Below are 72,089 nucleotides of genomic sequence, written 5' to 3'. Positions count from 1 at the left end.
CCATCCTTCTAGTGTCCCAGACTACACTACAGTAGAGGGGGGGAGGGGGTCCATCCTTCTAGTGTCCCAGACTACACTACAGTAGAGGGGGGGGGGGGGGGGGGTCCATCCTTCTAGTGTCCCAGACTACACTACAGTAGAGGGGGGGGGTCCATCCTTCTAGTGTCCCAGACTACACTACAGTAGAGGGGGGGGGTCCATCCTTCTAGTGTCCCAGACTACACTACAGTAGAGGGGGGGGGGGTCCATCCTTCTAGTGTCCCAGACTACACTACAGTAGAGGGGGGGGGGGGGGTCCATCCTTCTAGTGTCCCAGACTACACTACAGTAGGGGGGGGGGGGGTCCATCCTTCTAGTGTCCCAGACTACACTACAGTAGAGGGGGGGGGGGGTCCATCCTTCTAGTGTCCCAGACTACACTACAGTAGAGGGGGGGGGGGGGGGGGGTCCATCCTTCTAGTGTCCCAGACTACACTACAGTAGAGGGGGGGGGGGGGGGTCCATCCTTCTAGTGTCCCAGACTACACTACAGTAGAGGGGGGGTCCATCCTTCTAGTGTCCCAGACTACACTACAGTAGAGGGGGGGGGGGGGGGTCCATCCTTCTAGTGTCCCAGACTACACTACAGTAGAGGGGGGGGGGGGTCCATCCTTCTAGTGTCCCAGACTACACTACAGTAGAGGGGGGGGGGGGGGGTCCATCCTTCTAGTGTCCCAGACTACACTACAGTAGAGGGGGGGGGTCCATCCTTCTAGTGTCCCAGACTACACTACAGTAGAGGGGGGGTCCATTTTTCTAGTGTCCCAGACTACACTACAGTAGAGGGGGGGGGGGGGTCCATCCTTCTAGTGTCCCAGACTACACTACAGTAGAGGGGGGGGGGGGGGTCCATCCTTCTAGTGTCCCAGACTACACTACAGTAGAGGGGGGGGGGGGTCCATCCTTCTAGTGTCCCAGACTACACTACAGTAGAGGGGGGGGGGTCCATCCTTCTAGTGTCCCAGACTACACTACAGTAGAGGGGGGGGGTCCATCCTTCTAGTGTCCCAGACTACACTACAGTAGAGGGGGGGTCCATCCTTCTAGTGTCCCAGACTACACTACAGTAGAGGGGGGGGGGGGGGGGGGTCCATCCTTCTAGTGTCCCAGACTACACTACAGTAGAGGGGGGGGGGGGGTCCATCCTTCTAGTGTCCCAGACTACACTACAGTAGAGTGGGGGGGGGGGGGGGTCCATCCTTCTAGTGTCCCAGACTACACTACAGTAGAGGGGGGGGGGGGTCCATCCTTCTAGTGTCCCAGACTACACTACAGTAGGGGGGGGGGGGGGGTCCATCCTTCTAGTGTCCCAGACTACACTACAGTAGAGGGGGGGGGGGGTCCATCCTTCTAGTGTCCCAGACTACACTACAGTAGAGGGGGGGGGGGGGGGGCCCTCCTTCTTGTGTCCCCGACTACACTACAGTAGGGGGGGGGGGGGGGGTCCATCCTTCTAGTGTCCCAGACTACACTACAGTAGAGGGGGGGGGGGGGGGGGGTCCATCCTTCTAGTGTCCCAGACTACACTACAGTAGAGGGGGGGGTCCATCCTTCTAGTGTCCCAGACTACACTACAGTAGAGGGGGGGGGGGGTCCATCCTTCTAGTGTCCCAGACTACACTACAGTAGAGGGGGGGGGGGGGTCCATCCTTCTAGTGTCCCAGACTACACTACAGTAGAGGGGGGGGGGTCCATCCTTCTAGTGTCCCAGACTACACTACAGTAGAGGGGGGGGGTCCATCCTTCTAGTGTCCCAGACTACACTACAGTAGAGGGGGGGTCCATCCTTCTAGTGTCCCAGACTACACTACAGTAGAGGGGGGGGGGGGGGGGGGTCCATCCTTCTAGTGTCCCAGACTACACTACAGTAGAGGGGGGGGGGGGTCCATCCTTCTAGTGTCCCAGACTACACTACAGTAGAGTGGGGGGGGGGGGGTCCATCCTTCTAGTGTCCCAGACTACACTACAGTAGAGGGGGGGGGGGGGTCCATCCTTTTAGGGTCCCAGACTACACTACAGTAGGGGGGGGGGGGGGGTGTCCATCCTTCTAGTGTCCCAGACTACACTACAGTAGAGGGGGGGGGGGGGTCCATCCTTCTAGTGTCCCAGACTACACTACAGTAGAGGGGGGGGGGGGGGGGGGTCCATCCTTCTATTGTCCCAGACTACACTACAGTAGGGGGGGGGGGGGGGGGGGTCCATCCTTCTAGTGTCCCAGACTACACTACAGTAGAGGGGGGGGGGGGGGGGGTCCATCCTTCTAGTGTCCCAGACTACACTACAGTAGAGGGGGGGGTCCATCCTTCTAGTGTCCCAGACTACACTACAGTAGAGGGGGGGGGGGGGGTCCATCCTTCTAGTGTCCCAGACTACACTACAGTAGAGGGGGGGGGGGGGGGCCATCCTTCTAGTGTCCCAGACTACACTACAGTAGAGGGGGGGGGGGGGGGTCCATCCTTCTAGTGTCCCAGACTACACTACAGTAGAGGGGGGGGGGGGTCCATCCTTCTAGTGTCCCAGACTACACTACAGTAGAGGGGGGGGGGGGTCCATCCTTCTAGTGTCCCAGACTACACTACAGTAGAGGGGGGGGGGTCCATCCTTCTAGTGTCCCAGACTACACTACAGTAGAGGGGGGGGTCCATCCTTCTAGTGTCCCAGACTACACTACAGTAGAGGGGGGGGGGGTCCATCCTTCTAGTGTCCCAGACTACACTACAGTAGAGGGGGGGGGGGGGTCCATCCTTCTAGTGTCCCAGACTACACTACAGTAGAGGGGGGGTCCATCCTTCTAGTGTCCCAGACTACACTACAGTAGAGGGGGGGGGGGGGTCCATCCTTCTAGTGTCCCAGACTACACTACAGTAGAGGGGGGGGGGGGGTCCATCCTTCTAGTGTCCCAGACTACACTACAGTAGAGGGGGGGGGGTCCATCCTTCTAGTGTCCCAGACTACACTACAGTAGAGGGGGGGGGGGGGCCCATCCTTCTAGTGTCCCAGACTACACTACAGGAGGGGGGGGGGGGGGGGGGTGTCCATCCTTCTAGTGTCCCAGACTACACTACAGTAGAGGGGGGGGGGGGTCCTTCCTTCTAGTGTCCCAGACTACACTACAGTAGAGGGGGGGGGGGGGGGGTCCATCCTTCTAGTGTCCCAGACTACACTACAGTAGGGGGGGGGGGGGGGGTCCATCCTTCTAGTGTCCCAGACTACACTACAGTAGAGGGGGGGGGGGGGGGTCCATCCTTCTAGTGTCCCAGACTACACTACAGTAGAGGGGGGGGTCCATCCTTCTAGTGTCCCAGACTACACTACAGTAGAGGGGGGGGGGGGGGTCCATCCTTCTAGTGTCCCAGACTACACTACAGTAGAGGGGGGGGGGGGGGGGTCCATCCTTCTAGTGTCCCAGACTACACTACAGTAGAGGGGGGGGGGGGGGGTCCATCCTTCTAGTGTCCCAGACTACACTACAGTAGAGGGGGGGGGGGGGTCCATCCTTCTAGTGTCCCAGACTACACTACAGTAGAGGGGGGGGGGTCCATCCTTCTAGTGTCCCAGACTACACTACAGTAGAGGGGGGGGTCCATCCTTCTAGTGTCCCAGACTACACTACAGTAGAGGGGGGGGGGGCCATCCTTCTAGTGTCCCAGACTACACTACAGTAGAGGGGGGGGGGGGTCCATCCTTCTAGTGTCCCAGACTACACTACAGTAGAGGGGGGGGGGGGTCCATCCTTCTAGTGTCCCAGACTACACTACCTGTCCCAGACCTGCTGTTTTCAACTCTCTAGAAATAGCAGGAGCGGTAGAGATACTCTCAAAGATCGGCTTTGAAAAGCCAACTGACATTTACTCCTGAGGTGCTGACTTGTTGCACCCTCGACAACTACTGTGATTATTATTATTTGACCATGCTGGTCATTTATGAACATTTGAACATCTTGGCCGTGTTCTGTTATAATATCCACACGGCACAGCCAGAAGAGGACTGGCCACCCCTCATAGCCTGGTTCCTCTCTAGGTTTCTTCCTAGGTTCTGGCCTTTCTAGAGAGTTTTTCATAGCCTCCGTGCTTCTACACCTGCATTGCTTGCTGTTTGGGGTTTTAGGCTGGGTTTCTGTACAGCACTTTGATATATCAGCTGATGTAAGAAGGGCTTTATAAATACATTTGATTTGAATTTACAGTAGGGGGGGGTCCATCCTTCTAGTGTCCCAGACTACACTACAGTGACTACACTACAGTAAACATACGGCCTGCAGGCCAGAACCAACCAGTAGAGGTGCGCGGATAAAATCACCGCGGAAGTCAAGCCTTGCCACCGTGATATAAATGCCTAAAGGCCGAGACAATAAGAAGACACAGTGGCAGAATAAATTCAACCACACCTTTGTTTCATCACAAAACCGGATAGAAACCTCCGTCCAGTGAAGTCCACAAAGCATATTGCCTGTACAGTAACAGACAGTTACATGACCAACAGCATGGTCAAGCAAGTTAATATTTCCGATATTTTAGGACGGCTAAACAACTATTGATTTAAAACCACAGAGTTACCGCAAGGCGTAAAGAAAAACAGGGGCTGCCTCCACTATTCCAGCAGCCTTTCAACATCATCATCACCTCTGCTTAGTCTAACCCAATAAGATAAATATGATGTGGCTGTCCATGGTTCTGATTTCTGTGTGTGTGTGTGTGTGTGTGTGTGTGTGTGTGTGTGTGTGTGTGTGTGTGTGTGTGTGTGTGTGTGCAAGTAGAAAAACATGTGGACTCACCCTACTTGTTGAGAAACACCAATGCCATCCTCCTCTCTTTCAAGTTGATGAAATGTTCTGTCACTCTGTCATACAGTACATAAGTTAATTTTTTTGTTGTCCTAGGCTACCTGGCTAAAATGCTTGCTCGCTAGCCTAACTTCCATTCATGGGCAACGTTAGCTAGTTAACATTAGCCTTCTACATCTAGCTACATATTGAGCTAACATCCTCTCAGGCCAGGGGCACAACAATGTATGAATGAATGGTTGGATCAGAATCGCCGTTAGAACCATTGGCCAGAACGGAGAAGTAAAACCACAAGTCCACATCCCTATCTCCATCCATGGCTAATTTAGGAAAGGTCCCATTTTGTCTAGCTAGCCACCGGAGGACAACACCACAACGAGAAGCAACCATTCTAGTTTTTCTGTCAATGATGTATTGCTCTCGATGGGATTTGATAGGAGTGACGCCAAATCCAAGATGGCTTCCCTTGACACTTTTTTGTTTGTTGGTTCAACAGAACCGTTCACAGTTGAACGCGCTCAGTTTAGCAAATTTTGTAAACTTTTTTTGGTCAAGGGAGGCCAGATGCTCGCTGGCTTCGCTTGCCTTCAATGCTATGGGAGGCAACAATGGCATACTCGTTTGGACCAGACAGCATCAAATAGATGGCCTACAGGTAGAGAGAACCAACTCAATATACTTGAAAATTACTAAAACCAAATCAAATTAATCAAAACTGTGTGTAATTAGAGGTCGACTGATTAATTAGGACCGATTTCAAGTTTTCATAAATCGGTAATCGGCCTTTTTGGACGCAGATTATGGCCGATTACATTGCAATCCATGAGGAAACTGAGTGGCAGGCTGACCACCTGTTACGCGAGTGCAGCAAGGAGCCAAGGTAAGTTTCTAGCTAGAATTAAACTTATCTTATAAAAAAACAATCAATCTTAACATAATCACTAGTTAACTACACATGGTTGATGATATTACTAGGTTAACTAGCTTGTCCTGCGTTGCATATAATCAATGCGGTGCCTGTTCATTTATCATCGAATCACAGCCTACTTCAACTTCGCCAAACGGGTGATGATTTAACAAAAGCGCATTTGCGAAAAAAAAGCACAATCGTTTCACAAATGTACCTAACCATAAACATCAATGCCTTTCTTAAAATCAATACACAGAAGTATATATTTTTAAACCTGCATATTTAGTTAAAAGAAATTCATGTTAGCATGTTAATTTGAGACTAAATAGATTTTATTTATATTAAGTTAAAATTAAAGTGTTAATTCAGTATTGTTGTAATTGTTATTATTTAAAATATATATATAAAAATTGGCCGATTAATTGGTATCGGCTTTTTTTTTGGTCCTCCAATAATCTGTATCAGTATTGAAAATTCCTAAAATCGGTCGACCTCTAGTAGAAATGACAGCGGATCTAAATTAATACAGTTTCTTGACTGTGTCGAACTCACTAATAATAAATCACCTAAATTAAATATTATCAATCACAAATTCCCCAAAATGAGAGACAGTCCTTTATCTTTTGTACATTTTGACAGCGAGGACATTTTCAGTTCGATCCCCAGGACCTCGCTGAAGACCAAATACACCCCCCATGCAAAATGAGTTTGACACCCCTGGCATAAAGTGACAATTAGACATGCAGCCTTTCAGATATTGATGGACTAGCCTACATTTGGTAGACTGATCTGTATCACTGCAAAACAAGCCAGGAAAAACCTTGGAAAAGGGCAAGAGAAGAGTGTGCTTTCTGGGAGAAAACAGATTCCATCATGTTTTTGCACCACAGGTCAAACAACACAAGCATGTTAGTGGCAAAAATACATTCCTGTTAACATGGGTAGAATGGTGCTGATAGTATCGGATAGCCATAGTAGTACAACACAGTGGTAGGACTGGCTCAATTACCGTATAACCGACGGTTATGGATGAATATAAAATAACAAGCCTGACCGTTTACACAACAGCTGGCTGAAGACGGGACAGCCAGGCCTTCATGCGGTTCAGTCTGTTTCTGCGATAACATGGATGAAATTATGAAAGTGATATTGCCTCATTCTAAAACTAGCAAGGTGTTGCTGCAAATAATTAAGAGAATGAGCTTGAAACCGCTAAGTCTGGAAATTTGACAGGTAAACTCATGGGTACACTCACAATGGCTGCCTGGTATGGTGATGCAATCATTTCCATGGTAATGTAGAGTGTTCATTTAAAATGATGGTAAATTATGTGGCTCATGCAATGGAATGAACAAACTATAAACTCAACATGTAAGTCTTGGTCCCATGTTTCATGAGCTGAAATAAAAACATCTCAGAAATGTTCCATACGCACAAAAAGCTTATTTCTCTCAAATGTTGTGCATAAATTTGTTTACATCTCTGTAAGTGAGAATTTCTCCTTTGCCAAGATAATCCAGCCACTTGACAGTTGTGGCATATCAAGAAGCTGATTAAACAGCATGATCATTACACAGGTGCACCTTCTGCTGGGGACAATAAAAGGCCACAACACAATGCCACAGATGTCTACGGAAAGAAAGAAAGAGCGTTTGTGTGTGTCTCATTCCTGCCAGTTTGCCAGGCTTGTGTCTCAGCCCAATATCTTAAAACAACACATGAGAAACACTGCAACAGCCAATTACTCTGGTTGTTGGCATGATACAGAAAAACATATTTTGAGGAAAACAATGACAGACAGACAGACAGACAGACAGGACAGACAGGACAGACAGAGCGAGAAGCCTGCTTGTCTTGTGAGAGCACCATGTGCTGCCTGCCTATCAGCATGGTCTGACAGATACTTATTTTAATAAAATGTTCAGCACTTGAACAGCCCCATCGAGAGCTCTTTGAGGGAACATTGTAAAGTAATGCTCTGGACAAAAGAACGTTGTCCTACAAGGTAACAATGTAACCAGGCAGATAACAAAGGAAAAAAAACAAAGCAAGATTATTCATACGGCCCAACCATATCAAGTGCAGTCGTATGTGTGTAGAGCATGTCACCGAAGCACTGGTGATACAAGAGCATTTCAATGGTAATAAATAAACCATCTAAGAAACCTAGTACTGGAATGTTAAGCAGTCAATCCTCAGGTGAATTACCCTGTATCATCTAAGAGTCTAACAGAATCACTTCATACACTACCACGACTCCATTTCAATGGAGAAATAGACCACTTTAAAAACTTTTTTTTTTATTTTTATCAAATGTGGTCTATTTATGAAGGCTTTTTTTTAATTTTATTATTATTATTTTTTTTACACCAGTTGTCAAAGTACTTTCACCGTACAGGGATTCTTCAAATCCCTAAGATGAAAATAAAACAATAAGAACCTAACAGAGAAAAAAAAAGTCTCCTTCGATTTCAAAACATATGTCTATAGATAGTGGATAATATGTTACCTCTCTCACTGCAACTCTGACTCACTTGACTTCCACTGAGACTAACCATAATGGTGTATTATCTTACGGACAATGCTGAGGAGGGGAACATGTTTGTGAAGAGAGATCTAGGTAAAGAACAACAACACACACGCAGCACAGAAACAGCACGCTGCCTGGCTGCATACGAACACAGCACAGAAACAGCACGCTGCCTGGCTGCATACGAACACAGCACAGAAACAGCACGCTGCCTGGCTGCATACGAACACAGCACAGAAACAGCACGCTGCCTGGCTGCATAAGAACACAGCATGAAAACACTGACACCCCTCCATCCTGCCTATTGACAAATCAACTAACAAAGACTTGCCACAGCAGCACAGTGAATAAATAGGTGTACACTGTGAATAAATAGGCCTACCCAGAGAATAAATACCTACTCAGGTAATAAAACAGGCCTACCCAGGGTATAAAACAGGCCTACCCAGGAAATAAAACAGGCCTACCCAGGAAATAAAACAGACCTACCCAGGAAATAAAACAGGCCTACCCAGGAAATAAAACAGGCCTACGCAGGTATTCAAACAGGCCTACGCAGGTATTCAAACAGGCCTACGCAGGTAATCAAACAGGCCTACGCAGGTAATCAAACAGGCCTACGCAGGTAATCAAACAGGCCTACGCAGGGAATATGGCACTCCCAAGTGATCCTCAGTCAGTCAGTCAGTCAGTCAGACAAACACTTCATTGGCAAAGCCTTCCAGATGTATGCCAACACCATCATTCCCTGCTCTCCCAGCTGCCATTCCCGCTCAAATCAATCCTTAAACAATTCCAAATGACCTTCTTGGGTGAATGTGAAGTGTTCTTCTCTCCAGACGTTCATCAGATTACTCCTATTCAGTTAGCAGACATCTAGGCTAACCGAACAAAATGCCTTGTGCAACGCTAGATAGACATTTACAGCACACTTGCATGCCTATTTGATGGTGTGTGTGTGTGTGTGTGTGTGTGTGTGTGTGTGTTACTGAACAGAATGGTCCCAGACAGTACCCTTTAATCAGTGTTTATGGTGAAAACGGCATCAGTCTTATTCCAAGTGAAAAGCAGTGTTTTTACAATCACATCAGTGTTTTACACAGAGAGCACCGAGAGACCATACTAAAAAGATTGATATATTATCCTCCAGACAGTAAAGAGCCAAACATGGGGTGGAAGAAGAATTCATGGTGCTTTATATCAACTTGTAAGAACATACATAATTTGATCCATATGTTGAAAACAGTTACAGTTCCTTATGTTGAGAACACGTCCAGTACACAGCAAATCACTTTTCACATCAAACTTGCCAACTGCTTTTTGTGGCAACGTTCAGACGACAAAACAGCACAAAGCATTGAAATACAACAGGCTGGGTTTTGATGACTTTTCTTTGTAACGTTAGCTAGCGACACTCATTGTTTGCTTATGGGGGACAAACAACAAACAACTAGCTAGAGATAAGGTACCAAGCAGGCAACTCTTACCCTAAAATAACGGTGTTTTTTTTAAATGATGACCTTAAATCTGAATTTACAGAAATCACAGATTTCGCTAACAGTTTGCTAGTGAAAGAGTATTGTCTAGAAGCTGCAACATAGCCATCTCATTGACAGTTCTATCATTGTTACCTAGCTAGCTAATTAGCTTAGCTATGCTAACTGCTAGCTAATTATCTCGATTTAGAAAGGGAGCGTATCTAAAAACAATTGGCCAGCTAGTCAAATCAACCTTTCAAATGTAGCAATCTTGCTTGCTAACGTTACTTTTTACTATTCTTTTTCTGGCTAGCTGGCTAGCTAGCTAGGTAGCTATGTTAGATAGCATAGCTAGTTGGCTTGCTAGCTAACTATTGGTAGGTGCAATGTATCTGGTTAGCTAGTTACCTAGCTAGCTAACCCTTGCTAACGTTAGCCTGTCTCTGGTTGAGTTGATTTAGCAACGTTAGCTAGCTACAGCTGACTAGCTTAGAGATAATATATTATGGGTGAGATAGCTAATTGCCACTGGTATAATACCATAGGATCATCAGATGATCTCGAAGACAAAAGGCAATAACTGTCAACAAAAGCTAAGGCTTTGATTGCTAGCAAGCTAATTAGCTGCTATTAGCTAACATTAGCTTTGTGACATTTAGTTGTCATCACCACACCAAAGACCCAATGACCCATCAAGATAATTCGTGATACAACTAAAGATACAAATAGCTAACTAGCTACAGCTATATAAGCTAGCAAGATAACGTTACTTGTTTGATTCGCCATCAAGCCCCCTTTTTATTCGTGAACATCAAAGCAGGAGAATAACTTAAGACAGCAACAGCTATTGCAACACTTACCTTGGAGGGCTTGTTTTACACCATCTGTGATTTGTTTGAGATTTGACTGCAACAACAACAAACAATAGCTCAGACAGCTAGCTAGCCAGCCAAGTGTTGCTACACAGGGGAGTAGCTAGCCTAGCTAGACAGCCACAAGCCACTTGGGGGGGACTAATAATAAAAACGCAACTGACCGCGTTTGATAATTCTGTCATAAAATGATGGAGTATGGAGTAAAGAGGACTATTTTCTCTTCAGTTAGCTAAAGAGACACAGAGTGGAGAGAAGCAACACCAAGCATGACACCCCCACTTCTTCATCTTTGGATGTGGTGATTGGGCATTCCATCTACTGGTGAATTATCGCCATCTACTGTAGAAGTGGGAATGGGAAATTCCAAGACCGTGACCACAGAGTTCATACTCTGATGTAGCAGTACCACTGAGTGGACAAAACATTAGGAACACCTTTCTTATATTGAGCTGTACCCTCTTTTGCTCTCAGAATAGCCTCAATTCGTTCGAGGCATGGACTCGAACAAGGTGTTGAAAGCGTTCCACAGGGATGCTGGCCACAGTTGTGTCAAGTTGGCTGAATGTCCTTTGGGTGGTGGACCACTCTTGATACACACGGGAAACTGTTGAGCTTGAAAAACCTCAGCAGCGTTGCAGTTATTGACACACTTCAACCGGTACGCTTGGCACCTACTACCATACCCCATTCAAAGGCACTTAAAGTGCATTCAAAAAGTATTCAGACCCCTTGATTTTCTCCACATTTTGTTATGTTACAGCCTTATTCTAAAATTGATTAAATATATTTTATCTCATCAATGTATACACAATACCTCATCATGACAAAGCGTAAACAAGATTTTAGAAATCTTTGCAAATTTTTCCAAAAAAATATAAAATATATACCTTATTTACATAAGTATTCAGACCCTTTGCTATGAGACTCAAAATTGAGCTCAGGTCCATCCTGTTTCCATTGATCATCCTTGAGATGTTTCTACAACTTGATTGGAGTCCACCTGTGATAAATTAAATTGATTGGACATGATTTGGAAAGGCACACACTTGTCTATATAAGGTCCCACAATTGACAGTGCATGTCAGAGCAAAAACCAAGCCATGAGGTCGAAGGAATTGTCCATAGAGCTCCGAGACAGGATTGTGTTGAGGCACAGATCTGGGGAAGGGTACCATACCTCTTCCCCTACTGTATTTATTTATTTAGCTTCTTTGCACCCCATTATTTCTATTTCTACTTTGCACTTTCTTCTACTACAAATCTACCATTCCAGTGTTTTACTTGCTATATTGTATTTACTTCGCCACCATGGCCTTTTATGCCTTTACCTCCCTTATCTCACCTCATTTGCTCACATTGTATATAAACTTATTTTTCTACTGTATTATTGACTGTATGTTTGTTTTACTCCATGTGTAACTCTGTGTTGTTGTATGTGTCAAACTGCTTTGCTTTATCATGGCCAGGTCGCAATTGTAAATGAGAACTTGTTCTCTACTAGCCTACCTGGTTAAATAAAGGTGAAATAAAATGTCTACAGCATTGAAGATCCCCAAAAACGCAGTGGCCTCCATCATTCTTAAATAGAAGTTTGGAACCACCAAGACTCTTCCTAGAGCTGGCCGCCCGGCCAAACTGAGCAATCGGGGGAGAAGGCCCATGGTCAGGGAGATGACCAAGAATCGATTGTCACTCTGACAGAGCTCTAAAGTTCCTCTGTGGAGATGGGAGAACCTTCCAGAAGGACAACCATCTCTGCAGAACTCCACCAATCAGGCCTTTATGGTAGAGTGGCCAGACGGAAGCCACTCCTCAGTAAAAGGCACATGACAGCTCGCTTGGAGTTTGCCAAAAGGCACCTAAAGACTCTCAGACCATGAGGAACAAGATTCTCTGATCTGATGAAACCAAGATTGAACTCTTTGGCCTGAATGCCAGGCATCACGTCTGGGGGAAACCTGTCACCATCCTTACGGTGAAGCATGGTGGTGGCAGCATCGTGCTGTGGTGATGTTTTTCAGCGACAGGGACTGTGAGACTAGTCAGGATCGAGGGAACGATGAACGGAGAAAAGTTCAGAGAGATCCTTGATGGAAAATCTGCTCCAGAATGCTCAGGACCTCAGACTGGGGTGAAGCTTCACCTTCCAACAGGACAACGACCCTAAGCCCACAGCCAAGACAACACAGGAGTGGCTTCGGGATAAGTCGCTGAATGTCTTTGAGTGGCCCAGCCAGAGCCCGGACTTGAACCCAATCGAACAACTCTGGAGAGAACTGAAAATAGCTGTGCAGCGACGCTCCCAATCCAACCTGACAGAGCTTGAGAGGATATGCAGAGAAGAATTGGAGAAACTCCCCAAATACAGGTGTGCCAAGTTTATAGCGTCATACCCAAGAAGACTCAATGCTGTACTCGCTGCCAAAGGTGTTTCAACAAAGTACTGAGTAAAGGGTCTGAATACTTATGTAAATGTAAAATTTCAGTATTTTTTTGCTTTGTGATTATGAGGTATTGTGTGTAGATTGATGACGAAAAAAAAAACAATTGAATCCATTTTGGAATAAGTCTGTAACGTAACAAAATGTGGAAAAAGTCAAGGTGTGTGAATATTTTCCAAATGCACTGTAAATCTTTTGTCTTGCCTATTCACCCTCTGAATGGCACACATACACAATCAAAGTTTCAAGGCTTAAAAATCTTTCTTGGCCTCCCGAGTGGTGCAGTGGTCTAAGGCACTGCAGTGCTTGAGGCGTCACTACAGATCCGAGTTAGGTCCCGGGCTGTGTCGTAGCCGGCCCCGACCGGGAGACCCATGAGGCGACGCACAATTGGCCCAGCGTCATCCGGGTTAGGGGAGGGTTTGGCAGGCCAGGCGCATGCACGCTGACACATTGATGCGGCTGGCTTCCGGGTTACAGCCGTATGGGAGTTGCAGCGATGGGACAAAACTGTAACTACCAATTGGATATCATGAAATTAGGGAGAAAAAAGGGTAAGAAACCTGTCTCCTCCCCTTCACTGATTGAAGTGGATGTAACAAGTGACATCAATAAGGGATCATAGCTTTCACCTGCACTCACCTGGTCAGTCTATGTCATAGAAAGAGTATACTTGAGTATACTTAATGTTTTGTATACTCAGTGTAAATCATTGCTCAGTACAGAACACTAACTTGGTTGTTACTTAGGGAGTGTTTTATTAACCAATAAATCAAGACAATGTGAGCGACATTAATAATACACAAGATACAAAACATGTATGACTTCAGCAGAGGTGTGGACTCGAGTCACAAATATGATGACTTGCAACTCGACTTTGACACCAATGACTCGTGACCTGACTTGATACCCTCCCGAAGCGCAAATATTAAAAATGATTCTGTTAAAAAAAGTGTGCAGCGCATCAACTCTTCATTTAACGGATTACAGTTTGAATCAGACAGCAGCCAATCAAATTGTGCGTGGCAGTGCAGAGGAACATTCAGATGGAGCCCATGGAAAGATGATACCCAAAATTATTATTTTCGGCTGTAAAGACAAAGCTGTATCTACAAAAAAACGGATTGCAACTTGCAAAACATGCAGGAAGAAAATTACAGACGGAGGCGCAACAACTTCCAACTTTGTTCGACATTTGAAGCTGCACAAAGAACGGTAAGTCGTGGCTAATATAGCCGACAGCTATATATTTTATTACTTTACTGGTGTAGCATGTAGGCTAACGTACCGTTAACTCAATGAGCCTCCACACAGTCAGTCAGTGCGGGAACATGATCATTGCACCCAAGATTGAGCTACAACTGGCTAGGCAGTTAGTAGACTAAATCCTGTCTGATGTTACTGCTGTTCCTAAAACCATTGACATACGCTAGCCTACTGTAACCACACAGAGAGAGAGTGTGTGTGTGTGTGTGTGTTAAGGTTGGGTGATTGTGTACAAGTCTACATCGCCCGATTGCGCCCCATAGCGATCCTTGAAAGTCGATCACTATTGGGGGGTGTGTCTTTCTCATGGCTACCCATGTATTTGGTAAGTTTATTTGTTTATTTGGTAAGTTTATTTGGTAAGTAATAAATATATAGATATTTTTAAAAGCATTCATGATTTGCGTAAATGTAATAATATACTATTACTCTTGTTAAAAATGAAATGAAGAGCACATTATGACTTGTTTAGGACTCGAAACAAAGTTTAGGACTTGAGACTTGACTTGATACTTGTTGGTCTTGACTTGAGACTTGACGGTCTTGACTTGAGACTTGACCCGGACTTGCCTGTCTTGACTTGGGACTTGAGTGCTAAGACTTGAGACTTACTGGGTGACTTGTAAAAACAATGACTTGGTCCCACCTCTGGACTTCAGTGATCACAGCTTTCAAAAGGATGAAATTTTTTTTGTGTCAGAATGCAGTTTAACAAACACGGTTTAACAAATCAATGAATTATAAAGCCCTTCAACAAAAGCCTGTACACACTGCTGGTGTACCCACTATAATAACTTGGCCCTATTTAAAAGTGGTAGTTTGGATCGTGGATGCTGAATGGACGAGCAGCGTCACAGCTAACAGTTATATCTAAAACGTCTAGGTCTCCATAAGAATATCATGTCGCTGTTGCTGTGCCAACCATCTCTTATATTTATCTCTCTTTATCTTCCTGCTCACTTCCAGCCTAGAATTTAGTTTGGTACAGCGGGGGGTTTAATATAAGCCTCGCTGTCTGCCTTGTCTGACCTCGAAAAACAATGTTTCACTTTTTAATTTCGATCTCTGTAGTTAGGCGTTTATGAAGTTACATAATGATGTTTATATACATCATTGGTTACATTAAAAAATGAACAAAGTAATCTGGATCAGTGATGTATCAAAACGTCATGTAACATTTTCGTGCCAAGTCATATTATTTAAGATTTAATATGACATATTTTTTTTATAAAGGCGAAGGTGGAAAGACAATGTATTTATCCATTTACATGTACTGTATGTACGCTGTAAATCAAAGAAAAATGTTAAACTAAGATAAACAGAGACCTCTAGCGGTCAGTCACTGGTAGGAACATAGCGGTACTTCATGGCAGTAACCACCAGGGGGTGTAATGACTCAAAGAAAAAGAGATGGAAACGCAGCTCTCAAACAAGGGAGGGGGTTGGTCAGTGTTTACAGATTTTCCACAACGGAGATTATTCAGATTTTCCCCAAATGTAGCCTTTTTATGTTTCTGTCCCTGAATCAAATCTGTATTGTTAAAAACACAGCAATAAGACCAATTTTCTTACTGAACGGCAGTTGATTGCACTCCCTCACTATGAGACGTTGTAGCAGTTCCTGTGTTACAAGGTTGGTGGCACCTTAATTGGGAAGGACGGGCTCGTGCTAATGACTGGAGTGGAATCAGTGGAACGTTCTAAAATACATCCAACACGTGGTGTCCAGGTATCTGATGCCGTTCCATTTACTCCGTTTCAGACATTATTATGAGCCGTTTCACAGCTCCTAAAAGAGGAATAATAAACTGTTTGCCTCTTGCTTCATATGATCCATACAAGGATAATGAAATGTATACAGCTAATCGATGGTGGCAGCCAGGTCTATACACTTCCGCAGCGGAATGAACTTCCAGCCTCCGTGGGCAAGCAGCCATGTAGCGTAATGCTTCTGACTGAGCATCCATCTTGGCAGGGCTCAGGCAGACCTGGGTTCAACAAGTATTTTAAATCATTTTAAATACTTTATCAGGGCTTGATTGATCTTGTCTGGTGAAATGGAACCAATTGAATAGTCTCAACTTCTAGCTAGCAGGGGCGGCAGGTAGCCTAGTGGTTAGAGCGTTGGGCCAGTAACCAGCAGGTAGCCTAGTGGTTAGAGCGTTGGGCCAGTAACCAGCAGGTAGCCTAGTGGTTAGAGCGTTGGGCCAGTAACCAGCAGGTAGCCTAGTGGTTAGAGCGTTGGGCCAGTAACCAGCAGGTAGCCTAGTGGTTAGAGTGTTGGACCAGTAACCAGCAGGTAGTCTAGTGGTTAGAGCGTTGGGCCAGTAACCAGCAGGTAGCCTAGTGGTTAGAGCGTTGGGCCAGTAACCAGCAGGTAGCCTAGTGGTTAGAGCGTTGGGCCAGTAACCAGCAGGTAGCCTAGTGGTTAGAGCGTTGGGCCAGTAACCAGCAGGTAGCCTAGTGGTTAGAGCGTTGGACCAGTAACCAGCAGGTAGTCTAGTGGTTAGAGCGTTGGGCCAGTAACCAGCAGGTAGTCTAGTGGTTAGAGCGTTGGGCCAGTAACCAGCAGGTAGCCTAGTGGTTAGAGCGTTGGGCCAGTAACCAGCAGGTAGCCTAGTGGTTAGAGCGTTGGGCCAGTAACCAGCAGGTAGCCTAGTGGTTAGAGCGTTGGGCCAGTAACCAGCAGGTAGCCTAGTGGTTAGAGCGTTGGGCCAGTAACCAGCAGGTAGCCTAGTGGTTAGAGCGTTGGGCCAGTAACCAGCAGGTAGCCTAGTGGTTAGAGCGTTGGGCCAGTAACCAGCAGGTAGCCTAGTGGTTAGAGCGTTGGGCCAGTAACCAGCAGGTAGCCTAGTGGTTAGAGCGTTGGGCCAGTAACCAGCAGGTAGCCTAGTGGTTAGAGCGTTGGACCAGTAACCAGCAGGTAGTCTAGTGGTTAGAGCGTTGGGCCAGTAACCAGCAGGTAGTCTAGTGGTTAGAGCGTTGGGCCAGTAACCAGCAGGTAGCCTAGTGGTTAGAGCGTTGGGCCAGTAACCAGCAGGTAGCCTAGTGGTTAGAGCGTTGGGCCAGTAACCAGCAGGTAGTCTAGTGGTTAGAGCGTTGGGCCAGTAACCAGCAGGTAGCCTAGTGGTTAGAGCGTTGGGCCAGTAACCAGCAGGTAGCCTAGTGGTTAGAGCGTTGGGCCAGTAACCAGCAGGTAGCCTAGTGGTTAGAGCGTTGGGCCAGTAACCAGCAGGTAGCCTAGTGGTTAGAGCGTTGGGCCAGTAACCAGCAGGTAGCCTAGTGGTTAGAGCGTTGGGCCAGTAACCAGCAGGTAGCCTAGTGGTTAGAGCGTTGGGCCAGTAACCGAAAGGTTGCTAGATCAAATCCCCAAGCTGACAAGGTAAAATATCTGTTGTTCTGCCCCTGAACAAGGCAGTTAACCCATTGTAAATAAGAATTTGTTCTTAACTGACTTGCCTAGTTAAATAAAAGAAAAACCCAGACCATCTTGTAATCTAGGCAGACTGTAGGAAACACTCAAAGTATTTGAAAGATTTCAAATAATATTTAAACCCAGGTCTGTAACTCACAGGCCCTTCAAGGGGAGCCAGAATGATTTCAGTGTCACTGAATTTTGTGATACAGGAACTTACAGATTATATAATAACAAGAAAGCACACAGAGAGGCAGAATGACATCTCTTGTCTGTTTCATAGGTTTATTTCTGGTAATTCTGCCAACGCTTACAGTAGCAACACTAGAACTTCTCTTCAGAGGTGACACATTGCACATACTGTCTGTCCTGCACAATAACAGCACAGTGCTAAACGTACAGAAGCTCTCCACTGGAATAACACTACTCATAGGAGACAACCAAGAAATGACTACAACTCACAAGAAGCAAAACAAAGATCTCTCATCATCACACGATAAGGTCACACACTGACGACAAACAAAGATCTCTCATCATCACACGATAAGGTTACACTGATGACAAACAAAGATCTCTCATCATCACACGATAAGGTTACACTGACGACAAAGGACAGACACTATTTAAGGAGTCATAGAGGTTAGGTTGGTGGCGGTGCATTACGGTCAGTGCAGTACAAGTTAGATTAGGGTTTCCTAACGTAGTAACGGAACCCCAGACTTGGACATTGGGGGGTTTAATTTCAGTGCTGCTCCATATTCCTTCCTCTGGACAGGGCAGTGCGTAGAGACCTAGCGTTATGGCTAGGGGGTTTTACTGTACTTATGCAGGATGAAAACACACGAAGGCCCAAGGAGAAGTTGAACCTCCTTAGATTGGGTGCCTGAAGTTCTGGCCAGCAAAGACAGCTTTGTCTCCAAGCTCCTCCTCAATCCTATGGAAGGTAGTCAGACATTCAATTTGGCTGGAGGTTTCAACAGTTGAAGTACTAAAATAGCCTACTATTATTCTGGATAATGGTATATTAAGATGAGTGATATAGAGCGCGCCAGCTTGTAACCCTAAAAACCAGAAATGAGTTAACTCTGTTTGGTTCAGCCATTCCTATGGGGAAAGAATTGGGTTTTTGGGATAGACGACGATAATAAGGTCTGAGGTAAACACAGGCTTAGGAGATCTGATACGTTTTGTTCTTTGTCATAATAAGGGTTAGTTAACATGACCTTTATAAGTTATGAAGCCTTCATGTTTTGTTCTATGAGATAATATCAGTCAGTTAACATGACCTCTATGAATGATGAAGCCTTTATGTGAGCTTCAAAATTCACAAAAAGTGACGTTAGCTGATGTAGCTTAATCTCATAGAACAAAACATATACGATGTCCTAAACCTGTGTTTACCTCAGACCTTATTATCGCTGTCTATCCAAAAACCCTGCCAAAAAAAACACCATTCATTTCCCAATAGGTTTTGTCCTACGAACCATGGGGGAGTTAGAGCCTAAAAAAAGACTTACTGCTCTCTGTACACCAAATGTAATGCCAAATGTACACCTTTAAAGTCAAAGGATGTATTTAATGAAGAACATATGACATGATATTACTAGTGACAATATTTTATACAACTGAGTTAAGAGTTTAAAGACGGAGCTCACCTGAGCAGCTGGTTGTACTTAGCCAGACGCTCAGATCTGCATGGGGCACCGGTCTTGATCTGGAGAAGGACACACAGCATACCACAGCATACCAGTTATTTTAAGTTGTCTGGAACACAGCATACCACAGCATATCAGTTATTTAAGTTGTCTGGAACACAGCATACCACAGCATATCAGTTATTTAAGTTGTCTGGAACACAGCATACCACAGCATATCAGTTATTTAAGTTGTCTGGAACACAGCATACCACAGCATACCAGTTATTTAAGTTGTCTGGAACAACAGGTATCAATACAGAATTATTTCCAGGAAAAGCTGATGCTGAAAAAACTATGGTGAGAATAAAGCACTGCTCTCATGACAGAACTTGCAGTGGGATCTCAACATGACAGAACTTGCAGTGGGATCTCAACATGACAGAACTTGCAGTGGGATCTCTCATGACAGAACTTGCAGTGGGATCTCAACATGACAGAACTTGCAGTGGGATCACAACATGACAGAACTTGCAGTGGGATCTCAACATGACAGAACTTGCAGTGGGATCTCAACATGACAGAACTTGCAGTGGGATCTCTCATGACAGAACTTGCAGTGGGATCTCAACATGACAGAACTTGCAGTGGAATCTCAACATGACAGAACTTGCAGTGGGATCTCAACATGACGGAACTTGCAGTGGGATCTCAACATGACAGAACTTGCAGTGGGATCTCAACATGACAGAACTTGCAGTGGGATCTCAACATGACAGAACTTGCAGTGGGATCTCTCATGACAGAACTTGCAGTGGGATCACAACATGACAGAACTTGCAGTGGGATCACAACATGACAGAACTTGCAGTGGGATCTCAACATGACAGAACTTGCAGTGGGATCTCAACATGACAGAACTTGCAGTGGGATCTCTCATGACAGAACTTGCAGTGGGATCTCAACATGACAGAACTTGCAGTGGGATCACAACATGACAGAACTTGCAGTGGGATCTCAACATGACAGAACTTGCAGTGGGATCACAACATGACAGAACTTGCAGTGGAATCTCAACATGACAGAACTTGCAGTGGGATCTCTCATGACAGAACTTGCAGTGGGATCTCAACATGACAGAACTTGCAGTGGAATCTCAACATGACAGAACTTGCAGTGGGATCTCAACATGACGGAACTTGCAGTGGGATCTCAACATGACAGAACTTGCAGTGGGATCTCAACATGACAGAACTTGCAGTGGGATCACAACATGACAGAACTTGCAGTGGGATCTCAACATGACAGAACTTGCAGTGGGATCTCAATATGACAGAACTTGCAGTGGGATCTCAACATGACAGAACTTGCAGTGGGATCTCAACATGATAGAACTTGCAGTGGGATCTCAACATGATAGAACTTGCAGTGGGATCACAACATGACAGAACTTGCAGTGGGATCTCAATATGACAGAACTTGCAGTGGGATCACAACATGACAGAACTTGCAGTGGGATCACAACATGACAGAACTTGCAGTGGGATCACAACATGACAGAACCAAGTGTCTGTCTGCTGAACTTTGAACCAACATCTCCTTCAGTGTTAGGTCACACCAGTATTAAAATCTGCTTCATTAAATAAATGTAATTTTGATAAAAGTAATCCAGTTAAATCTGTAGTCTGATGAGAAGGTATCCTACCTGTCCAGTGCAGAGACCGACGACCAGGTCAGCGATGAAAGTGTCCTCGGTCTCTCCAGAGCGATGGCTGACCATCACCCCCCAGCCATTGGTCTGGGCCATTTTGCAGCTACACAGGAAACAGCAAACACATTCATTAGCTAGTACAGAAACGTACACATACATACCACAGGAGGCTGGTGGCACCTTAATTGGGGAGGACGGGCTCGTGGTAATGGCTGGAGTGGAATAGGTGTGTAACGGTAACAAATACATCAAACACATGGTTTCCATGTTTAATGCCATTCTATTATGAGCTGTTCTCCCCTAAGCAGCCTCCACTCATACACCCAATGTCCCCAGATGGGTTTGACACCCAGGTCCACACTAACATCCACTACATTTTCCCCTTTCATCAGTCTCCCTACCTTCAGCACTGTCTGAAACAATGGCAACAAAATGGCTGCCAGTGGAGTGACACTCCACTCAGTGATGGAGCCAGGCTGAACCAAAATGGCCGTCTGTGTGTGGACAGTTACTCACGCCTGCAGGGACTCTGTGACGGAGCCGATCTGGTTGACCTTGAGCAGCAGACAGTTGCAGGCTTTGTCGGCCACACCCTTGGCGATGCGCTTGGGGTTGGTGACGGTCAGATCATCACCCACCACCTGGATGCTGGTCTCAGCCGTGAACTTGGACCATGCAGCCCAGTCATCCTGGTCAAAGGGATCCTCAATGGACACCACTGTAGAAGACAGAGGAGAAGGGTTGTAACGCCTTAGTTGTTAGAACATGTTGCTGAGGACACTACTGGGGTGAGAAGGGGGAAGAAAGAGCAGTGCCACTCTAAAGCCTAATTGACTGCAATTACAAATGTGAATGGGTAACAGAGTGCCCTATGGGTAACAGGGTGCCCTATGGGTAACAGGGTACCCTATGGGTAACAGAGTGCCCTATGGGTAACAGGGTGCCCTATGGGTAACAGGGTGCCCTATGGGTAACAGGGTGCCCTATGGGTAACAGAGTGCCCTATGGGTAACAGAGTGCCCTATGGGTAACAGGGTGCCCTATGGGTAACAGTGTGCCCTATGGGTAACAGGGTGCCCTATGGGTAACAGAGTGCCCTATGGGTAACAGGGTGCCCTATGGGTAACAGAGTGCCCTATGGGTAACAGTGTGCCCTATGGGTAACAGGGTGCCCTATGGGTAACAGGGTGCCCTATGGGTAACAGAGTGCCCTATGGGTAACAGAGTGCCCTATGGGTAACAGAGTGCCCTATGGGTAACAGGGTGCCCTATGGCTAACAGGGTGCCCTATGGGTAACAGAGTGCCCTATGGGTAACAGTGCCCTATGGGTAACAGGGTGCCCTATGGGTAACAGAGTGCCCTATGGGTAACAGAGTGCCCTATGGGTAACAGAGTGCCCTATGGGTAACAGAGTGCCCTATGGGTAACAGAGTGCAGGGTGCCCTATGGGTAACAGGGTGCCCTATGGGTAACAGGGTGCCCTATGGGTAACAGAGTGCCCTATGGGTAACAGGGTGCCCTATGGGTAACAGGGTGCCCTATGGGTAACAGAGTGCCCTATGGGTAACAGAGTGCCCTATGGGTAACAGAGTGCCCTATGGGTAACAGAGTGCAGGGTGCCCTATGGGTAACAGGGTGCCCTATGGGTAACAGGGTGCCCTATGGGTAACAGAGTGCCCTATGGGTAACAGAGTGCCCTATGGGTAACAGGGTGCCCTATGGGTAACAGAGTGCCCTATGGGTAACAGAGTGCCCTATGGGTAACAGGGTGCCCTATGGGTAACAGGGTGCCCTATGGGTAACAGAGTGCCCTATGGGTAACAGGGTGCCCTATGGGTAACAGGGTGCCCTATGGGTAACAGGGTGCCCTATGGGTAACAGGGTGCCCTATGGGTAACAGGGTGCCCTATGGTTAACAGGGTGCCCTATGGGTAATAGGGTGCCCTATGGGTAACAGGGTGCCCTATGGGTAACAGGGTGCCCTATGGGTAACAGTGTGCCCTATGGGTAACAGGGTGCCCTATGGGTAACAGGGTGCCCTATGGGTAACAGGGTGCCCTATGGCTAACAGGGTGCCCTATGGCTAACAGGGTGCCCTATGGGTAACAGGGTGCCCTATGGGTAACAGGGTGCCCTATGGGTAATAGGGTGCCCTATGGGTAACAGGGTGCCCTATGGGTAACAGGGTGCCCTATGGGTAATAGGGTGCCCTATGGGTAACAGGGTGCCCTATGGGTAATAGGGTGCCCTATGGGTAATAGGGTGCCCTATGGGTAATAGTGTGCCCTATGGGTAATAGTGTGCCCTATGGATAATAGGGTGCCATTTAGGACTGTTAAACCGGAGTCTTAACAGTATAATGAGGATCAGTGTTCTCAGTAACAGACCTGGGTAACTCAGCCGGAGTCTTAACAGTATAATGAGGATCAGTGTTCTCAGTAACAGACCTGGGTAACTCAGCCGGAGTCTTAACAGTATAATGAGGATCAGTGTTCTCAGTAACAGACCTGGGTAACTCAGCCGGAGTCTTAACAGTATAATGAGGATCAGTGTTCTCAGTAACAGACCTGGGTAACTCAGCCGGAGTCTTAACAGTATAATGAGGATCAGTGTTCTCAGTAACAGACCTGGGTAACTCAGCCGGAGTCTTAACAGTATAATGAGGATCAGTGTTATCTCAGTAACAGACCTGGGTAATTCTTCATCTAGTGGTAGTAGCACTGCCGACCCCAGGCAACCTATCCCCCTTGGTGATGGGGACCCTGGACAAAAGTAGTGCACTATATAGGGAATAGGGCTCTGGTCTAAAGTAGTGCACTATATAGGGAATAGGGCTCTGGTCTATAGTAGTGCACTATATAGGGAATAGGGCTCTGGTCTACAGTAGTGCACTATCTAGGGAATAGGGCTCTGGTCTAAAGTAGTGCACTATATAGGGAATAGGGCTCTGGTCTAAAGTAGTGCACTATATAGGGAATAGGGCTCTGGTCTAAAGTAGTGCACTATATAGGGAATTGGTCTCTGGTCTAAAGTAGTGCACTATATAGGGAATAGGGTGCCATTTGAGACACATCAAACACCCACCTGGGTAATCCTTGACGAAGCTCTTGTAGAGGTCTCCCAGCTGGTCTGGTGTGATGTAACGGCTGGGGTCGTCAGGTGACTTGAAGTCCAGGTCATATTTCCCATCCTTGTAGAACTCGGAGGCGGCCACGTCCATGCCGATCACGATCTTGTCGGTATAGCCGGCTTTGCCAATGGCTTCCTTCAGCAGCTCCAGAGCTGAGAGGAACATAGATGAATAAGAGATTCCCTCACGCTAAATTATGAGATTTGCTTAGCTTGATATATATTTTTTCCATATTTACAATACCATTAACAAAATACATTATTGACTAGGCTATAATTTGTGGCCAAATCACTTCAAGTAACTTCAAACCTAGTCATTGAACTGATTTGAGTTGATTTGGTCATGCAATTGTTAAGATATTCTTCAGGGAGTTTGCACAATAAATACATATGAAAATAAATCCTCAATTATTTTACAGTTTCATCATGACCTCTGCTAAGTTCCCCGCTGGGGCTTCTGCCATGTTAGCACCTTGACCAATAACCTGGCACTAACCTGGCACTGAGCTACACTGACCTGGCACTGAGCTACACTGACCTGGCACTGAGCTACACTGACCTGGCACTGAGCTGGCACTGAGCTACACTGACCTGGCACTGAGCTACACTGACCTGGCACTGACCTGGCACTGAGCTACACTGAGCTGCACTGAGCTACACTGACCTGGCACTGAGCTACACTGACCTGGCACTGAGCTACACTGACCTGGCACTGACCTGGCACTGAGCTACACTGACCTGGCACTGAGCTACACCGACCTGGCACTGAGCTACACTGATCTGGCACTGAGCTACACTGAGCTACACTGACCTGGCACTGAGCTGCACTGAGCTACACTGACCTGGCACTGAGTTGCACTGAGCTACACTGACCTGGCACTGAGCTGCACTGACCTGGCACTGAGCTGCACTGACCTGGCACTGAGCTGCACTGAGCTACACTGACCTGGCACTGAGCTGCACTGAGCTACACTGACCTGGCACTGAGCTGCACTGACCTGGCACTGAGCTACACTGAGCTGCACTGACCTGGCGCTGAGCTGCACTGAGCTACACTGACCTGGCACTGAGCTACACTGAGCTACACTGAGCTGCACTGAGCTACACTGACCTGGCACTGAGCTAGATGTACTGAGCTACACTGACCTGGCACTGAGCTGCACTGAGCTGAACTGAGCTACACTGACCTGGCACTGAGCTACACTGACCTGGCACTGAGATGCACTAAGCTACACTGACCTGGCACTGAGCTGCACTGAGCTGCACTGAGCTACACTGACCTGGCACTGAGCTGCACTGAGCTACACTGACCTGGCACTGAGCTGCACTGAGCTACACTGACCTGGCACTGAGCTGCACTGACCTGGCACTGAGATGCACTGACCTGGCTCTGAGCAGCACTGACCTGGCACTGAGCTGCACTGAGCTACACTGACCTGGCACTGAGCTACACTGACCTGGCACTGAGCTGCACTGACCTGGCACTGAGCTGCACTGACCTTGCACTGAGCTGCACCGAGCTACACTGACCTGGCACTGAGCTGCACTGACCTGGCACTGAGCTACACTGACCTGGCACTGAGCTGCACTGAGCTGCACTGAGCTACACTGACCTGGCACTGAGCTGCACTGACCTGGCACTGAGTTGCACTGAGCTACACTGACCTGGCACTGAGCTGCACTGACCTGGCACTGAGCTGCACTGACCTGGCACTGAGCTACACTGAGCTGCACTGAGCTACACTGACCTGGCACTGAGCTGCACTGAGCTACACTGACCTGGCACTGACCTGGCACTGACCTGGCACTGAGCTACACTGAGCTGCACTGACCTGGCACTGAGCTGCACTGAGCTACACTGACCTGGCACTGAGCTACACTGAGCTACACTGAGCTGCACTGAGCTACACTGACCTGGCACTGAGCTACACTGAGATGTACTGAGCTACACTGACCTGGCACTGAGCTGCACTGAGCTGCACTGAGCTACACTGACCTGGCACTGAGCTACACTGAGCTACACTGAGCTGCACTGAGCTACACTGACCTGGCACTGAGCTACACTGAGATGTACTGAGCTACACTGACCTGGCACTGAGCTGCACTGAGCTGCACTGAGCTACACTGACCTGGCACTGACCTGGCACTGAGCTACACTGACCTGGCACTGAGATGCACTGAGCTACACTGACCTGGCACTGAGCTGCACTGAGCTGCACTGAGCTACACTGACCTGGCACTGAGCTGCACTGAGCTACACTGACCTGGCACTGAGCTGCACTGAGCTACACTGACCTGGCACTGAGCTACACTGAGCTACACTGAGCTGCACTGAGCTACACTGAGATCTACTGAGATACACTGACCTGGCACTAAGCTACATTGAGCCACAGTGGCTGGCCAGTCTATGCATTATTCAGTATTGGGTTGAGGTCTTAATTTGGAGACCATCTGTTGCCTCCGGAGCAGCATTCCTTGGCAATGAGCAGAGAGCTCCAGCAACATAGGGTCCCTGTGGTGTAAACACGTGGGGAAGTGGAGATAGGGACTGGGGGCAAAGAGGTCTATACTAGTGAAGTACTAGAGGGTTCTGGGAATGTTAAAGGAGGGAACGTTCCCTCTCAGCTAAGGCACAGAAGTTAAGGAAATCATGTTAGCAGCACTACTCATTATCCAACTGAACTGAAGTGCAGCTGCAGTGGTGCCATATTGCTGGTCTTGTACTGGGAAAAGAAAGGTTTTCCTACTGCAGCTTGTGATAACGGATGCTGTGAAAAGGGCTATACATCTGACTGACTATTGGATGGATTGATTGACTGACTGACTTACTGTCAAATCTGACTGATTGATTAACTGACTGATTAATTAACTGACTAACTGACTGATTAACTGACTGACTGACTGGTTAACTGACTGACTGACTGACTGGTTAACTGACTGACTGGTTAACTGACTGATTGGTTAACTGACTGACTGACTGACTGGTTAACTGACTGACTGGTTAACTGACTGACTGGTTAACTGACTGACTGATTAACTGACTGACTGATTGATTAACTGACTGACTGGTTAACTGACTGACTGATTAACTGACTGACTGATTAACTGACTGACTGATTAACTGACTGACTGATTTACTGACTGCCTGACTGGTTAACTGACTGACTGATTAACTGACTGACTAATTAACTGACTGACTGATTTACTGACTGACTGGTTAACTGACTGACTGACTGGTTAACTGACTGACTGACTGGTTAACTGACTGACTGACTGATTAACTGACTGACTGATTAACTGACTGACTGATTTACTGACTGACTGATTAACTGACTGACTGATTTACTGACTGACTGATTTACTGACTGACTGATTTACTGACTGACTGGTTAACTGACTGACTGACTGGTTAACTGACTGACTGACTGATTAACTGACTGACTGACTGATTAACTGACTGACTGATTAACTGACTGATTAACTGACTGACTGGTTAACTGACTGACTGACTGGTTAACTGACTGACTGACTGGTTAACTGACTGACTGACTGATTAACTGACTGACTGACTGATTAACTGACTGACTGATTTACTGACTGACTGATTAACTGACTGACTGGTTAACTGACTGACTGATTTACTGACTGACTGGTTAACTGACTGACTGACTGATTAACTGATTAACTGACTGACTGATTAACTGACTGACTGACTGGTTAACTGACTGACTGGTTAACTGACTGACTGGTTAACTGACTAACTGATTGATTAACTGACTGACTGATTAACTGACTGACTGGTTAACTGACTGACTGGTTAACTGACTGGTTAACTGACTGACTGATTAACTGACTAACTGATTGATTAACTGACTGACTGGTTAACTGACTGACTGGTTAACTGACTGACTGATTAACTGACTGATTAACTGACTGACTGGTTAACTGACTGACTGACTGACTGACTGGTTAACTGACTGACTGGTTAACTGACTAACTGATTGATTAACTGACTGACTGGTTAACTGACTGACTGATTAACTGACTGACTGATTAACTGACTGATTAACTGACTGACTGGTTAACTGACTGACTGACTGACTGGTTAACTGACTGACTGGTTAACTGACTAACTGATTGATTAACTGACTGACTGGTTAACTGACTGACTGACTGATTAACTGACTGACTGACTGGTTAACTGACTGACTGGTTAACTGACTGACTGGTTAACTGACTGATTAACTGACTGACTGGTTAACTGACTGACTGATTAACTGACTGACTGGTTAACTGACTGACTGATTAACTGACTGACTGACTGGTTAACTGACTGACTGACTGGCTGACTGGTTAACTGACTGACTGGTTAACTGACTGACTGGTTAACTGACTGACTGACTGATTAACTGACTGATTAACTGACTGACTGATTAACTGACTGATTAACTGACTGATTAACTGACTGACTGACTGGTTAACTGACTGATTAACTGACTGATTAACTGACTGATTAACTGACTGACTGACTGATTAACTGACTGACTGATTAACTGACTGACTGGTTAACTGACTGACTGGTTAACTGACTGACTGGTTAACTGACTGACTGATTTACTGACTGACTGATTAACTGACTGACTGGTTAACTGACTGACTGATTAACTGACTGACTGGTTAACTGACTGACTGGTTAACTGACTGACTGATTTACTGACTGACTGATTTACTGACTGACTGATTTACTGACTGACTTACTGACTGACTGATTAACTGACTGACTGGTTAACTGACTGACTGACTGACGCTCATGGTCTCTCCCCTTCCTTGTTCTCCAGGATGTTGGGGGAGAAGCCTCCCTCGTCTTCTACGTTGGTGACATTCCTCCTCCCCCCCTCTGCCCTCCCTCTCTCAACCCCTCCATTTCACCCTCTCCCCTCCCTCCCTCTCTCAACCCCTCCCTCCCTCTCTCAACCCCTCCCTCCCTCCCCCTCCCTCAACCCCTCCCTCTCAACCCCTCCATCCCTCCCTCCCTCTCAACCCCTCCATCCCTCACTCAACCCCTCCCTCCCTCTCAACCCCTCCATCCCTCACTCAACCCCTCCCTCCCTCCCTCCCTCAACCCCTCCCTCCCTCCCTCCCTCTCAACCCCTCCATTCCTCCCTCCCTCCCTCCCTCTCAACCCCTCCATTTCACCCTCTCCCCTCCCTCCCTCTCTCAACCCCTCCCTCTATCCCTCCCTCTCAACCCCTCCATCCCTCCCTCCCTCTCAACCCCTCCATCACTCCCTCCCTCTCAACCCCTCCATCCCTCCCTCCCTCTCAACCCCTCCATCCCTCCCTCCCTCTCAACCCCTCCATTTCACCCTCTCCCCTCCCTCCCTCTCTCAACCCCTCCCTCTATCCCTCCCTCTCAACCCCTCCATCCCTCCCTCCCTCTCAACCCCTCCATCCCTCCCTCCCTCTCAACCCCTCCATCCCTCCCTCCCTCTCAACCCCTCCATCCCTCCCTCCCTCTCAACCCCTCCATCCCTCCCTCAACCCCTCCATCCATCCATCCCTCCCTCCCTCCCTCAACCCCTCCCTCTCTCAACCCCTCCATCCCTCATTCTCTCTCTTACCTTCCTTGTTCTCTAGGATGTTGGGGGCGAAGCCTCCCTCGTCTCCCACGTTAGTGGCGTCCTGGCCGTATTTCTTCTTGATGACGTTCTTCAGGTTGTGGTAGACCTCGGCTCCGATCCTCATGGCCTCCTTGAAGGTGCTGGCTCCTACAGGGAGGATCATGAACTCTTGCATGGCCAGCTTGTTGCCTGCGTGGGAACCTCCATTGATCACGTTGAAGGCCTGGACAGAGACAACAGAGGTTTGAGCTTCAGTTTCAAATTACAGTTAAAGTTAAGTAAAGTCTTGTTGTAAATATATGAGGTGGTTCTGTAATTACAGTTGAAGTAAAATAATGTTGTAAATATATGAGGTGGTTCTGTAATTACAGTTGAAGTAAAATAATGTTGTAAATATATGAGGTGGTTCTGTAATTACAGTTGAAGTAAAATAATGTTGTAAATATATGAGGTGGTTCTGTAATTAGGTCCAAGCCAAAGTCAGTCAAATAAATGTAAAATCTAAACACAGGCTTACAGGGACAGGTAGGATGACATCGGGGTTGCCAGCGAGGTCAGCGATGTGACGGTACAGGGGGACACCTTTCTCAGCAGCACCGGCCTTGCACACAGCCAGGGACACCCCCAGGATGGCATTGGCACCAAACTTAGCTGGGAGGAAGGGGATGGGAGGACGGGGTAAATGCCCATATAGCTCTTTTCTGCCTCTTACTCCTGTCATCATTGGTTTTGAAAGGTGGTTCCTGGCAGTTCACCAACCCCATGACTTCACCCTAACCCTTGGTACCAAACTTAGCTGAGGGGGGAACAAAAGCCTATTTGGGGACTTTGTATTGACGCCTAGTACACTGGTGTACTGTATATGTCTAACCAGAATCCTCATGTTAACTCAATGCTGTGAAGAAATAAGGCAGTGTACAACCGGCAGATTTTGAATGGTTCCGGATGGCAGCTCACCATTTCTACATCTAAATGTAACCCTAACCCATCAGTCCCTAACCCATCAGACCCTAACCCATCAGACCCTAACCCATCAGTCCCTAACCCATCAGTCCCTAACCCATCAGACCCTAACCCATCAGAACCTAACCCTAACCTATCAGTCCCTAACCCATCAGTCCCTAACCCATCAGTCCCTAACCCATCAGTCCCTAACCCATCAGACCCTAACCCATCAGTCCCTAACCCATCAGACCCTAACCCATCAGACCCTAACCCATCAGTCCCTAACCCATCAGTCCCTAACCCTAACCTATCAGTCCCTAACCCATCAGTCCCTAACCCATCAGTCCCTAACCCATCAGACCCTAACCCATCAGTCCCTAACCCATCAGTCCCTAACCCATCAGACCCTAACCCATCAGAACCTAACCCTAACCTATCAGTCCCTAACCCATCAGTCCCTAACCCATCAGTCCCTAACCCATCAGACCCTAACCCATCAGTCCCTAACCCATCAGACCCTAACCCATCAGTCCCTAACCCATCAGACCCTAACCCATCAGACCCTAACCTATCAGTCCCTAACCCATCAGACCCTAACCCATCAGTCCCTAACCCATCAGTCCCTAACCCATCAGACCCTAACCCATCAGACCCTAACCTATCAGTCCCTAACCCATCAGTCCCTAACCCATCAGTCCCTAACCCTAACCCATCAGTCCCTAACCCATCAGTCCCTAACCCATCAGTCCCTAACCCATCAGTCCCTAACCTATCAGTCCCTAACCCTAACCTATCAGTCCCTAACCCTAACCCATCAGTCCCTAACCCATCAGTCCCTAACCCTAACCCATCAGTCCCTAACCTATCAGTCCCTAACCCATCAGTCCCTAACCCTAACCTATCAGTCCCTAACCCATCAGTCCCTAACCCATAAGACCCTAACCCATCAGTCCCTAACCCATCAGTCCCTAACCCATCAGTCCCTAACCCATCAGTCCATAACCCATCAGACCCTAACCCATCAGTCCCTAACCCATCAATCCCTAATCCATCAGTCCCTAACCCATCAGTCCCTAACCCATCAGTCCCTAACCCATCAGTCCCTAACCCTAACCCATCAGACCCTAACCCATCAGTCCCTAACCCATCAGACCCTAAACCATCAGTCCCTAACCCATCAGACCCTAACCCATCAGACCCTAAACCATCAGTCCCTAACCCATCAGTCCCTAACCTATCAGTCCCTAACCCTAACCCATCAGTCCCTAAACCATCAGTCCCTAACCCTAACCTATCAGTCCCTAACCCATCAGTCCCTAACCTATCAGTCCCTAACCCATCAGACCCTAACCCATCAGTCCCTAACCCATCAGTCCCTAACCCTAACCTATCAGTCCCTAACCCATCAGTCCCTAACCCATCAGTCCCTAACCCACCAGTCCCTAACCCTAACCCATCAGTCCCTAACCCATCAGTCCCTAACCCTAACCCATCAGTCCCTAACCTATCAGTCCCTAACCCATCAGTCCCTAACCCTAACCTATCAGTCCCTAACCCATCAGTCCCTAACCCTAACCTATCAGTCCCTAACCCATCAGACCCTAACCCATCAGTCCCTAACCCGTAAGACCCTAACCCATCAGTCCCTAACCCATCAGTCCCTAACCCATCAGTCCCTAACCCATCAGTCCATAACCCATCAGACCCTAACCCATCAGTCCCTAACCCATCAGACCCTAACCCATCAGTCCCTAACACATCAGACCCTAACCCATCAGTCCCTAACCCATCAGACCCTAACCCATCAGTCCATAACCCATCAGACCCTAACCCATCAGTCCCTAACCCATCAATCCCTAATCCATCAGTCCCTAACCCATCAGTCCCTAACCCATCAGTCCCTAACCCATCAGTCCCTAACCCTAACCCATCAGACCCTAACCCATCAGTCCCTAACCCATCAGACCCTAAACCATCAGTCCCTAACCCATCAGTCCCTAACCTATCAGTCCCTAACCCTAACCTATCAGTCCCTACCCCATCAGTCCCTAGCCCATCAGTCCCTAAACCATCAGTCCCTAACCCTAACCTATCAGTCCCTAACCCATCAGTCCCTAACCTATCAGTCCCTAACCCATCAGTCCCTAACCCATCAGTCCCTAACTCTAACATATCAGTCCCTAACCCTAACCCATCAGTCCCTAACCCTAACCTATCAGTCCCTAACCCTAACCTATCAGACCATAACCCATCAGTCCCTAACCCTAACCTATCAGTCCCTAACCCATCAGACCCTATCCCATCAGTCCCCAACCTATCAGTCCCTAACCCATCAGACCCTAACCCATCAGTCCCTAACCCATCAGTCTCTAACCCATCAGTCCCCAACCTATCAGTCCCTAACCCATCAGACCCTAACCCATCAGTCCCCAACCTATCAGTCCCTAACCCATCAGACCCTAACCCATCAGTCCCTAACCCATCAGTCTCTAACCCATCAGTCCCTAACCCATCAGTCCCTAACCCATCAGTCCCTAACCCTAACCTATCAGTCCCTAACCCATCAGTCCCTAACCTATCAGTCCCTAACCCATCAGTCCCTAACCCATCAGTCCCTAACCCATCAGTCCCTAACCCTAACCCATCAGTCCCTAACCCATCAGTCCCTAACCCTAACCTATCAGTCCCTAACCCTAACCTATCAGTCCCTAACCCTAACCCATCAGTCCCTAACCCTAACCTATCAGTCCCTAACCCTAACCCATCAGTCCCTAACCCATCAGTCCCTAACCCTAACCTATCAGTCCCTAACCCATCAGTCCCTAACCCATCAGTCCCTAATCTATCAGTCCCTAACCCATCAGACCCTAACCCATCAGTCCCTAACCCATCAGACCCTAACCCATCAGACCCTAACCCATCAGTCCCTAACCCATCAGTCCCTAACCTATCAGTCCCTAACCCATCAGTCCCTAACCCTAACCTATCAGTCCCTAACCCTAACCTATCAGTCCCTAACCCATCAGTCCCTAACCCATCAGTCCCTAACCCATCAGTCCCTAACCTATCAGTCCCTAACCCATCAGTCCCTAACCTATCAGACCCTAACCCATCAGTCCCTAACCCTAACCTATCAGTCCCTAACCCATCAGTCCCTAACCTATCAGTCCCTAACCCATCAGACCATAACCCATCAGTCCCTAACCCATCAGTCCCTAACCCATCAGTCCCTAACCTATCAGTCCCTAACCCATCAGACCCTAACCCATCAGTCCCTAACCCATCAGTCCCTAACCCATCAGTCCCTAACCCATCAGACCCTAACCCATCAGTCCCTAACCCATCAGTCCCTAACCCTAACCTATCAGTCCCTAACCCATCAGTCCCTAACCCTAACCTATCAGTCCCTAACCCATCAGTCCCTAACCCTAACCTATCAGTCCCTAACCCATCAGTCCCTAACCCATCAGTCCCTAACCCATCAGTCCCTAACCCATCAGACCCTAACCCATCAGTCCCTAACCCATCAGTCCCTAACCCATCAGTCCCTAACCCATCAGACCCTAACCCATCAGTCCCTAACCCATCAGTCCCTAACCTATCAGTCCCTAACCCATCAGTCCCTAACCCATCAGTCCCTAACCCATCAGTCCCTAGCCCATCAGACCCTAACCCATCAGTCCCTAACCCATCAGTCCCTAACCCATCAGTCCCTAACCCATCAGTCCCTAACCCATCAGACCCTAACCTATCAGTCCCTAACCCTAACCTATCAGTCCCTAACCCATCAGTCCCTAACCCATCAGTCCCTAACCTATCAGTCCCTAACCCATCAGTCCCTAACCCATCAGACCCTAACCTATCAGTCCCTAACCTATCAGTCCCTAACCCTAACCTATCAGTCCCTAACCTATCAGTCCCTAACCCTAACCTATCAGTCCCTAACCTATCAGTCCCTAACCCTAACCTGCTGAATATTCACAACTAATAAATAAAACCAAGAGAAGCAGCTAACATTTAGCAATTTAGTGTAAATGAAATGTGAAGCCTCCACGTAGTGTTCATAAAGACTTTGAGACTGCTCTAATCAGCCTTTATCAATTGTTTGTTTAAAGTTGGACCGGGCTGTCAACATCAGTTTAAAAACATGCAGGTTCGTTAGACATCCATCACCCTACTATCACTTGTTATCTATGCCTCATAATAAAGGCTCATACATGTTTATAACAAGTTATAAAGCTTTATACCTGCGGGCTCTAAGTAAAATGTTTCCCAACTTACACTTGTTCTCTGTGCCATCCATGTCCAGCATCAGCTGGTCAACCTTCTCCTGCTCCAGGACACTGACATCCTGAACAACAGGACAGACAGACACAGAACAACACACCAGTCATTAGAGACAGGGAGGAACCGACAACAAACAGACAAAAGGTTAGTTCAAAGTTCAAACAGGTTAGCTCAAAACACCAGGCTTGAAGGACGTTTAATGGTTCACTAGTACACTACTACACACAGCATCTTGAGGTGCTAGTTTTGGCAGGTTAGGTGAAAGATCTTTGGAGCTCTGCAGTGACCGTCACTGTGCTCAGGGACAGTAATCACTTTGACAGGGATCAAAGTACAGTGCTGTATTTCTAACAGACAAAAGATGCAAAGATACTATTAATACATACTATATAGAGATAACTTACCACTTTGACTCAATCGTCTTCAGTCAGGATCGTGCTTAGCAATCTACTACATGACAAACATACTGCCGTGACTCTTCCATCTCATACTGTAAACTCTATGCAACTCTGACTTGACACTAGCACGACGTTGTCAATGTTAGTCAAACGGTAAATGTTCCTACCTGCCGAACAAGTGCAGGTGCAATAGTTTTATTGATATGATCAACAGCTTTTGAGACACCTGCAGAGGGACAAGCAGAGCGTCACGACCCAGGGAGAAGTAGACCGTGCAACAGCAGCAGCAGCAGGCATTACCAGACGATCACAGAGCAAGAGCCTTAGCTCTCGCTAAGACTGGCTGTTTGGGTGGCAGCAATTAGGCTGGTTAAACAAACGTCAAGTGGAATTATCTACTATTGGGATCATGTGGGTAAATCACAGAAATAGAATGACGAAATGCCCCGCCAGTTAAATCCACCCATCTTAGAACGCTGACTTGAATAGAGATGTCCGTTATTGTCACCATATTGCTATCTGGGTAATACTGGTTTAGCAGATCTGTGATCGTCTGTGAATGCCTGCGACAGAGGTTAGTTAGTTGTCCAAATCAAAGCAAACACACTCAAAAAGTCATGCTTTCATCAACTCCAGTTCATTTCAGTGTTATCTCTGTCTTACTCCTGTTGCTCCTCCACGCTGTGTATTTACCTGGTTACACAGAGCTGGGGCCAAGAACTCATTAATATGTTTAACAGCCCTTTTCACCCCTGACAGAGGAGGAAAGATTGATGAAGTGTCAGAAAGCAAGGATGAAGATGAAAAATGTAACGGAACATTTTTTTAAAGAGGGGGCTTTGTACTATAAGGACATTGGGAAATCAAAGCAAACCTTTGCCCAGGTAGCGTGTCTTGTCGTTGTCACGGAGCTCCAGAGCTTCATAGATACCAGTAGAGGCACCGCTGGGGACGGCAGCCCTGAACAGACCTGGAGAACACACAGGATTTTAATGACTACTGTGTTTTAAATTGATTTCCTGACTCGCTGCAAGAGGCTGGCTGTTGCATACTAGTGAAAGAAATCAATATCAGAAATAGCCATCCTCAAAACGTTCCACTGCAGCCCAGAACTGACCTTAATACATCAATATTAGATCAATGATTATGGATATCCAGAGTTTTTTCTGCATAGAAAAGTATTGGGCGGGCCTCCTAAGTGTTTTTATTTTTACCTTTATTTAACTAGGCAAGTCAGTTAAGAACAAATTCTTATTTACAGTGACGGCCTACCAGGGAACAGTGGGTTAACTGCCTTGTTCAGGAGCAGAAGGACAGATTTGTACCTTGTCAACTCAGGGATTTGAGTTACTAGTTCAACGCTCTAACCACTAGGCTACCTGCCGCCCCTAGTGTTCTTTCGGGCCGACTAAGTCCAAACAGTAAAAATAAGTGTTAAATAAAATCAGATATAAAGTATGTAGAAAAGATAACGGAGCTATATATTTTTTCAATAAGATGATCTTTGAGAACTAAAATGACCAAAATAAAAATTAGACAGTCAGTGAGAATCAACATTTTTTTTAAATGATGCGTTCAGAAGTATTTTTGTCATGCCATGGGGCCCTCATTGATTTTGTTACAATGTTTCAGTCACTCAGACAGCATATGAACACAGCATAAGCCATGGCAAAATGTTTAGCTATAAAACTGCAAATATTGTATTATTATTATTATAATTACGTTTTTATATATTTTTATCTTCAACTCTACACTGTTGGAAAAGGACCCCGCAAGTACGCATTTAATTTTTAGTCTACCTGTTGTTTATGAAGCATGTGAGATTTTCTCTCCGCCAAATGGCAAAATGTGTAGAATTCCCAGCAGTTAGCTTTAACACAGCGACATTTTGTCTCGCTGGCCAAGAAGAGGGCTTCTAAAACCTCTGATATCCATAAATATCCTGAAAATCATATTTTGTGATTTGTCAGTATTACAGTATTCCGTTCATCTTTCCCTCGATCCTGACTAGTCTCCCGGTCCCTGCCTCTATAAAACATTCCCACAACATGATGCTGCCACCACCATGCTTCACCGTACTGTAGGGATGGTGTCAGGTTTCTTCCAAACATGACGCTTGGCATTCAGGCCAAAGAGTTCAATCTTGGTTTCATCAGACCATGGTCTGAGTCCTTTAGGTGCCTTTTGGCAAACTCCATGTGGGCTCACGTGCCTTTTACTGAGGAGTGGCTTCCGTCTGGCCACTCTACTATAAAGGCCTGATTGTTGGAGTGCAGCAGAGATGGTTGTCCTTCTGGAAGGTTCTCCCATCTCCACAGAGGAACTCTGGAGCTCTGTCAGAGTGACCATCAGGTTTTTTGGTCACCTCCCTGACCAAGGCCCTTCTACCCCGATTGCTCAGTTTGGCAGGGGCAGCCAGCTCTTGGAAGAGTCTTGGTGGTTCCAAACTTCTTCCATTTAAGAATGATGGAGGCCACTGTGTTCTTGGGGACCTTCAATGCTGCAGACATTTTTTGGTACCCTTCCCCAGATCTGTGCCTCGACACAATCCTGTCTTGGAGCTCTACGGACAATTCCTTCGACCTCATGGCTTGGTTTTTGCTCTGACATGCACTGTCAACTGTGGGACCTTATATAGACAGGTGTGTGCCTTTCCAAATCATGTCCAATCAATTTAATTTATCACAGGTGGACTCCAATCAAGTTGTAGAAACATCTCAAGGATGATCAATGGGAAACAGGATGCACCTGATCTCAATTTCGAGTCTCAAAGCGAAGGGTCTGAATACTAATGTTATTATAGTATTTCATCATTTTTTTAAATAAATGTGCAAACATTTCTAAAAACCTGTTTTTACTTTGTCCTTATGGGGTATTGTGATGTCATTATGGGGTATTGTGATGTCATTATGGGGTATTGTGATGTCATTATGGGGTATTGTGATGTCCTTATGGGGTATTGTGATGTCATTATGGGGTATTGTGATGTCATTATGGGGTATTGTGTGTAGATTGATGACGAACACAAAATGTTTTAATACATTTTAGAATAAGGCTGTACTGTAACAATATGGAACAAGTCAAGGGGTCTAAATACTTTTTCAGAATAAACTCTACTGCAGTAGTATGAAGGTTGTTTGTTATTCATAGTAAAAAGCAACAGGAAATCAAAATTATCCAATGAGCAGCAAGTATCCCTTTGGTCCTATTTTAATCACATTTTGTTCCCAGAGGAGGAGAGAGAGGGTTGCACATGCTAAGCAGGTCAATGTGATTTAACAGAGTTGGGCAGAGAAGAAAAGCTCTCTACTGAGCATGTGCAATGTAGCAGCCTCCACACACACACACACACACACACACACACACACACACACACACACACACACACACACACACACACACACACACACACACACACACACACACACACACACACACACACACACACACACACACACACACACACACACACACACACACACACACACAGTGCAGCAGCTTCCAGGATGCGACTGCTGGCTCAGACACACACCAAGGTCAGACATTTTGGATTCAAGAAAGATACAGGATGTGCGAATTTGATTCTAACTGCTCATTGGGCAAAAAAAATAAAAATAAAAATGCTGATCAAACCAATGACAGGAGTCCTGAGATCAGGAGGGATTTAAAGCTTAACCACAGAGAGATTTAGGCCATGAGTTCAGGCTTATCAAATCATCTGCACCAGGAAATCAGCTATGGGATGCTTGATATAACTTAGCAGTCAAGCTCAATAAACCTATTCAGATTAATTTAGTTTTAGTGATTTCACTTGTTTTCAAATCAACTACAATCAAAGCATGCAACATATTGCATTTTGGACACGTCTACAGTATGTCTGAATTCAGTAAGGTTAACATATGCCTAGATTCAGTTCGAATTGTATTATTTTATTTTATTTATTTAACCTTTATTTAACTCGGCAAGTCAGTTAAGAACAAATTCTTATTTACAATGACGGCCTACCCCGACCAAACCCGGACGACGCTGGGACAATTGTGCGCCACCTTATGGGACTCCCAAATCACGGCTGGTTGTGATACAGCCTGGAATGGAACCAGAGTCTCAGACCGCTGAGATACAGCCTGGAATGGAACCAGGGTCTCAGACCGCTGAGATACAGCCTGGAATGGAACCAGGGTCTCCTTAGACCGCTGAGATACAGCCTGGAATGGAACCAGGGTCTCAGACCGCTGAGATACAGCCTGGAATGGAACCAGAGTCTCAGACCGCTGAGATACAGCCTGGAATGGAACCAGGGTCTCAGACCGCTGAGATACAGCCTGGAATGGAACCAGGGTCTCAGACCGCTGAGATACAGCCTGGAATGGAACCAGGGTCTCCTTAGACCGCTGCACCACTCGGAAGCCCTCTGTCCAGATACTAATATGTTATTTTTTGTGGTTGGAGACCCCCATCGGAGGACGTGACAGTCACTCTCAAAGAAAAATAAATTAGCTTGCTCAGCTCAAATGTTTGTTGTAACAAAAAGTCTTTAGGTTCCCGGGTTCAAAAAGGCATATATACTTGAAGAAAGGAAAAACCGTCACTCACTGAAATAAATGTAAAAAAATGAACGTTTGAATATGTTTCTTTTAGCAGCAGAGGCCAGAACAAACGAGCGCGTTTCGGTGGGCAGCCATCCGTCTGTTCTGACCTCTGCTGCTAAAAAATAAATAGGTGAAAACTGAAAGACTATTTCCAGTGAGTACAGTCACTCTCATCCCAGAGGATTAGTACTGGATCTGAAAATAGAAACAGAAGGACGATGCAGCCAGTCTAGTAACGACTGTAATTCAAACCCCTTTGTGTTATATAGCAGAGACGCATTTCGTCTGGGGGCCTAGTCTCTGCATGCTCCAATAATCCAACCCTATTTATACAGCAGCAGACAACACAAAGTGTATCCCAAATTGCCCTCTATTCTCTTTATAGTGACATTCTGTTGAACAGATCCCTATGGGAATCCCTTTGGGCCCTGGTCAAAAATTGCGCAGTATAAAGGGAATAGGGCGTCATTTGGGACGCACCCGATGCCAAATCAGGCTGGGGAAAGGTTAGGATCCCATCCACCCTAAACTAGAAACCGTGAAGCTGCTAACTTAAGAGCACCTAGCAACCTTCCCACAAACTGTCAAAAGAGAGTAAGACAAATGGAAAACGCTTTCCCTTTTTTGGGGTGGATTTCAAGCCCATTTGCAAGCCCATGTTAAATCCAACATGTCTTCTCTCACCCCCCCCTTTCCTCTTCCTCGGTGGTCTAATTCAGATAGCTTCATTAACATTCTGGACATTCATTCATTAAGTTGAAATAACTGCTTTGTTTTAGCCCACGGAGCAGAACGACAAAGGAACTCCACTCTTTACAAGGGCAGCGGAAACCCCGATTCCATTCTGGACATTCATAGTTAGTTGGTTGAATATATTGTTAGGTTGGTTGAGATAAAAAAAAAAATACATCTTGAAAGTTAAGGTATTGATTTCCAATGAATTGTAATCCCATTACAAATTACAGGTCTTTCATGTTCTGTGCCTGTATGATCAACAACACTTTAAATATGACTTGAAAATTCACGAGGAAGAGTATTAGAAGACCTCAGTGATTACCCCCAGAAAAACAATAAAAAGGACTAATTCCTGGTTAACAAGATGGAGTAGAATTAAGCAATAAGGCACGAGGGGGTGTGGTATATGGCCAATATATCACAGTTAAGGGCTGTTCTTACCACGAGGGGGTGTGGTATATGGCCAATATATCACAGTTAAGGGCTGTTCTTACCACGAGGGGGTGTGGTATATGGCCAATATATCACAGTTAAGGGCTGTTCTTACCACGAGGGGGTGTGGTATATGGCCAATATATCACAGTTAAGGGCTGTTCTTACCACGAGGGGGTGTGGTATATGGCCAATATATCACAGTTAAGGGCTGTTCTTACCACGAGGGGGTGTGGTATATGGCCAATATATCACAGTTAAGGGCTGCTCTTACCACGAGGGGGTGTGGTATATGGCCAATATATCACAGTTAAGGGCTGTTCTTACCACGAGGGGGTGTGGTATATGGCCAATATATCACAGTTAAGGGCTGCTCTTACCACGAGGGGGTGTGGTATATGGCCAATATATCACAGTTAAGGGCTGTTCTTACCACAAACCCCTGAGGTGCCTTATTGCTATTATAAACCGGTTACAAACGTAATTAGAGCAGTAAAAATAAACGTTTTGCAATCCCCTTGAAATACGGTCTGATATACCACAGCTGTCAGCCAATCAGCATTCAGGGCTGGAACCACCCAGTTTATAATAAGTTTTAACCTGGCCTCTTTTAGGCCTCTAGGTATTACAGAGTCCAACCTGTGAACTCTGTACTGTAAGTATCCACGTCTCCATTTCAAATAGTACCCTATTCACTATATAGTGCACTACTTCTGACCAGGGCTCATAGGGGTGCACTGAAAGTAGAAGGCAAAAGTAGTGCACTATATAGGGAATAGGGTGCCATTTGGGAACCAGGAGTGTCGGATTGGAGATGGGGGGTTATAACCTGATAGGCTACTATTAAATAGAGATGGAGGGATAGAACCTGCTGATAGGCTACTATTAAATGGAGATGGAGGGTTATAACCTGCTGATAGGCTACTATTAAATGGAGATGGAGGGTTATAACCTGCTGATAGGCTACTATTAAATGGAGATAGAGGGATAGAACCTGCTGATAGGCTACTATTAAATGGAGATAGAGGGATAGAACCTGCTGATAGGCTACTATTAAATGGAGATGGAGGGTTATAACCTGATGGGCTACTATTAAATGGAGATGGAGGGTTATAACCTGCTGATAGGCTACTATTAAATGGAGATAGAGGGTTATAACCTGATAGGCTACTATTAAATGGAGATAGAGGGTTATAACCTAATAGGCTACTATTAAATGGAGATAGAGGGTTATAACCTGATAGGCTACTATTAAATGGAGATGGAGGGCTATAACCTGCTGATAGGCTACTATTAAATGGAGATGGAGGGATAGAACCTGCTGATAGGCTACTATTAAATAGAGATGGAGGGTTATAACCTGATAGGCTACTATTAAATGGAGATGGAGGGATAGAACCTGCTGATAGGCTACTATTAAATAGAGATGGAGGGTTATAACCTGCTGATAGGCTACTATTAAATGGAGATAGAGGGTTATAACCTGCTGATAAGCTACTATTAAATGGAGATGGAGGGTTATAACCTGATAGGCTACTATTAAATGGAGATGGAGGGTTATAACCTGCTGATAAGCTACTATTAAATGGAGATGGAGGGTTATAACCTGATAGGCTACTATTAAATGGAGATGGAGGGTTATAACCTGCTGATAGGCTACTATTAAATGGAGATGGAGGGATAGAACCTGCTGATAGGCTACTATTAAATGGAGATGGAGGGTTATAACCTGATAGGCTACTATTAAATGGAGATGGAGGGTTATAACCTGATAGGCTACTATTAAATGGAGATGGAGGGTTATAACCTGATAGGCTACTATTAAATGGAGATGGAGGGTTATAACCTGATAGGCTACTATTAAATGGAGATGGAGGGTTATAACCTGATAGGCTACTATTAAATGGAGATGGAGGGTTATAACCTGATAGGCTACTATTAAATGGAGATGGAGGGATAGAACCTGCTGATAGGCTACTATTAAATAGAGATGGAGGGTTATAACCTGATAGGCTACTATTAAATGGAGATGGAGGGTTATAACCTGATAGGCTACTATTAAATGGAGATGGAGGGTTATAACCTGATAGGCTACTATTAAATCGAGATAAAGGGATAGAAACTGCTGATAGGCTACTATTAAATGGAGATGGAGGGTTATAACCTGATAGGCTACTATTAAATGGAGATGGAGGGTTATAACCTGATAGGCTACTATTAAATGGAGATGGAGGGTTATAACCTGATAGGCTACTATTAAATGGAGATGGAGGGTTATAACCTGCTGATAGGCTACTATTAAATGGAGATGGAGGGTTATAACCTGATAGGCTACTTTTAAATGGAGATGGAGGGTTATAACCTGATAGGCTACTATTAAATAGCTACAATAAAATGTCTCTTGCAATAAAATAAATAATAAAAGACTTGACATTCAAGTATTAAATTCAGCTTCGTTCCTTCGCCTGTTTTTCATTTATCTCTGGGTATGACAACAAATATTTTGCTGTGTGTTCAACCTAGTTTAATGATTAACTCTAACAGATAGGAAATTAAACTATTTATTTAAACATTTATCTTTAATAAACGTGCACTATGTCTATTCCATTGTCGATGTGCAAACGGAAACATAGTAGCATTGATTTCATCGACATCTCTGAAAGTGAACAACAAAGTAACCACAGTTGGCTACATTGTATCTGCAACCGATTGCTACATTTAGTATTCAGTCCACCCTAGTACTGTCTGGAAGCCAGCAAATGGTTGTTGGCCACACTGCATACCAGTGAATGGCTAGCTAGCAAAATCCTTCAAACTGCATGCAGACACATTAAAATGGTATCCACGAGTTAATCTCACTGGGTAATTGCCAATCTCTCACTATCCCTATAAAAGCACGTCTCAGCAGAAATGTATTTTTAAAATGTTTGTCATAATTTTTTGGGGACATGGCAGCAACAACTTAGCAGCGGCAGGGTGCCCGTGCTAAATGAAAAAAGGGGAAACACTGATCCTACTGTATGTGTCTATATGACCATTACAAACGGGGGCTATTTATACTCCCCCAATTCTATCTGATCTGCTAGCTCTCTCTAGTCGACTGTAGGATAGGCTACCCTTACCCTGGAGCTAACTCACTCTGCCAGTAGGAGAGGGACTAGCCTGGAGCTAACTCACTCTGTCAGTAGGAGAGGGACTAGCCTGGAGCTAACTCTGTCAGTAGGAGAGGGACTAGCCTGGAGCTAACTCACTCTGTCAGTAGGAGAGGGACTAGCCTGGAGCTAACTCACTCTGTCAGTAGGAGAGGGACTAGCCTGGAGCTAACTCACTCTGCCAGTTGGAGAGGGACTAGCCTGGAGCTAACTCATTGTCAGTCGGAGAGGGACTAGCCTGGAGCTAACTCATTGTCAGTCGGAGAGGGACAAGCCTGGAGCTAACTCATTGTCAGTCGGAGAGGGACTAGCCTGGAGCTAACTCACTCTGTCAGTCGGAGAGGGACTAGCCTGGAGCTAACTCATTGTCAGTCGGAGAGGGACTAGCCTGGAGCTAACTCATTGTCAGTCGGAGAGGGACTAGCCTGGAGCTAACTCATTGTCAGTCGGAGAGAGACTAGCCTGGAGCTAACTCATTGTCAGTCGGAGAGGGACTAGCCTGGAGCTAACTCACTCTACCAGTTGGAGAGGGACTAGCCTGGAGCTAACTCACTCTGTCAGTAGGAGAGGGACTAGCCTGGAGCTAACTCATTGTCAGTCGGAGAGGGACTAGCCTGGAGCTAACTCACTCTGTCAGTAGGAGAGGGACTAGCCTGGAGCTAACTCACTCTGTCAGTAGGAGAGGGACTAGCCTGGAGCTAACTCATTGTCAGTCGGAGAGGGACTAGCCTGGAGCTAACTCACTCTGTCAGTAGGAGAGGGACTAGCCTGGAGCTAACTCACTCTGTCAGTAGGAGAGGGACTAGCCTGGAGCTAACTCACTCTGTCAGTCGGAGAGGGACTAGCCTGGAGCTAACTCACTCTGTCAGTCGGAGAGGGACTAGCCTGGAGCTAACTCATTGTCAGTCGGAGAGGGACTAGCCTGGAGCTAACTCATTGTCAGTCGGAGAGGGACTAGCCTGGAGCTAATTCACTCTGTCAGTCGGAGAGGGACTAGCCTGGAGCTAACTCACTCTGCCAGTCGGAGAGGGACTAGCCTGGAGCTAACTCACTCTGTCAGTAGGAGAGGGACTAGCCTGGAGCTAACTCACTCTGTCAGTCGGAGAGGGACTAGCCTGGAGCTAACTCACTCTGTCAGTCGGAGAGGGACTAGCCTGGAGCTAACTCATTGTCAGTCGGAGAGGGACTAGCCTGGAGCTAACTCACTCTGTCAGTCGGAGAGGGACTAGCCTGGAGCTAACTCACTCTGCCAGTTGGAGAGGGACTAGCCTGGAGCTAACTCACTCTGCCAGTCGGAGAGGGACTAGCCTGGAGCTAACTCACTCTGCCAGTCGGAGAGGGACTAGCCTGGAGCTAACTCACTCTGTCAGTAGGAGAGGGACTAGCCTGGAGCTAACTCACTCTGTCAGTCGGAGAGGGACTAGCCTGGAGCTAACTCACTCTGTCAGTCGGAGAGGGACTAGCCTGGAGCTAACTCATTGTCAGTCGGAGAGGGACTAGCCTGGAGCTAACTCACTCTGTCAGTCGGAGAGGGACTAGCCTGGAGCTAACTCACTCTGCCAGTTGGAGAGGGACTAGCCTGGAGCTAACTCACTCTGTCAGTAGGTGAGGGACCCTCCTGGAGCTAACTCACTCTGTCAGTCGGAGAGGGACTAGCCTGGAGCTAACTCACTCTGTCAGTAGGAGAGGGACTAGCCTGAAGCTAACTCACTCTGTCAGTAGGAGAGGGACTAGCCTGGAGCTAACTCACTCTGTCAGTCGGAGAGGGACTAGCCTGGAGCTAACTCACTCTGTCAGTCGGAGAGGGACTAGGCTGGAGCTAACTCACTCTGTCGGTAGGAGAGGGACTAGCCTGGAGCTAACTCACTCTGCCAGTAGGAGAGGGACTAGCCTGGAACTAACTCACTCTGTCAGTAGGAGAGGGACTAGCCTGGAGCTAACTCATTGTCAGTCGGAGAGGGACTAGCCTGGAGCTAACTCACTCTGTCAGTAGGAGAGGGACTAGCCTGCAGCTAACTCACTCTGTCAGTAGGAGAGGGACTAGCCTGCAGCTAACTCATTGTCAGTCGGAGAGGGACTAGCCTGGAGCTAACTCACTCTGTCAGTAGGAGAGGGACTAGCCTGCAGCTAACTCACTCTGTCAGTAGGAGAGGGACTAGCCTGCAGCTAACTCATTGTCAGTCGGAGAGGGACTAACCTGCAGCTAACTCATTGTCAGTTGGAGAGGGACTAGCCTGGAGCTAACTCATTGTCAGTTGGAGAGGGACTAGCCTGCAGCTAGCTCATTGTCAGTTGGAGAGGGACTAGCCTGCAGCTAACTCACTCTGTCAGTAGGAGAGGGACTAGCCTGCAGCTAACTCATTGTCAGTAGGAGAGGGACTAGCCTGGAGCTAACTCACTCTGTCAGTTGGAGAGGGACTAGCCTGCAGCTAACTCATTGTCAGTTGGAGAGGGACTAGCCTGCAGCTAACTCACTCTGTCAGTAGGAGAGGGTCTAGCCTGCAGCTAACTCATTGTCAGTTGGAGAGGGACTAGCCTGCAGCTAACTCACTCTGTCAGTTGGAGAGGGACTAGCCTGCAGCTAACTCACTCTGTCAGTAGGAGAGGGACTAGCCTGCAGCTAACTCATTGTCAGTAGGAGTGGGACTAGCCTGGAGCTAACTCACTCTGTCAGTTGGAGAGGGACTAGCCTGCAGCTAACTCACTCTGTCAGTTGGAGAGGGACTAGCCTGGAGCTAACTCATTGTCAGTTGGAGAGGGACTAGCCTGCAGCTAACTCACTCTGTCAGTCGGAGAGGGACTAGCCTGGAGCTAACTCATTGTCAGTTGGAGAGGGACTAGCCTGCAGCTAACTCATTGTCAGTTGGAGGGGAACTAGCCTGCAGCTAGCCTCGTGTTGCCATACCTGCAAAATCACGTCGTTGTCACGCCTTCCTTGGAGGTCTGGAGGATTTTCTATTGCAATGGTCTGCTGGGAGCCAATTTTGATTGGATGTTACATTTAAAGAACCCTTCCCATACGCCCGTAGACAGGGTTGTGTGTTATGTGCATCACTGTTTTCCGTCCAGGTAGTTGTTGTTGTTGCCTATGCTAGTTTCAAGACTGATGCCCCATGTCATTGATCCACAATCCATAGGTAAGGCTGTACAGTGAAATAAATATGTCCTCAATACAGTTCTAAAGTCTAATATAGTCACAGTGTGATTTCAACAGATTTTTGTCCAATTAACAAATTATTTTATTTTGTTGAATTTATATAACAACATTCCAACCTATTCCATTATGATATGATTCCACTATTTGTATTAATTTGCATCACTTTCAATAAAGGAACTTTTATTTATGAAGGCGAACCGCAAATGTCAATATTGTGGCTAATCCTTACTGTGGCTAGCTTCACATAGATGGGTCCGACCACCATTAATCAAATACGAACTGTCTTATAAATTATGGGTATTTTAGATGAAGACACCTAGTTAGATAGTTAGCTAGCTAACTATAGCTACTGAAACAGATGATGTTGTTTTGATATGTTTTTGGGGGAGAACATTGTTTGCGTCCATCAGCTAGCTAACTATAGCTACTGAAACAGATGATGTTGTTTTGATATGTTTTGGGGGAGAACATTGTTTGCATCCATCAGCTAGCTAACTATAGCTACTGAAACAGATGATGTTGTTTTGATATGTTTTGGGGGAGAACATTGTTTGCATCCATCAGCTAGCTAACTATAGCTACTGAAACAGATGATGTTGTTTTGATATGTTTTGGGGGAGAACATTGTTTGCGTCCATCAGCTAGCTAGCTTTGTTTCTGACCAGCACTGTCCAGTGCTTGGGGAAGAGTGTCTCCGCTCATGCGGCATGTCCATGAGACAAAACTTGACCAGCATCAAAGCATACCTATCGTTGAATCACTGTGACATATGAGCGATAGTGTAATCAATGTGCAATAGCTACGTTAAAAAAAAGTAATGAACATGTCCCGTGTGGTCCCGTGTGTCTCAGTTGGTAGAGCATGGTGTTTGCACCGCCAGGGTTGTGGGTTCGATTCCCACGGGGGACCAGTACGGAGAAAAAAATGCATGAAATGTATGCATTCACTACTGTAAGTCGCTCTGGCTAAGAGCGTCTGCTAAATGACTAAAATGTAAATGTGTTAAATTATTATGCGGCATGCAGGTCCTGACTGGTCAACGAGCTTATTTAATGGGGTCATTTGACGTGTGTATATTTTTTGGGACATCAAAAGACCCAAACGACGTTCCATAATTATCAATGCTTTATTCTAAATCTGATAACCGCAGACAGTTACTAAATATATCATAGACAACGTGCATCCATGCAATGTTGCTTAAAACTATGAAAACTGTCTCCCTTAGAGAAAACTGTGGTAAGGACAACATGCACCCAAAGTCGAACCCTAACTCTACAGAGAACAAAGTGTACAGATAGCCCCTGCTCCGGTAGAATCTCTTCTTACCTTTCTTGGTGTACAGGTCGACCTCCACGGTGGGGTTTCCACGGGAGTCGAAAATCTCACGAGCGTGAATCTTCAGGATGGACATGGTTCTGGAACTACACAGGAGAGAAGAGAGGAGAGAAATGTAAGAAAGGAGGATGGGAGAGAGGAGAGAGAGGAGGATGGGAGAGAGGAGATAAAGGAAAATGGGGGAGAGGTAAATGTTGAAGACATCTACACACTAGCCCTCAGTGAGGATATAAGCCTGAAGTCATGACAGTGAGTCAGGACAGACATTTGGCAACATTTGAAATGCTCAATGACAGAATCCAACAGTATAAAACAGAAAAGTTTACATTATAAAAAAAAACAAAAGCATAAAACACAAAAGCATAGAGTCAACATGAAAGTCCACGGACTGTACCTACGGTACCCACTGCTCTGGGGAAATGAGTTGACAGACCTGCGCAGATAATACTGTAGACAATGTCATGTGATGTGAGCACAACCTGTACACCGTTGCTGCGGTCTGTGTGGCCAAAGCATGGGTGTGTCCTTGTAAAATATGTATGGGAGGGGCTCCACGGGGCTGACGCATCGATCTCTGCAGCATGACTTGGTCAAATGACCCCTGGGTTAAGATGCAGACTTAGCCTGTCTCGCCTGACATGCTACTTCACCAACGTTTTCTGCTGAATCATTTGCTGCATGCTGCATCTCAAGTATTTTTTTCAATATGACAAAGCAAATTACTAACAGACTACTACACATGACATTGCCTAGGCTTTGCCAGGTACATGTACCACTTTACAGGGGAAATAGAGCACAACGTGTACTTTTGGTTCAAAGCCATTTCAGAACATAGTATGCCTTTACTGTGAAGTCTGTAACGTCCTGAACATTACCCTACGATGAAACAGCATTTACTGTGAAGTCTGTAACGTCCTGAACATTACCCTACGATGAAACAGCATTTACTGTGAAGTCTGTAACGTCCTGAACATTACCCTACGATGAAACAGCATTTACTGTGAAGTCTGTAATGTCCTGAACATTATCCTACGATGAAACAACATTTACTGTGAAGTCTGTAATGTCCTGAACATTACAGTACGATGAAACAGCATTTACTGTGAAGTCTGTAATGTCCTGAACATTACCCTACGATGAAACAGCATTTACTGTGAAGTCTGTAACGTCCTGAACATTACCCTACGATGAAACAGCATTTACTGTGAAGTCTGTAATGTCCTGAACATTACCCTACGATGAAACAACATTTACTGTGAAGTCTGTAATGTCCTGAACATTACCCTACGATGAAACAGCATTTACTGTGAAGTCTGTAATGTCCTGAACATTACCCTACGATGAAACAGCATTTACTGTGAAGTCTGTAACGTCCTGAACATTACCCTACGATGAAACAGCATTTACTGTGAAGTCTGTAATGTCCTGAACATTACCCTACGATGAAACAGCATTTACTGTGAAGTCTGTAACGTCCTGAACATTACCCTACGATGAAACAGCCCAGTTAACACCTCACATTCCAAACATGTTTGGAGAAGAGAGATTTTAAACCACATCAAGGCTCTATATTCAGTATTTTTGCAGACGCCCCGGGTGAAATGGACTGTGTTCCCCAATACATAACATGAGTGATGGATTTTAATTCACTGTTTATATTGTTTATTTTTAGACCAGATTGAGGTCCGGGCCTGCCCTACCCTTGTCTGTACTAGACTGTTCTGCACACAGACTATGGATTTTCATTTCATCGGTTTTATCGGACTTTCCCTGATGAATGAACCCCCATGTTCCAGCCTTTAGCCACTAAAACCAGACAGACAGACAGACAGACAGACACACCATCAACTAACCCCTACTGGAACAATGGTAAATGATCTGGTATTAAATGTCCATGGTGTGGAAGCTTTCCACTGGGCTACAAAGCACAGAGAGGGAAGAAGGGCAATGTTTTTTTCTCCTTGTCTCAGTGTGCAGAGACGGAGAAAGACAGAGTTGAACCTGCTGATAGGCTACTATAAAATGGCTCCTATAAAATGGCTTCCTCACACTGAATTTAAACAATAAAAGACTTGACATTCAAGTATTTCATTCAGCTTCGTTCCTTCGCCCGTTTTTCATTTATCTCTGGGTATGACAATAAGTATTTTGCTGTGTTTTCTCCCTAGTTTAATGATTTAACTTTAACAAATAGAAATGAATCTATTTATTTAAACATTTATCTTCTCGTGTGTGGAATGGAAACATTGATTTCTTAGCATCTCTGAAAGGGAACAACAAAGTAACCACATCTGACTACATTGTATCTGCAACAGACTGTCCACCATAGCAGTCAGAAGGGGGCTTCCTTAATCGATGTCCTCGTCGTCGGAGCACTTGTTGGGGTTTAACTGCCATTCTCAAGGGTTAGAACAGCAGGTATGTCCACCTTGCCGGCTCGGGGATTCGAACCGGCGACCTTTCGGTTACTGGCCTAAAGCACTAGGCTACCTTGCCGCCCCATGACAAGCAATGAATGACTCGGTGAAATGCCTTTGCCTATGAAAAAAGGCACAGGAAGGTGTGGCAGAGTATTTCAGTAGTGATAAAACACTGTTATCTAGCTGTGTGGTTGTAACTTGACCCCCGTTCCTTTCCCCTCACTGCCGTTTCTAAATGGAGTGACATCTCGCCAGCTGACCGGACGGGTTAAAAATAGACAGGCTACCAGGCTGCAAGCCGTGGCCAGGCACCATCATGTCATTTATTTATTTTATTTTACCTTTATTTAAATAGGAAAGTCATTAATAGCTTGAAAATGAAAAGGCAAAAGACAAAAAAAAATGTATAACACTTTATGAGACCAATTTGCATTTCTGATAATACGATAAAGTGGAAATAATGTAGGGCCTACAATGGCATCAGACAAATAATGCAAAAGTAGCGGATCTTTTATACGATTTGAGACAATTATAGTAATTACAACAACAAAAAACGAATTTCGCAAAAGAATAGAAAATAGAACGTCTTCATCTTACCTTTATCTGGCCTAACTGTGTGCAAGGGTAGTGCTCTCTCTCTCTCTCTCTCTCTCTCTCGGTCGGTCGGTCGGTCGGTCGGTAGACAGAGAAGGCGCTCGTCACAGTCCGCGATGCTGATAAATGGGCCGAATCAGGAAGAGAGTCGCCGCGGATTCTTCCTCACCTTTTGATTGGCTGGGATGGGAATCACGTGGCAGGAGGGTGCGAGGCGGACTGCACGTTCACAAGCCATATCAAGACTGACAATTAGATTAGAGAAAGGATGCGGAGTTTTCTATACCCCAACATCACCCCTCAAACGTAAAGGATAACATACCTAAAAAAAAACACACACAAATGCAGAAGAAATGTATAAGTTGTTGAATTGATCCAACACGACTAGGGCAAGGAAAGGGCGGTGCAGAGATACTATCAGATGGTGATCTCTGCAACGATACAGGGTCCGTTAGATAAGACGCAGCTTTTTGTTGTTGTTGTCCCAACGTCAATTTGCAGCCTATGTTTCATTGTCCTAGGCCTGGGTCCAAATGAAGGCGATGCACATCATTTCCCTCACTGTGTGGGTTAGAGAGCCTATGCTGCTTGATAGGCTATAATAATGTTATTTTCTTCCTCCCAGAAGTATGTTAACGCAGTGATTTATTTATTAAGTAAAAGTCTATAGATCTAGTACCGTTTTCATTACAGGTCTAGGTCTACCATATAAAGCTATTGATTCTAAAGGAGTGGACTTCAATCCCATTAACTTGTCATAAGGATGCAATATTCTACTGTGGAAAATCTCCCGAATCCAAATGATTATGTTTATGACGTTCACGTATGATTATGCTGTTCTATTCAGGAGATCTGCCATGCATTTTTGAAGAGGATTTCATGGCTGAATCATCATGCGTACTCACTATATCAAACCATCTCTGGCTACATTTCTCTCTGATTCCTGGAGGCCAATAGCAGCATTGTGCGTTTTCCCTTCTATGGTTCTCTTCCTGACTGGAGCTGTGATCATGCCCAGCCTACTGTCATGTAGCTGAGCTGTGATCATGCCCAGCCTACTGTCATGTAGCTGAGCTGTGATCATGCCCAGTCTACTGTCATGTAGCTGAGCTGTGATCATGCCCAGCCTACTGTCATGCAGCTGTGATCATGCCCAGCCTACTGTCATGCAGCTGAGCTGTGATCATGCCCAGCCTACTGCCATGCAGCTGAGCTGTGATCATGCCCAGCCTACTGTCATGTAGCTGTGATCATGCCCAGCCTACTGTCATGCAGCTGAGCTGTGATCATGCCCAGCCTACTGTCATGCAGCTGTGATCATGCCCAGCCTACTGTCATGCAGCTGAGCTGTGATCATGCCCAGTCTACTGTCATGCAGCTGAGCTGTGATCATGCCCAGTCTACTGTCATGCAGCTGTGATCATGCCCAGCCTACTGCCATGTAGCTGTGATCATGTCCAGCCTACTGTCATGTAGCTGAGCTGTGATCATGCCCAGCCTACTGTCATGTAGCTGAGCTGTGATCATGCCCAGCCTACTGTCATGTAGCTGAGCTGTGATCATGCCCAGCCTACTGTCATGCTGCTGAGCTGTGATCATGCCCAGCCTACTGTCATGTAGCTGAGCTGTGATCATGCCCAGCCAACTGTCATGCAGCTGAGCTGTGATCATGCCCAGCCTACTGTCATGTAGCTGAGCTGTGATCATGCCCAGCCTACTGTCATGCTGCTGAGCTGTGATCATGCCCAGCCTACTGTCATGCAGCTGAGCTGTGATCATGCCCAGCCTACTGTCATGTAGCTGAGCTGTGATCATGCCCAGCCTACTGTCATGCTGCTGAGCTGTGATCATGCCCAGCCTACTGTCATGCAGCTGAGATGTGATCATGCCCAGCCTACTGTCATGTAGCTGAGCTGTGATCATGCCCAGCCTACTGTCATGCAGCTGTGATCATGCCCAGCCTACTGTCATGCAGCTGTGATCATGCCCAGCCTACTGTCATGTAGCTGAGCTGTGATCATGCCCAGCCTACTGTCATGTAGCTGTGATCATGCCCAGCCTACTGTCATGCAGCTGTGATCATGCCCAGTCTACTGTCATGCAGCTGTGATCATGCCCAGCCTACTGTTATGTAGCTGAGCTGTGATCATGCCCAGCCTACTGTCATGTAGCTGTGATCATGCCCAGCCTACTGTCATGCAGCTGTGATCATGCCCAGCATACTGCCATGCAGCTGAGCTGTGATCATGCCCAGCCTACTGTCATGCAGCTGTGATCATGCCCAGCCTACTGCCATGCAGCTGAGCTGTGATCATGCCCAGCCTACTGTCATGTAGCTGTGATCATGCCCAGCCTACTGCCATGCAGCTGTGATCATGCCCAGCCTACTGTCATGCTGCTGAGCTGTGATCATGCCCAGCCTACTGCCATGCAGCTGAGCTGTGATCATGCCCAGCCTACTGCCATGTAGCTGAGCTGTGATTATGCCCAGCCTACTGTCATGTAGCTGAGCTGTGATCATGCCCAGCCTACTGCCATGTAGCTGAGCTGTGATCATGCCCATCCTACTGCCATGTAGCTGAGCTGTGATCATGCCCAGTCTACTGTCATGTAGCTGAGCTGTGATCATGCCCAGCCTACTGCCATGTAGCTGTGATCATGCCCAGCCTACTGTCATGAAGCTGAGCTGTGATCATGCCCAGCCTACTGTCATGCAGCTGAGCTGTGATCATGCCCAGCCTACTGTCATGCAGCTGTGATCATGCCCAGCCTACTGCCATGCAGCTGAGCTGTGATCATGCCCAGCCTACTGTCATGTAGCTGAGCTGTGATCATGCCCAGCCTACTGTCATGCAGCTGTGATCATGCCCAGCCTACTGCCATGCAGCTGAGCTGTGATCATGCCCAGCCTACTGTCATGTAGCTGAGCTGTGATCATGCCCAGCCTACTGTCATGCAGCTGAGCTGTGATCATGCCCAGCCTACTGTCATGTAGCTGAGCTGTGATCATGCCCAGCCTACTGTCATGCTGCTGAGCTGTGATCATGACCAGCCTACTGTCATGCAGCTGAGCTGTGATCATGCCCAGCCTACTGTCATGTAGCTGAGCTGTGATCATGCCCAACCTACTGTCATGCTGCTGAGCTGTGATCATGCCCAGCCTACTGTCATGCAGCTGAGCTGTGATCATGCCCAGCCTACTGTCATGTAGCTGAGCTGTGATCATGCCCAGCCTACTGTCATGCAGCTGAGCTGTGATCATGCCCAGTCTACTGTCATGCAGCTGTGATCATGCCCAGCCTACTGTCATGCAGCTGTGATCATGCCCAGCCTACTGTCATGCAGCTGTGATCATGCCCAGCCTACTGTCATGTAGCTGAGCTGTGATCATGCCCAGCCTACTGTCATGTAGCTGTGATCATGCCCAGCCTACTGTCATGCAGCTGTGATCATGCCCAGCCTACTGCCATGCAGCTGAGCTGTGATCATGCCCAGCCTACTGTCATGTAGCTGTGATCATGCCCAGCCTACTGTCATGCAGCTGTGATCATGCCCAGCCTACTGTCATGCAGCTGAGCTGTGATCATGCCCAGCCTACTGTCATGTAGCTGAGCTGTGATCATGCCCAGCCTACTGCCATTCAGCTGAGCTGTGATCATGCCCAGCCTACTGCCATGTAGCTGATCTGTGATCATGCCCAGCCTACTGCCATGTAGCTGAGCTGTGATCATGCCCAGCCTACTGCCATGCAGCTGAGCTGTGATCATGCCCAGCCTACTGTCATGTAGCTGAGCTGTGATCATGCCCAGCCTACTGTCATGCAGCTGAGCTGTGATCATGCCCAGCCTACTGTCATGCAGCTGAGCTGTGATCATGCCCAGCCTACTGTCATGCAGCTGAGCTGTGATCATGCCCAGCCTACTGTCATGCAGCTGAGCTGTGATCATGTCCAGCCTACTGTCATGCAGCTGTGATGCTGATCATGCCCAGCCTACTGTCATGCAGCTGTGATCATGCCCAGCCTACTGCCATGCAGCTGTGATCATGCCCAGCCTACTGCCATGCAGCCGTGATCATGCCCAGCCTACTGTCATGCTGCTGAGCTGTGATCATGCCCAGCCTACTGCCATGCAGCTGAGCTGTGATCATGCCCAGCCTACTGTCATGCAGCTGAGCTGTGATCATGCCCAGCCTACTGTCATGCAGCTGAGCTGTGATCATGCCCAGCCTACTGTCATGCAGCTGTGATGCTGATCATGCCCAGTCTACTGCCATGCAGCTGAGCAGACCATAGAGAGACAGAAGGGGCCAGACCATGCTGAATAAAGGACCTACACACAGTGACAGTTCAGAGGCTGGACCTCCATTTTTTGAAGAGGAATTTCCTGTCTGAATCATGTATTGATTACTGATGTGTGAATGGCAGTAGGGGTATAGTGGTTCTCTTCCTCACTGAGGCTGAGCTGAGCTGTCTGTGATGTTGATCATGGATAGTCTACTGTCATGCAGCTGTGATGCAGCCTACTTCAGGCTCTATCTAAATGTATCTTTCTGTGATTCTTTGCATCCTCTCTCCTCGCCGCCTCTCTCCTCGCCGCCTCTCTCCTCGCCGCCTCTCTCCTCGCCTCCTCTCTCCTCGCCGCCTCTCTCCTCGCCGCCTCTCTCCTCGCCGCCTCTCTCCTCGCCGCCTCTCTCTTCGCCTCCTCTCTCCTCACCTCCTCTCTCCTCGCCTCCTCTCTCCTCGCCTCCTCTCTCCTCACCTCCTCTCTCCTCGCACCTTCTTTTCCAATGGTTTTCGAGAAGCAGGCAAGAAGTGAGGGTGCAAGAAATCGAGAGAGTGCTGTGTCGCAGCCTACTACTGTCATGCAGCTAGGCAGAACAGAGCTAGATGGCCATGCTACAGTATCACGACCATCCATCCTCCATGACTGTTTGCTGCAGTGACCTTGAGACCAACAGAGGCACGACTGCACCATCTGCTGTCAGCTCCCTGCTAGTGAAAATAGCAACGAGATATAAAGCTTTGGTGATGGGGAAGTGTTGTGTTGAACATAGAGGCAGGATCTCAAGTAAAATTGCTCCACACTGTGGAAAGTTAGTAAAGAATGGCATTCATGCAAGAGCCAATGGGGTTATTGGGGGGGTGTACATGAAGGAAGTAATGGGATTCTTGAGGAGAGGCGTTCAGGATGAAGGAATGTATCGAATTGCGGGCTGCAGTTGATTTACTATTCAACAACAGGTTATGGTCATAAATATAAATGGCTGCACTGAAATTATACATTATGAAATTATACAATATAAAATGTAATGAATTCCATAGTCCGCTAATCACATTTCTCTTCCTGACAGTCAGTGTTTGCCTTGGTCCTGTCTTAGAGGCAAAAGACACATTTCAGATTCGTTCAGAAATAGTTTTTAATAAAGTTTGTTTTCTATTCTATTATACCCTGGGTTCTGGATGACTACAGTCGGGTCGGCCAAGCCTGGTTAGGAACTGTCCGTGGTCCTAACAACAAGGTAATAGGTAACACGTTCCATAGTATAATGAGTAGCCCTAATAATGAAAGAAAAACATCGGCAATTTAGAGTTTTGTAAAGTTAGTGTGGGAGAGGTGGGGAAAATGATTGCTGTCCATCAATAATGAGAAACCACCTGGTATTGACGACCTAGATGGAAATCTACTGAGGATGGAAGCTGACTCTATAGCCACACCTATCTGTCATATCTTTAATCTGAGTCTGGACTTTTTTTTAAATTGTCCTCATGCCTAAAGGGAAGCCAAAGTCATTCAATTACCCGATAATGGTAAAGCACCCATTATTTGTTCTAACAGCAATCAGCTTGCTGCCGAATCTTAGCAAACTTTAGGAAAAAAATTGTGTTTGACCAGATACAAATTAACAACAAACTTGCAACATGTTTATAGAGAAGGGCACTTAACATATACTGCACTTACACAAATGAGTGGTTGAAAGAAAATGCATAATAAGAAGATTGTGGGAGCTGTATTGTTAGATTTCAGTGCAGCCATTGACATTTCCTTCATGTTTGTGACTGTGGTTCAACAGGTGTTCATTGTGGAGGCCACAGGCAGGAGGCTCCTCCTCCTCATCGGGTTAGGAATCTGCTGTGCATCCTGTGCTCTCCTCACTGGCCCTCACCTTCAACAGTAGGGCACTAGGTCTACTGTATATAGTAGGGCACTAGGTCTACTGTATATAGTAGGGCACTAGGTCTACTGTATATAGTAGGGCACTAGGTCTACTGTATATAGTGAATAGTAGGGCACTAGGTCTACTGTATATAGTAGGGCACTAGGTCTACTGTATATAGTAGGGCACTAGGTCTACTGTATATAGTAGGGCACTAGGTCTACTGTATATAGTAGGGCACTAGGTCTACTGTATATAGTAGGGCACTAGGTCTACTGTATATAGTAGGGCACTAGGTCTACTGTATATAGTGAATAGTAGGGCACTAGGTCTACTGTATATAGTAGGGCACTTGGTCTACTGTATATAGTGAATAGTAGGGCGCTAGGTCTACTGTATATAGTAAATAGGGTGTACTACAACAGCTGCAACTCCTGAGAGAGAGAGGGAGAGACACACAGAGAGAGAGAGAGACACAGAGAGAGAGAGAGAGAGAGAGAGAGAGAGAGAGAGAGAGAGAGAGAGAGAGAGAGAGAGAGAGAGAGAGAGAGTTTGTAATATATTTCAGTTTATGTTATTTTTGATCCTATTCACTTCTGTTTGTTTCACTTGTTTTGGTAATGTAAACATATCTTTCCCATGCTAATGAAGCCCCTTTGAATTTAATTGTATTGAGAGAGAGAGCATCGTAAATACAGCTGGTTTATGATAACAACCCCAGTTGTTGTGTTGACATACAGGACAGTATGGAGTGGTCAAGTCGTAAACACAGCTGGTTTATGATAGCAACTCCAGCAGTTTTTTTCTTCTTCCATTTTTTTATTTATTGAACGAGGTAAATCAGCTAAGAACAAATACTTATTTACAATGACGGCCTGTACCAGCTAAACCCGGACGACACTGGACCAATTGTGCGCTGCCCTACGGGACTCCAAATCACGGCCGGTTGTGATACAGCCTGGATTCGAACCAGGCTGTGCCTTAGATTGCTGCGTCACTTGGGAGCTGTGTTGACGTACAGGACAGTATGGAGTGGAAGCTCTACGTCAGCGTCGCCTGTGCCATTGTCCATGGAAAAGGACAGGCCATCGGATCCAGTAAGTCAACCTCATCTGTGGTCAGACACTGCAATGGTTTGATAAAGGGTAGAGCTTCAGCTTTCAAGGTGCGGGACTCTAACCCAGAAGCTTATAAGAAATCCTGCTATGCCCTGCGACGAACCATCAAACAGGCAAAGCGTCAATACAGGGCTACGATTGAATCGTACTACACCGGCTCCGACACTCGTCTTATGTGGCAGGGCTTGCAAACTATTACAGACTACAAAGGGAAGCACAGCCGCGAGCTGCCCAGTGACATGAGTCTACCAGACGAGCTAAATCACTTCTATGCTCGCTTCGAGGCCATCAACACTGAGGCATGCATGAGAGCATCAGCTCTTCCGGACGACTGTGTGATCACGCTCTCCGTAGCTGATGTGAGTAAGACCATTTAAACAGGTCAACAAGGCTGCGGGGCCAGACGGATTACATTTACATTTACATTGAGGTCATGTAGCAGACGCTCTTATCCAGAGCGACTTACAAATTCACCTTAAGATATCCAGTGGAACAACCACTTACCAGGACGTGTGCTCCGGGCATGTGCCGAACAACTGGCAGGTGTCTTCACTGACATTTTCAACATGTCCCTGATTAAGTCTGTAATACCAACATGTTTCAAGCAGACCACCATAGTTCCTGTGCCCAAGAACACAAAGGCAACCTGCCTAAATGACTACAGACCCGTAGCACTCACGTCCGTAGCCATGAAGTGCTTTGAAAGGCTGATAATGGCTCACATCAACACCATTATCCCAGAAACCCTAGACCCACTCCAATTTGCATACCGCCCAAACAGAGCCACAGATGATGCAATCTTTATTGCACTCCACACTGCCCTTTCCCACTTGGACAAAATGAACACCTATGTGAGAATGCTATTCATTGACTACAGCTCAGCGTTCCTTAGCTTAGCTCACCACTAAGCTAAGGATCCTGGGACTAAACACCTCCCTCTGCAACTGGATCCTGGACTTCATGATGGGCCGCCCCCATGTGGTGAGGGTAGGTAGCAACACATCTGCCACGCTGATCTTCAACACTGGAGCCCCCCAGGGGTACGTGCTCAGTTCCCTCCTGTACTCCCTGTTCACCCACGACTGCATGGCCAGGCACGAGTCCAACACCATCATTAAGTTTGCAGACGACACAACAGTGGTAGGCCTGATCACCAACAATGACGAGACAACCTATAGGGAAGAGGTCAGAGACCTGGCCGGGTGGTGCCAGAATAACAACCTATCCAAGACTAAGGAGATGATTGTGGACTACAGGAAAAGGAGGACCGAGCACACCCCCATTCTCATCGACGGGGCTGTAGTGGAGCAGGTTGAGAGCTTCAAGTTCCTTGGTGTCCACATCACCAACAAACTAGAATGGTCCAAACACACCAAGACAGTCATAAAGAGTGCACGACAAAGCATATTCCCCCTCAGGAAACTAAAAAGATTTGGCATGGGTCCTCAGATCCTCAAAAGGTTGGTTGCATCACTGCCTGGTACGGCAATTGCAAGGCACTTCAGAGGGTAATGCGTACGGCCCAGTACATCACAGGAGCTAAGCTGCCTGCCATCCAGGACCTCTACACCAGGCGGTGTCAGAGGAAGGCCCTAAAAATTGTCAAAGACCCCAGCCACCCCAGTCATAGACTGTTCTCTCTACTACCACATGGCAAGCGGTACCGGAGTGCCAAGTCTAGGGCAAAAAGGCTTCTCAACAGTTTTTACCCCCAAGCCATAAGACTCCTGAACAGGTAACCAAATGGTTACCCGGACTATTTGCATTGTGTGCCCCCCCCCAACCCCTCTTTTATGCTGCTGCTACTCTCTGTTCATCATATATGCATGGTCACTTTAACCATATCTACATGCACATACTACCTCAATCAGCCTGACTAACCGGTGTCTGTATGTAGCCTCGCTACTTCTATAGCCTCTCTACTGTATATAGCCTGTCTTTTTACTGTTGTTTTTATTTCTTTACCTACCTATTGTTCACCAAAAACTTTTTTTTGCACTGTTGGTCAGAGCCTGTAAGTAAGCATTTCACTGTAAGGTCTACACCTGTTGTATTCGGTGCACGTGACAAATAAACTTTGATTTGATATGCAGTATAATTTACATAAAAAAACATGCCATTATATAATGGCAGGTTCTGGTGCTTATAGAATACATAGCGTATAGCATTAGTTATAGACCATGTGTCTGTTCCTATGGTTACTATTCTCAGTGACTACAGAGATTATGTTGATGTTCTAACATAGACCTGTCACTAATCTCAGAAACCCTAGGCAACAGCAGAGACTATGGTCTGGTATAACATAGACCTGTCACTAATCTCAGAAACCCTAGGCAACAGCAGAGACTATGGTCTGGTATAACATAGACCTGTCACTAATCTCAGAAACCCTAGGCAACAGCAGAGACTATGGTCTGGTATAACATAGACCTGTCACTAATCTCAGAAACCCTAGGCAACAGCAGAGACTATGGTCTGGTATAACATAGACCTGTCACTAATCTCAGAAACCCTAGGCAACAGCAGAGACTATGGTCTGGTATAACATAGACCTGTCACTAATCTCAGAAACCCTAGGCAACAGCAGAGACTATGGTCTGGTATAACATAGACCTGTCACTAATCTCAGAAACCCTAGGCAACAGCAGAGACTATGGTCTGGTATAACATAGACCTGTCACTAATCTCAGAAACCCTAGGCAACAGCAGAGACTATGGTCTGGGATAAACAACTCTCCCAACATATCACGAGGCATACATGTCTATTACAGCATATTGGGTGACTGTCACTCATATTCCATTCACCCAGTTCAATATAACAGTGATTTAGGCTGCTACATGATACTAGAAGTTTCTCTATACCAATCATGAGGTTTCTACAACGTAGCCTATGAATGACAGTTTATAACGTAGGTTTTCGTGGAAATTCAGTACTGAGAGACTTGGACATTTCTACAAACATCATCTTTATTTAATATCGATTAATTATTGCAATAATGAAACCGTCAGCCAAACAGTCTTGACTGCTGGACTGAGAGTCTTCCCTTTATAGACAATGCCCAGTTTATATAGCTAATACCCAGAATGCTTTGGTTCCACCCCTCCCATATAGATTGAGGGGCACCGTAAGCCTCTTTGGACTCATCCTGTCTTTATCTGCCCCTGGTGTTATCATAACCCCCGACCCCGGCCTAATTTCCCAGATGCCAGGATGTCTACGGACCATTGAGGCCTTTGTTCTACTCCTCTCTATTCCAGTTACAACCTGTTAAAATAATTTTATATCTTAACGATAATAATCAATAATAAATAAGCCTTGACTAATTCCCAAGGTTTGTAAGGCAATGGGTTAAATAATTAGGCAAAGACTCAGCTTTCTGCAAAAGGTTCATTCAGCTTTATTCATGAGAACGTTCTGAGGTCAAGATAACAAAACAGTCATTATATAGTTTCTTCCTTACTTACTGTTGGTGAACTGCATCTCCCCTTTGACTTCCCACACTGTTTATCACTATCCTGCTCTGCCTGTTCCTTTCCCTCAAGGTTAGGAACCCCTTGAAGTTTTTACTCCCTTTACCATCTCTTCCCTGCCCTCTTGGGCACACTAAATACACACACACATTTCTCTCCCTCTCCAGCCTCTACTAGACTTTCTGGGACTAATCGGACTAATCGATCATTACATTGATTATTCATTAACCATGCTACACGACTTATAATTCAGAATGGTTTATTGATTCATTTACCTTTTATTAGACAATTCTCTTATCACAACCACCCCACATCCTGTCACTGGAATGCCAGCTGTAAGGTTTTATCACCAAGTCAATCAATTGTCAGCTCAAGCTATCTCTAGTAAAAACTATACACCCAGATTAGCTGCAGGGTGCCAGAGTGGAGATCATAAAACACAGCATTAGCAGGACAGAAATATCTTACTGTTTGTTTAGTAAATAATTGTTACATATCCAACAAATAAGGTGAATACATAATTTTTCTATCACAAAGTGCACACAGGTCGAGAGACAAATTTGATGTGACAGACAGTGACATTCAATATCACCTTGCACACACTTGCCTGCGTCTAGTTGATATTGGGTGTAATCATTAGTCCAACAGTTACAAATGACAGTTTCTATTGGACAAATTCAAGTATGTTTTTTTTTCTCAGTTTTTGTTCTGTTTGCTTCTGTTTAAGAAATGTTTTTCAACAGAATTGGAAGAATGAATACACAACCTGACAACGTGTCAACACAGTTCAGTTTCATAGCAGCCACGTTGTATTCCTTCTCGCATCTACAGTACGTTACACGCTATCCTCCTTTCACCTCTTCCCTTCGCTTGTGGACTTCAATGCACAACACAACACACTTGTGTGTAGCCAAACTGCTACACACAAGCCAAACCCTACATCTTTGCAGAATAGTGTGTTTTAATCAATTATTTGGTGACGTGATTATATTTAGTATAGTTTTATCTAAAAAGGACAACTTTAAAAAAAAAATGTTTAAAAATGTAAAAGTTTTTATGAAATTCACTGAGGCGGATGGTCCTCCACTTCCTCCTCTGAGGAGCCTCCATTAGTCCAGGAAGTTGTGTGACCTGGTTGTCTTCCTCCCTCTGTCTGTGGTATATATATATATATATATATATCTGCCCTCCAGAGAGGCCTGGGCCCAAGCAGTTTCATCATCTTCTGCTTCATCTGCTTGGCGACACTGTTCTACATCTGGCTGGTCGTCACGGAGACCAAGAACAAGACCTTCCTGGAGATCAGTCGGATGTTCGCTCACAAGGAACCAGGTAGAGATACAAGTAGGAGACGTGCCAATCAAATCAGAGACAGGAGATGGCAGGGAAGGTCACGGCCTTCTAAGGAGGTGGATTATGGCCATTTAACAAGGGGTCTGTTGGAGAGAAGAAAGGAGAAGAAAATAACAGGCTCTTCTGTTTGAAAGATGACAGAGTGGCCTGGAACCAGTTGATGTAATCTATATTTATTAAATTAAATTGTGTTTTTTTTAAAAATCATTGTAATTTATTTCTGTGATATCTGCCTTGAGTGTCTGTTTTGTAGTTCACTGGCTTTGTAGTGTGTCTAACGATACATGTCTGTTAGATTTAATAAAATAAACACAAGATGCTTTAATATAGAACTTTATTAAGAAAACAAAAGATACCAATACGATAGATGGCTGATGCTCTGAGCCCACACAGACATTTAGAGATCTTCTGCGATTCCCTTCCCTTATACAATAAACATTGTTATACTGAACCTCTTACCCATGTCTCAAATAGATGAGTTATCCTTCATACTCAATAGTCAGTAGCAGTAAAGTATAGATTTGATATATTGACTGGACATCATTTATATTTTATTTCAGTTTCAAAGCGTTTTGCTACGTTGTGCCCTGTTGAACACCACCCAGGATGCTGTGCTGCAGCTGCACCCCTCCCCTCAGTGACACCTATAGTCTGTCTCCAGCTGCACCCCTCCATAGAGACTCAGAGGTGTGACCCCCCAGCTAAACACATTCCCCCTGGGAGAGGTGGTGTCCTCACAGGACATCTGTTCACGGATCTCAGACGAGTTCAAAACGTAGTCCCACACGTTGACATCCGTTATCTGACCCACGAAGGCGTCCGTGTCCGAGATCCCCAGGAAGCCGTCCTGGTCCTTCCCCAGGATGAAGACCCCTGCTGGGCTGACTGTGTATCCCCTCTGGAGGTACTGCTCCTCCCCCACCACACCGTTGATCCACAGCTCAGCACCCCCGGAGTGGGACGACCAGGTGACGCAGTAGTTGGCCCAGTCACGGGAGTGGAAGTTGTGGGGCAGGTTGACAAACTCGTTGCCGATCCACAGACCCACCTGGATGGATCACATGAAAAATAGAAATAAGTCTTAATGACTTTTCCCTCCCTCCTCCCTTCCGCCTTCACTTCATCATCCCTCCTCCCTCCCTGCCTCCCTCCCTCGCTTCATCATCCCTCCCTCCTCCCTGCCTCCCTCCCTCGCTTCATCCATTCCTCCCTCCCTCGCTTCATCCATCCTTCCCTCTTCCTTCCATCCCTCCCTTGCTCCCTGTCTCCCTCCTCCCTCCCTCCCACCCTTGCTTCATCCATCCATCCATCCCTCCTCCTTCCATCCATCCATCGCTCCCTGTCTCCCTCCTCCCTCCCTCCCACCCTTGCTTCATCCATCCATCCCTCCCTCCTCCTTTCCATCCCTCCCTCCTTCCCACCTTCCCTCCTCCCCACCCACCTCATATCCCACGGTGATCATCAGTTCGTTGTCGTTTCCCTGGCTGGAGTATGACAGGACAGTGTGAACCCATCCAGGGCGCGTCCTCAGGTGCATGCAGGCGGTGAAGGAGTGCAGGTCCATGGAGTGAGCCAGGTGGGCCCGGGCATAACTCTCTGTGTTGCTCTGTGGGAAGTGGAGCACCAGGGGAGACATCGCTCTGGGCTCTAAAAGGGGGGACAGGAGTGATAGGGTTAACATTTGATACAGAAGACAGATTGCTATACGACTACTAAACAATCATTCTCTAAATATAAGTCATAAAATAGAAATCAGAAAATAACAACTTCATGTAAAGTGTTACCCTATACACGACATGTACCTGTGTGGTAGTTATGTTCTAACTACTATTGGAACTATTAATGTAACTATTAATGTAACTATTATTGTAATAACACATTGGTGTTATTACACATAATATATAAGAGCAACTCATAGCTTACGGTGTTCTCCTACCTAACTACTCACCATGTTGATATGTAAGAGCACCTCATAGCTTATGATGTACTCATACCTAACTACTCACCATGTTGATATGTAAGAGCACCTCATAGCTTACGATGTACTCATACCTAACTACTCACCATGTTGATATGTAAGAGCACCTCATAGCTTACGATGTACTCATACCTAACTACTCACCAGGTCCGGAAGGCCTTGCATCCCCAATTGCACCTACATGAACAAAAACAAAGTTCCAAGAGTCAGTTCACTTAAACCTTCCCTCGTTTTGCTCTACTTTTAAAGGTAAATAGAGAAAACTCTTACTTGAACGTATGTGTTTTCCAAGAGAAGTTATCAGACCCTCAATCTTCAGGAGCTTTGATTCTATTTCATCATGGCGACAGAACGCTGAGTGGAGAGAGAGCGAGGGAGAGAGAGAGAAAATAGGGAAAGATGAACGGAGCAAAGTACAGAGAGATCCTTGATGAAAATCTGTTCCAGAGCACTCAGGACCTCAGACTGGAGCGAAGGTTCACCTTCCAGCAGGACAATGACCCTAAGCCCACAGCCAAGACAACGCAGAAGTGGCTTCGGGACAAGTCTCTGAATGTCCTTGAGTGGCCCAGCAAGAGCCCGGACTGAGCCACTCAAGGACATCTCTGGAGAGAACTGAAAATAGCTGTGCAGCGACGCTCCCCATCCAACCTGACAGAGCTTGAGAAAATCTGCAGAGAAGAATGGGAGAAACTCCCCAAATACAGGTGTGCCAAGCTTGTAGAGTCATACCTAAGACTCGAGGCTGTAATCGCTGCCAAAGGTGCTTCAACAAAGTACTGAGTAAAGGGTCTGAATAATTATGTAAATGTAATATTTCAGATATTTTATTTCTAAAAACTTGTTTTTCCTTTGTCATTATGGGGTTTTGAGTGTAGATTGATGAGGGGGGAAAAAAACAATTTAATACATTTTTAGAATAAGTCTGTTACGTAACAAAATGTGGAAAAAGTCAAGGGGTCTGAATACTTTCTGAATGTACCGTATCTATATCTACAACCACTGGATTTAATGCACAGAGCTCTCTAGCTCTCAATGCTTCTGCCTAAGGTCTGAATGCACCGTATCTATATCTACCACCACTGGATTTGATGCACAGAGCTCTCTAGCTCTCAATGTTTCTGCCTAAGGGTGGAATATATCCATTCCTTTCCTTAGCACACAGCCGGTCCCGACACAGCCGGTCCCGACACAGCCGGTTCTGACATAGCTGGTCCTGTACAGCCGGTCCTGACACAGCCGGTCCCGGTACAGCCGGTCCCGACACAGCCGGTCCCGTCACAGCCGGTCCTGTACAGCCGGTCCTGACACAGCCGGTCCTGTACAGCCGGTCCTGACACAGCCGGTCCTGACACAGCCGGTCCCGACACAGCCGGTCCCGGTACAGCCGGTCCCGACACAGCCGGTCCCGACAAAGCCGGTCCCGGTACAGCCGGTCCTGTACAGCCGGTCCCGACACAGCCGGTCCCGGTACAGCCGGTCCGGTACAGCCGGTCCGGTACAGCCGGTCCTGTACAGCCGGTCCTGACACAGCCGGTCCTGACACAGCCGGTTCTGACACAGCCGGTCCCGGTACAGCCGGTTCTGTTCAGCCAGTCCTGATACCGCCAGTCCTGTTCAGCTGGTCAAGTATAGATACATGCTGCCTTGAAGGGACCAAGATGCTGTCTACCTCGCTTTCAAACCATGGTGCATGAAAAGTGGAGCAAACTGAAGATACATACTGTCTTTTCAAATGAAGGTTACAGCATAATTAGGACAACCAGATCCACTTCCTATCATATACAGCAAGACCTGTATCTACACACACACACACACATATATATATATATATATATATATATATATATATATATACACTGCTCAAAAAAATAAAGGGAACACTTAAACAACACAATGTAACTCCAAGTCAATCACACTTCTGTGAAATCAAACTGTCCACTTAGGAAGCAACACTGATTGACAATAAATTTCACATGCTGTTGTGCAAATGGAATAGACAACAGGTGGAAATTATAGGCAATTAGCAAGACACCCCCAATAAAGGAGTGGTTCTGCAGGTGGGGACCACAGACCACTTCTCAGTTCCTATGCTTCCTGGCTGCTGTTTTGGTCACTTTTGAATGCTGGCGGTGCTTTCACTCTAGTGGTAGCATGAGACGGAGTCTACAACCCACACAAATGGCTCAGGTAGTGCAGCTCATCCAGGATGGCACATCAATGCGAGCTGTGGCAAGAAGGTTTGCTGTGTCTGTCAGCGTAGTGTCCAGAGCATGGAGGCGCTACCAGGAGACAGGCCAGTACATCAGGAGACGTGGAGGAGGCCGTAGGAGGGCAACAACCCAGCAGCAGGACCGCTACCTCCGCCTTTGTGCAAGGAGGAGCAGGAGAAGCACTGCCAGAGCCCTGCAAAATGACCTCCAGCAGGCCACAATATATATATATATATATGATAATATTTGATCAGTTTAGTTGATCTATTGAATCCCTAAGAGCAGGTTATACATACCGCCTTTCCTCAGGCCAGGCAGGAAGGAGGACTCGACCACGCGGTCGTTGAGAGGTTGGGCCATGCGGTAATCATTCCACAGAGTCCTATTGGCCATGTCCATCAGAGTGCTTTCCAACTTCCTGATCTGGACGAGGGGAGAGGAGAGCAGAGGAGAGGAGTGGAGGAGGAGAGGAGAATGAATTAATCAATCAATCAATCAATCAAATGGATGAATGAATGATTAAATCTTTCACAGGGTTGTTTATCAGCTTTTCATGGAGGCTTGGTGCAGAGTTTAAGAGTTCACTTCCAATTTTTGGTGAATTCAAAAGTTAATTTACACATCAGCAGGTTTGTGTGAGACAGAGAGAGAGAGAGAGAGCAGGGTTACCTGGTTGTGAGAGAGGGTGATGGGTGTGTCAAACACAGTCCACAGAATGCTCTCGTAACAGGGAGGGGTGGTGAGAGAGCCCTGGTACCTGAAGAAATGGTTCAGGTTCTCAGGTAGCATTGAACGTACGTTGAGGGTTGATATGTTCAGGGACTGGCCTGTACAACAACACAAGAAGTGAAGAAAGAAAATGAGCATCAAACAGTTGATGTTGAGATGTGTCTGTTACTTGAACTCTGTGAAGCAATTATTTGGGCTGCAATCTGAGTTGCAGTTAACTCTAATGAACTTATCCTCTGCAGCAGAGGTAAGTCTGGGTCTTCCTTTCCTGTGGCGGTCTTCACCAGAGCCAGTTTCATCATAGCGCTTGATGGTTTTTGCGACTGCACTTGAAGAAACCCTAGAAGTTCTTGACTGACCTTCAGGTCTTAAAGTAATGATGGACTGTCATTTCTCTTTGCTTATTTGAGCTGTTCTTGCCATAATATGGACTTGGTCTTCTGTATACCACCCCTACCTTGTCATAACACAATTGATTGGCTCAAACGCATTAAGAAGGAAAGAAATTCCACAAATTCCACAAATAAATTCCACCTGTTAATTTAAATGCATTCATTTACATTTACATTTTAGTCATTTAGCAGACGCTCTTATCCAGAGCGACTTACAGTAGTGAATGCATACATTTCATACAATTTCATACATTTTTTTTCTGTGCTGGCCCCCCGTGATTCCAGGTGACTACCTCATGAAGCTGGTTGAGAGAATGCCAAGAGTGTGCAAAGACGTCATCAAGGCAAAGGGTGGCTACTTCGAAGAATCTCAAATATAACATTTAGATTTGTTTAACACTTTTTTGGTTACTACATGATTCCATATGTGTCATTTCATAGTTTTGATTTCTTCATTATTATTCTACAATGTAGAAAATAGTAAAAAAAATAAAGAAAAACACTGGAATGAGTAGGTGTGTCCAAACTTTTGACTGGTACTGTATATAAATTCATAACTAATGTTATTAATGTAGATACATTCAGTAATACCTGTTATTAATGTAGATACATTCAGTAATACTGTTATTAATGTAGAAAGATTCAGTAATATTTGAAAGAACCCAAATCACCTGTGTACTTGACTTTTTCCAGGTTGTTGATGAAATCACTGTAGTAGGTGTTTTCAAAATGTCCGTCCTAAAACGGAAAAACACAAACATACGAACAGGAATGTGATGGATTCAGTATTGCTAGGCTACATCATGGTGTCCTTGCCACACATTGGCTAAGAAACAGAAACAGGCCTGACTGGCAACTAGGACACAGGAGAGAATTTGTTAGGTTGTTGATAAAATCGCTGTAGTTGGTGTCGATTAGCCTCGTACGAACCATCCTGATGTCGTTCTCACATTCTGTATTCGTGTTGGGAGAGATCAGTATGGTTCGTGCTAGGCTAGGTGTCGATCAAACTAACTGCTAAAACTTCTTGGCAGAACAAAACTACAAAACAACCACACATTGGCTAAAGCAGAGGCAGGATGGCAACATGGCTACAGGAGAGATAATTAGACTGGCAACATGGCTACAGGAGAGATAAACAGACTGGCAACATGGCTACAGGAGAGATAAACAGACTGGCAACGGGGCTACAGGAGAGATAAACAGACTGGCAACATGGCTACAGGAGAGATAAACAGACTGGCAACATGGCTACAGGAGAGATAAACAGACTGGCAACGGGGCTACAGGAGAGACAAACAGACTGGCAACATGGCTACAGGAGAGATAAACAGACTGGCAACATGGCTACAGGAGAGATAAACAGACAAACAGACTGGCAACATGGCTACAGGAGAGATAAACAGACTGGCAACATGGCTACAGGAGAGATAAACAGACTGGCAACATGGCTACAGGAGAGATAAATAGACTGGCAACATGACTACAGGAGAGATAAACAGACAAACAGACTGGCAACATGGCTACAGGAGAGATAAATAAGCAACGTTGCTACAGGAGAGATAAACAGACTGGCAACATGGCTACAGGAGAGATAAACAGACTGGCAACATGGCTACAGGAGAGATAAACAGACTGGCAACGGGGCTACAGGAGAGATAAACAGACTGGCAACATGGCTACAGGAGAGATAAACAGACTGGCAACATGGCTACAGGAGAGATAAACAGACTGGCAACGGGGCTACAGGAGAGATAAAAATCCCCATCAAAATCCATCAGTTCAAGCTTGAGACATCTGTATTTTGCATTGGATGCGTCTCAATCCATTGCATCTGCTTAAGTAACACTTCCTCGTCTGCGGTGAAAAGTGACAGAGCTAGAGCGATGTTTGTCAGACTGTGAGGCATCACGAAAATGAGTCTTCTCACTGAAACGTCTGTAGCATCCAAACGGTTTGATCTATTATGATCATGCTATGGAAAGGGGAGACTCTCACAAACACAATGGTGTTCTCTATGTCACAGGACTCATCTGAAGGTAATTGGTACCGGTTGAACATTGTTTATGGAAGTATGAAGGACTGGCCACCCCTCAGAGCCTGGTTCCTCTCTGGGTTTCTCTCTAGGATGGCCCAACCTCTTTCCCTCTTGGATGCATAGCCAATATTGGACCTGACCTCAACTTTCCCCAAAATACTGTGCTGCAGAATGACACTCTAAAGTGCAGTCATGCACAGCAAAAAATGTTCGAAGGCCTTTTAAAATGTATATTTACTTTTTGCCTAATTCTGTATTTTTCCCAAATTCAGTTTTCTCTATTTTGTTTTTCCAGTTTTTGGATTTCCCGCCAAAATTCTTGTTTTCCCCCTGTTTTTGACACTTTTTGAATGGAAAAACAGCTGAATTAAATGTTCTGTGTTCACAACACTAAACCACATCAGAAGATGACTTTTGAGTTCTGGGACAAATCGAACAAACTTTGATTTTTGAGTGTAGTTGCCCTTTAAGTCAGTGTGCATGCCCTGCAGTGTTGTTTGGTTAGCGCAGTACGTGCACATGTGATAAGTTAGCAAATCAAATGCCCACTGTGGTGCCACTGGACAGCAACAAATTAGTAAATTATCCTTTATTTATTGCAATTTAGAGCAATTTCAGACAAACGTGACAGTGTGCGTCAGAGCCAAGATGATTTGGAGTAGTCCAACCTGAGACTACCGCACCGGCTATTCCTCTTCTGTTCCCATGGAGACCAAGGCTTAATCACATCCTGTTACAATGGTGCCAACATTTTGTGGCTGATCT

General features: G+C 46.2%; 3 protein-coding genes across 9 annotated transcripts in view; all 3 read right to left on the bottom strand.

The window, feature by feature from the left end:
* LOC115168705 (arginine-glutamic acid dipeptide repeats protein) overlaps positions 1–10,900 on the bottom strand; it is a 361,211-nt gene extending 350,311 nt beyond the window's left edge. For all 5 annotated transcript variants that reach the window (XM_029724206.1, XM_029724208.1, XM_029724209.1 and 2 more), the window contains exon 1: positions 10,601–10,900. The gene's annotated coding sequence lies outside the window, so the exon portion shown is untranslated. The remainder of the gene's footprint in view (positions 1–10,600) is intronic.
* Positions 10,901–17,996: 7,096 nt separating this feature from the next.
* Positions 17,997–52,017, bottom strand: LOC115168704 (alpha-enolase). Of its 2 annotated transcripts, none has more exons than XM_029724205.1 (12): positions 51,880–52,017; positions 48,854–48,948; positions 36,337–36,432; positions 36,156–36,214; positions 35,059–35,128; positions 30,350–30,483; positions 29,833–30,055; positions 24,168–24,365; positions 21,599–21,800; positions 21,077–21,185; positions 19,393–19,451; positions 17,997–18,671 (listed from the first exon to the last, which is right to left on the bottom strand). In XM_029724205.1, exons 2-12 carry the CDS (start codon positions 48,936–48,938, stop codon positions 18,608–18,610), a joined length of 1,299 nt encoding a protein of 432 aa, XP_029580065.1. In that variant the 5' UTR covers positions 48,939–48,948; positions 51,880–52,017; the 3' UTR covers positions 17,997–18,607. The 2 variants fall into 2 exon arrangements, with proteins under 2 accessions (XP_029580065.1, XP_029580064.1); XM_029724204.1 differs by lacking the exon at positions 36,156–36,214 and adding an exon at positions 35,630–35,688.
* Positions 52,018–64,291: 12,274 nt separating this feature from the next.
* Positions 64,292–72,089, bottom strand: part of LOC115168702 (carbonic anhydrase 6) — a 61,354-nt gene continuing 53,556 nt past the window's right edge. For both annotated transcript variants that reach the window (XM_029724202.1, XM_029724203.1), the window contains 7 exons: positions 69,958–70,024; positions 68,835–68,992; positions 68,462–68,588; positions 66,223–66,306; positions 66,097–66,129; positions 65,416–65,621; positions 64,292–65,022 (listed from right to left, as the gene is read on the bottom strand). In XM_029724202.1, coding sequence (XP_029580062.1) covers positions 64,609–65,022; positions 65,416–65,621; positions 66,097–66,129; positions 66,223–66,306; positions 68,462–68,588; positions 68,835–68,992; positions 69,958–70,024 — 1,089 coding nt within the window. In that variant the 3' untranslated portion in view covers positions 64,292–64,608. The remainder of the gene's footprint in view (positions 65,023–65,415; positions 65,622–66,096; positions 66,130–66,222; positions 66,307–68,461; positions 68,589–68,834; positions 68,993–69,957; positions 70,025–72,089) is intronic.

The sequence above is a fragment of the Salmo trutta genome, chromosome 30, assembly GCF_901001165.1.
Source record: "Salmo trutta chromosome 30, fSalTru1.1, whole genome shotgun sequence".
NCBI lineage: Eukaryota > Metazoa > Chordata > Actinopteri > Salmoniformes > Salmonidae > Salmo > Salmo trutta.
This window is presented reverse-complemented; position numbering and strand designations above follow the sequence as displayed.

Coding starts and splice junctions, on each gene's coding strand:
- LOC115168704 (XM_029724205.1), bottom strand. CDS start 48,938: ATGTCCATCCTGAAGATTCACGCTCGTGAGATTTTCGACTCCCGTGGA. Junction 36,215..36,336: donor GACACGCTACCTGGGCAAAG/GTTTGCTTTGAT, acceptor CTCCTCTGTCAG/GGGTGAAAAGGGCTGTTAAA. Junction 30,056..30,349: donor ATGTCATCCTACCTGTCCCT/GTAAGCCTGTGT, acceptor GTCTCTGTCCAG/GCCTTCAACGTGATCAATGG.